Source organism: Chionomys nivalis, chromosome 11, assembly GCF_950005125.1.
Source record: "Chionomys nivalis chromosome 11, mChiNiv1.1, whole genome shotgun sequence".
Taxonomy (NCBI): Eukaryota; Metazoa; Chordata; class Mammalia; order Rodentia; family Cricetidae; genus Chionomys; species Chionomys nivalis.
This window is the reverse complement of record NC_080096.1, coordinates 18,905,870-18,974,177: the sequence shown is the minus strand read 5'-3', so window position 1 is coordinate 18,974,177 and position 68,308 is coordinate 18,905,870. Positions and strand designations below refer to the sequence as shown.

At 51.2% G+C, this 68,308-nt stretch overlaps 5 protein-coding genes across 9 annotated transcripts; 3 read left to right on the top strand and 2 right to left on the bottom strand.

The window, feature by feature from the left end:
- The first annotated feature begins 582 nt into the window (after positions 1 to 582).
- On the top strand, positions 583 to 8,787 carry Gpatch3 (G-patch domain containing 3). Its single transcript, XM_057785272.1, has 7 exons — positions 583 to 1,039; positions 3,154 to 3,575; positions 4,772 to 4,946; positions 5,543 to 5,602; positions 7,309 to 7,430; positions 7,703 to 7,830; positions 8,101 to 8,787. The coding sequence occupies exons 1-7, from the start codon at positions 586 to 588 to the stop codon at positions 8,315 to 8,317; spliced, it is 1,578 nt and encodes a 525-aa protein (XP_057641255.1). The 5' UTR covers positions 583 to 585; the 3' UTR covers positions 8,318 to 8,787.
- A 66-nt stretch (positions 8,788 to 8,853) lies between these two features.
- On the top strand, positions 8,854 to 17,294 carry Gpn2 (GPN-loop GTPase 2). The gene is made up of 5 exons (XM_057785273.1): positions 8,854 to 9,400; positions 10,247 to 10,403; positions 13,034 to 13,194; positions 14,180 to 14,310; positions 16,063 to 17,294. The coding sequence occupies exons 1-5, from the start codon at positions 8,990 to 8,992 to the stop codon at positions 16,133 to 16,135; spliced, it is 933 nt and encodes a 310-aa protein (XP_057641256.1). The 5' UTR covers positions 8,854 to 8,989; the 3' UTR covers positions 16,136 to 17,294.
- Positions 17,295 to 27,154: 9,860 nt separating this feature from the next.
- Positions 27,155 to 28,324, bottom strand: Sfn (stratifin). The gene has a single exon (XM_057784764.1). The coding sequence runs from the start codon at positions 28,257 to 28,259 to the stop codon at positions 27,513 to 27,515; it is 747 nt and encodes a 248-aa protein (XP_057640747.1). The 5' UTR covers positions 28,260 to 28,324; the 3' UTR covers positions 27,155 to 27,512.
- Positions 28,325 to 32,705: 4,381 nt separating this feature from the next.
- On the bottom strand, positions 32,706 to 66,694 carry Zdhhc18 (zinc finger DHHC-type palmitoyltransferase 18). Of its 5 annotated transcripts, XM_057784875.1 has the most exons (10): positions 66,325 to 66,694; positions 59,062 to 59,222; positions 43,787 to 43,936; positions 42,405 to 42,542; positions 42,246 to 42,294; positions 41,132 to 41,234; positions 37,921 to 38,033; positions 36,248 to 36,347; positions 34,036 to 34,113; positions 32,709 to 33,496 (listed from the first exon to the last, which is right to left on the bottom strand). In XM_057784875.1, exons 1-9 carry the CDS (start codon positions 66,633 to 66,635, stop codon positions 34,072 to 34,074), a joined length of 1,167 nt encoding a protein of 388 aa, XP_057640858.1. In that variant the 5' UTR covers positions 66,636 to 66,694; the 3' UTR covers positions 32,709 to 33,496; positions 34,036 to 34,071. The 5 variants fall into 5 exon arrangements, with proteins under 5 accessions (XP_057640860.1, XP_057640858.1, XP_057640856.1 ...); XM_057784877.1 differs by lacking the exon at positions 34,036 to 34,113 and having other exon boundaries at positions 32,706 to 33,496; positions 42,405 to 42,443; XM_057784873.1 differs by lacking the exon at positions 34,036 to 34,113 and having other exon boundaries at positions 32,710 to 33,496.
- On the top strand, positions 59,348 to 59,980 carry LOC130883542 (cytochrome c oxidase subunit 6B1-like). Its single transcript, XM_057784104.1, has 2 exons — positions 59,348 to 59,389; positions 59,723 to 59,980. The coding sequence occupies exons 1-2, from the start codon at positions 59,348 to 59,350 to the stop codon at positions 59,978 to 59,980; spliced, it is 300 nt and encodes a 99-aa protein (XP_057640087.1).
- Positions 66,695 to 68,308: the final 1,614 nt, after the last annotated feature.

Sequence of the window (68,308 nt, the reverse complement as noted above, 5' to 3'; positions counted from 1 at the left end):
AGCACTGAAATTGGAGTTACGATGTATGAGGCTCCATGTAGCATGTAGATGCTAGTAATTCAACCCAGGTACTCTGTTAAGAGTAGCTCGTAATTCTGAGCCATCTCTTCACCCGACTCCGACCCAAGACAGGCTCTCTGTCTCTGTCTCTCTCTCTCGTCGTCTCTGGTCTTGAACTCACAGAGATCCATCTGCTTCCCAATAACTGGGATTAAAGGCGTGTGCCACCACGTCCTGCGTTTTCAACTTTTATTTTAGATACAATCTTGTTATGTAGCATTGGTTGGACTGGTAATCATGTCCAGTCGCACATCAAACTCCCGCCAGCCCTCCTGGTTCAGCCTCCCCGATGCTCCACGCTGGTTCCTCCTTAGAACCGGTTCTCACTGAGCTACAGGCCATTCAATAAGAGGAGTTCCCCATCATCTGTGGATCTGAACAAACGGCTTCGGCCCATGAGCAGCTAAAACATAACTTGAAGGACCAAACGGTCAAAAAGTTCGCACTCTGGAAAAGCAGAAGCCAGAATCCGAGTCGTGGTGTTCTCGCGAGAGTTGACGCCAAGCGATCATGTGACAGTCTAAGATGGCGACGCCCAGGGAGGTGGACGAAGAGTCGGCGGTGTACCTGGTGGTGAGTGGTATCCCTCCCGGGTTACGCTCGGCCCAGCTACGGAACTACTTCAGCCAGTTCCGGGAGCAGCGCGGCGGAGGCTTTCTGTGTTTCCACTACCGACATCGGCCGGAGAGGGGCCCTCCGCAGGCGGCGGCTCCCGACGCGGCCCGAGCTGCCCCCGACCCTGCTGCTGAAGATCCGGATCTCACCCAGACCGCAGCCCCCGATGCCCGCGCTGTCCCCGCCCGGAACTCTGCTCCCGTCCAGACCCGCACCTGCTGCTGCGTCGTCTCGGTGCGGGGAGTGGCGCAAGCTCAGAGGCTGCTTCGCATGTACTCGGGCCGCCGGTGGCTGGACTCTGAGGGGACCTGGCTCCCGGGTCGTTGTCTCATCCGCAGACTGAGGATACCCACTGAGGCTTCAGGTAAGGGAGAGAGAATGGAGTGGACTTACAGGCCTCAGAACGGAGGCACATTTCCTGGGTAGTGGAGATAGGTCAGACCTCTGCCTCTGAGCCATCTCTCCAGCACACAAGTGATTTTGAAACAGTTTTTTCCTTGGCTATAAGAATTATTAACAAGAGTTCGGACCGTTAGCCCTAGCACTTGGGAAACAGAGGCAGGGGGATCTATGTAACTTCATAAGTTCCAGGCCAGCCAAGATTATGTAGTTCAGACCCTATCTCAAAAAAAAAAAAAAAAAAAAATGAAAGAAAGAAAGAAAAAAACTCACAAAAAAAACAGTGTGTAGGAAGTTAAGGTCTACCAGGCAGATAGGAGCTAACCTGGAGTTGGCCTTTTGCTGTCAGAGGCCCCGATTGCTCTGTCTGAGGGCCTAGTAACAGGCGCTGTCAGAGGTCCTGATGATGCCTAGCCAATGAGGGGCAACCATGCGATGTCAACGGATTGGAAAGCCTGGGTGCCGGGAGAGTATATGTTTTTCCCCGTTGTTAAATAACTATGTCTACTGTATGCCTTCTACCCCAGACACTGACACTACACCTCCTCACCCCCACCCTTGAGGAAGATGTTAGGACCCAGCAACCTCAGTGGTGTCAATTCAAGGTTGAACAGTTTGTTGAGCAGATGTCTTCAGAAAAGAATATTTTGTGTGTATGTAAGCAAGGTTATGGTTTTGGCAGAGTCTTTTTTGTTTGTTTGTTTGTTTTTCGAGACAGGGTTTCTCTGTGGCTTTGGAGCCTGTCCTGGAACTAGCTCTGTAGACCAGGCTGGTCTCGAACTCACAGAGATCCGCCTGCCTCTGCCTCCCGAGTGCTGGGATTAAAGGCGTGCGCCACCATCGCCTGGCTGGCAGAGTCTTTCTGAACAATGTCTTATCAGGGTATACTGCATGGGAGTAATGAGTTGCTTCTCTGTGTCTCAAACTATGTTAGAATGACTTTGAACCAGGCATGGTAGAGCACGCCCTTAAACCCAGGAAAGGCAAGCAGATCTTTGAGTTCAAGGCCAGCCTGGTCTACGCGTCACACATACCGGGCCTATCTCAAAAATGAATAATAAAAAAATAACCTTGATTTCCTGATCCTCCTCCCTGTGCTTCTCAAGTGCTGGGATTATAAGTGTATACCACCATATCTAACCAGTCCATCATTTTCTTATTGACTTCTTGAAAAAATCCTGGGCTTCCAAGATGACCAAGATGAGTAAGGGTGCTTACTGCCAGATTGGAAGACCTGAGTTGGATCTCTAAGACCCACGTGGTGGAAGGAGAGCAGCTATAGCATGTTATCATCTGACCTCCATAGGAGCACTTTGGTGTACACGCACATAACACAATAATCGAGCAAATAATAATTTAAAAAAATCATTTGATATGCCTGGAATACAAGATATGTGCAGTGGGGATTGGTGACAGCATAGGGCTCCAGATCTAGTTGAGAGGTAATGATTCTATCTCTGGTGCCAATGAAAGCCAATCTCCAGGAGGCAGATGTTGAAGAAAGCTGTATATTCCTCCAGGGAGACAGGAATACGAGGGCTAGATAGGAAATACGTCTGGCTCACAAGTTAAATGCATGTAAGTTCATGCTCTTGCAGAGGATTCTCAGTTCCCGCACCCTCACGGCAGCTCACCTGATCTCCAGCCTGGGGATCTGACCTCCACAGGCTCCTTCATGCATGTGGTACATATACATACACACACTCAGGTATATACCAGAAACATTTGTTTAAATTACATTTATTTTGTGGCGGTAGAAGACACACATGTGCTGTGACTCTAGTGTGGAGGTCAGAGGACAACTTACGGGAGCCAGTTCTCCCCTTCTGCCCTGTGGATTCTGGGGATCCACTCAAACCATCCAGCCTGGAAGAAGTTCATCTTGTTAGCCCTTGTTTGAGATGCCTTACTATGTGGCCTAACCCACCTCCTCTTGCCTCAGTTTCCTGGGTGCTGGTCTCACAGATGTAGACCACCATGCCTGACAGGCAACAACTTCAAAGTGAGATTTACTTCTGACTTGAATATTACTACAGATGTCGAGGATTTTAACATCCATTCTTCTCCCCCTTTCCTAAGATCTGGGTCCCTTTCCCTTTAAAACCCGGAAGGAGCTACAGAGTCGAAAGGCAGCGAATGAAGCTTTTACTTTGTCCGACCTGAAGCAGCTACCCGAGCTGAATCCACCAGTGCTAATGCCCAATGGCAACGTGGGCACGCCCTTGCGGGTCTTTTTGGACTTGATCCGGGCCTGCCGTCTTCCACCTCGCATCATCACACAGCTGCAGCTCCAGTTCCCGAAGACAGGCTCATCCCGACGCTATGGCAATGTGCCCTTCGAATATGAGGACTCAGAGACTGTGGAGCAGGAAGAGCATGTGTACACTGCCGAGGGGGAGGAGATCCCACAGGAAACCTGCTTGGAAGAGCCACCAGCCAGCCTCTTGGATGAGCCTGAGGATGAAGGGCTGCAGGAAGAAGAGGAGTCTCACTCGGATGATGTGAGTAGTGCAGCCCTCTGCTCGTCTCTTGCAGAGGCCAGGCCAGGATTTGTAGACAGAAGTTCTATCCCACCTGGTCCCGCAGCCGTTTGGTCTCAAATAAACACACAGAGAAGCCTTTTTTATTATTATCATCAATTATTAATTATTTATTATTAATTATCAATTATAAACTATAATATAATGAATAATTATTTATTGTTTATTATTAATTATAAACTATTTGACCTTTTGCTCAGGCTTATCACTAACTAGCTCTTACAACTTAAATTAACCCACTATTCTTATCTATGTTTAGCCATGTGGCTTGGTGCCTTTTCTCAGTAAGTTATTCTCATTTTGCTTCCTCTATGTTTGGCTAGTGATTGCAGACTGAGCCTTTCTTCTTTCCAGAATTCTCCTATTCTGGTTGGCCCTCCTATACTTCCTGCCTAGCTATTGGCCAATCGGCGTTTATTAAACCAGTACAAGTGACAAATCTTTATAGTGTACAAGAGCATTATCCCACAGCATAGGGCCCCAGGGGAGTCAAGCCAAAACTCATCCTGCCATTCCACAAGTCCAGGTGTGCACATTGTAGTAAGAACTAGTGCTCAAAGACATTCCATGATCCATTTTCTGCCCTGGAAGAACCTAAATGTTGAAACAAGAAAGAGTGTGGAAGGCTGTGTGAAGATGGCCTGGGATTGCCTGCTGGTTCGGCTGCTCTTGGCAGTGTGTGGGCAGCCTTACCTCTGTCTTTGGTTCCCTCCTGTAAAATGGAAATACCAGCACTTACCTACAGGGCCACCGGGATTATTCCAGGAACCCAGTTATAGGAAGGGCAGGAGATGACATAATTGAGCAAGGCTTCAATGGTGTACACCGATTTACACACTAGAGAGAGCTGTAGACTGAGCGGGCTTTGTGTAGGCTGGGGACTCGGCTGAGGGTTTGAGCAAGCAGAGAAGCGGCGTGGAGGAGGAACTGTGGTCAGTAGCACAGAACTGAGAGTAGGTAGGGTGGGGTGAGCAGCAGAGGGCTGGCAGCAGTTGTCGTCAAGGTCTCAAGGTCCAGCTGCACTGCTTCTGGAGATGCCTAAAAGCACGGTGCTGTGGTTGAGGTCCCGTGTCCCCTGCTGGGCCCTGAGACTCCTCCTCCTAGGCCTGCGGTCTGGAGTCAGACACACAGGTCACCCCTTCCTCCCCTCTTCCCAGGACGATGACCGGTGTGAGGAGTGGGAGCGTCATGAGGCTCTGCACGAGGACGTGACCAGGCAGGAGCGGACGACCGAGCGGCTCTTTGAGGAAGAGATTGAGCTCAAGTGGGAGAAGGGCGGCTCTGGCCTGGTGTTCTACACTGATGCTCAGTTCTGGCAGGAGGAAGAAGGAGGTAAGGCTTGCGGTTACTGTGGCGAATACCAGAGATGAATTAACTTTTAGGGAGGAGAGCTGGCTCGGATTGGAGGTCTCGGGCATGGGCAGTTGGCTTCTGTGCCTGTGGTGAGGCTGCAGTGTGGTTGGAAGCCTGTTCACCTCATGACTGGGACTCAAGGGAGAGAGAAGGAAGAAGAGACCGGGTCTCACAGTCCCTTTTAAGGTCATAAATGAAGCCCTACCTCTTAAAATTCCCGTTACTTCCCGCTGCGTCTGAGACTAAGTCGTTAACACATGGACTTTGTCGGGGATGCAGGGCTGTCAAACCCAGGTAGCTGCCTCTCTGTTCCACATGGTGGATGATTCCCCGACAGTCTAGATAAAGCTAGGAAATGGCTTCCATCCTGTATAATGCAAACTGTTCATCCTATTTTAGAATGAGGAATTGGGATAGCACCTAGAATGTCTGTCTAACACTGGACTTCGGTTGAAGCACAGCTGGGAGTCACTGGGGTGGGGCACAGAGCTTGATGGTAGAGCACCTTCGGCTTGTGCAAGCCCCTCAGTCGGGTTCCTAGTCCAAATCCTCAACCCATGCTTCTATCCCTGCAGACTTTGACGAGCAGACGGCCGATGACTGGGATGTGGACATGAGTGTCTACTACGACAAAGGTACTGGCGAGGGTGGCAGTCGTGGGTGGAACTGGTGCCTGTATATTAGCCTCACATGCTTGGCAGAGGTTAAGTCAGGGGCTAGAGGCACTGTACTCGTTCTCAGTGTGCTCAAGGAGGATGGTTCTAGAACCCCCGTGCACACCAAAATCTGCAGGCGCTTTCGTACACAATTGTGTGATTGCATAGACATACATACATCCTCGTGCACACTTTAAGAAATCTCTCTCAAAATCAGTTAGCAAGGGCTGGGGCTACATCCCAGTGTACTTTCCTAGCACATGTGAGGCCCTGGGTTCAAGTCCAGAACCAGGAAAAAGAATTACTCGCCAGCTATGGTGGTGTACGTACAGCTTGGAACCCCTTCCCTGGGGACGTGAGAGAGACTGAATGATGGGTTTGGGGAGTCTGTGTGTTGGTCCAGATGCAGTTCTGTTCTGAGTCATTTCAGAGTGGTTGATCTGCAGGTGCAGAACCCGTACAAACAGGCTGACTGGACTTACCATCTCTGCCTGTGTGTACTCACTGCCTATAGTTAGGTGCTGCTGGCGGGCAGTCTCTGGGAACACCCTCGGGGGCTGACTGAACAAACAGGCTCTAAATAGAAGCTTGGCCTTTGGTCACCTCGTAGTTCTGAAGGGAAAAATGACCTAGATTTTTGTTTTGTTCCTGGTTTTTGTTTTATTTTGAGACAGTCTGTGTACCCCTGACTGTTCTAAAACTCACTATGTAGACCAGTCTGAATGTCCTTTTTTTGATAATTTTTTAAAATTTATTTTTGGTGTTTTGGCTGACAGCTTAAGCTTGTTCCTAACTAGCTCCTACCACCTCAGTAAACCCACTTCTATCTATGTTCTACCATGGGATCCGTACCTTCCTTATCTCAGTATGGAAAGTTCATCTCCTCCTTTTCTTTGTCTCCTCGGACTTCTGAGACTCCGCCTTCCTTTCCAGTGTTCTCTCTACACCAAAAATCCTGCCTAGCCCTGGACCAGTCAGCTCTTTATTGACCAGTGAGGGTGATACATATTCGCCGTCTCCCGAGAGTTTAAATCCTGCCTAGCCCTGGACCAGTCAGCTCTTTATTGACCAGTGAGGGTGATACATATTCGCCGTCTCCCAAGAGTTTAAATCCTGCCTAGCCCTGGACCAGTCAGCTCTTTATTAACCAGTGAGGGTGATACATACTCGCCGTCTCCCAAGAGTTTAAATCCTGCCTAGCCCTGGACCAGTCAGCTCTTTATTGACCAGTGAGGGTGATACATATTCGCCGTCTCCCAAGAGTTTAAATCCTGCCTAGCCCTGGACCAGTCAGCTCTTTATTAACCAGTGAGGGTGATACATACTCGCCGTCTCCCAAGAGTTTAAATCCTGCCTAGCCCTGGACCAGTCAGCTCTTTATTGACCAGTGAGGGTGATACATATTCGCCGTCTCCCAAGAGTTTAAATCCTGCCTAGCCCTGGACCAGTCAGCTCTTTATTGACCAGTGAGGGTGATACATGCTCGCCGTCTCCCGAGAGTTTACCCCACAGCAGTTCCTCGTGTGCAGCATGGGAACTGTGCTTCCTGTTGCATGTTCCCAGCCTCCTGAGAGAGATTGCGGGCATTATGAAAATTAATCACTAAGTCTTGTGAGGGGACCCCAGATACCTGATCCTCCTGGTGTGAGAGGGACCCTTTTACAAAATGGGTTATGGTTCCTCAGATGGTGGAGACAAAGACGCCCGTGACTATGTCCAAATGCGCCTGGAACAGAGACTCCGTGGTGGCCAGGAAGATGGCTCTGTGATAGGCCGCCAAGTGGGTGCCTTTGAGCACCACACCAAGGTAAGGGAGCACTGCTCCACCCACTGATGTTTCCCTTTCTTGTGTTCTCCAAGAATCGGCCCCCTCCCTCCTCCTTCCCCTCTCCTTCCCTTCTCCCATTTCTCTCTCTCTCCCCCATCTCTCCCTCCCTTTGAGGTAGGATCTCCATATGTAGCCTATCCTGACCCTGAGGTCAGGTCCTTCTGCCCCTGTCTTCCAAGTGATGGATGGGACACACACCACCTTGTCAAACTTAAGCCACTTTTCCTGAGTCTCACTGCTTCCCTTTGCAGGGCATTGGCCGGAAGGTGATGGAGCGCCAGGGCTGGGCTGAAGGCCAGGGCCTGGGTAGTAGGTGCTCCGGGGTGCCTGAGGCCCCAGAAGGTGATGGCCAGCACCCCAGATGCAAACGTGGATTGGGGTAAGTGCACCCCTGAAGGACTCATTAGAGTCTTAACCCAGCAGTGATGTTATTTGGTTTCTTGTTGCTTTGGGGATGCATGCTAGGTACCCCTAGAAGATGAACTTCATAGTAGAAGTAGAAGAAATTGATGATACAGTTCTTTATGTTCATTTTAGACCGAATCCTATAACTTAAAACTGTCAAACCCTATCAGCACAACACAGTGTATCTTACAGGACAAATTAGATACTTAGTAGCTACTACTGTCCCTTGCCCTGTTTGATCCAGGTACCATGGAGAGAAACTACAGCCATTTGGGCAACTGAAGAGACCCCGTAGAACTGGCTTGGGTCTCATTTCCACAATCTATGATGAACCTCTTCCCCAAGACGAGACAGAGTCCTTGCTCCGACGCCAGCCACCCACAAGCATGAAGTTTCGGACAGATATGACTTTTGTGAGGGGTTCCAGCTGTGCCTTGGACAGACCCCTGGAGCCTGAGTGACGCTGGTCCTTGGGCAGGGTCACTCGGCTGCAGGAAACAGCCTGGGGCTTGCCTTGTGGGCCTCTGAAGCAGCTAAGAGCCAGGGAGTCTGCAAAACGTGCTCACGTGCTCATACCTGAGCAGGCCTGTGCTTGTCTACCTCAAAGATGATTTCACAGAAAGCCCCTCCCTCTCCTGGGGTGGTCTCCGAACCCTAGTCCTTGTTTGGGCTCGCCCCAAAACCAGGAAGATCTGGACTGCCTGTGGCACATTCCAGTCGGGTTTGCTGGGGTCTGAAGGAGGACATCACGAGGTCAGAAAAAGAATATGGGACCAGAGAAGAACTGATCCAGAGAGGGTCGGGCGGCCCCTCACCACCTCTACCCTTTGGCTGGGGGCGGGTCTGCACGAGAATAAACGAGTTTAGGACTGGACCGGCCCGGAAGTCTGACTTAGAGAAACCAGGGAAACCCTGACACTGACACGGCAGCGGGAGGAAGGCGGCGGGCGGTGTAACTACAGCTCCATTGCCGGCCAACGTCGTTGACGTGTGGGCGGGACTTCCTCTCAGCCATTTCCGGCGGAGTCCGGAAGTCGGGGTTTTTCCCTTCCTTGCCGGGTAGTTTGCTAGTTTTCTGCGTGAGTCTCCTTGTTTTAGTTCGGGAGGCGCCTGTAGGCTGGCCTGCTCCAGCCATGGCGGGGGCCGCCCCGGCCACGGCCTTCGGGCAGGCGGTGATCGGGCCCCCGGGCTCGGGGAAGACCACGTACTGCCTGGGCATGAGTGAGTTCCTGCGCGCGCTCGGCCGGCGCGTGGCCGTGGTGAACCTGGACCCAGCTAACGAAGGGCTGCCCTATGAGTGTGCCGTGGACGTGGGCGAGCTGGTGGGCCTGGGCGACGTGATGGACGCGCTGCGCCTGGGCCCCAACGGTGGCCTGCTCTACTGCATGGAGTACCTGGAAGCCAACCTGGACTGGCTGCGCGCCAAGCTCGAGCCCCTCCGAGGCCACTACTTTCTCTTCGACTGCCCTGGCCAGGTGGAGCTCTGCACGCACCATGGCGCCCTGCGCAATATCTTCTCCCAGATGGCACAGTGGGACCTCAGGGTGCGTCTCGGTCGGGCAAGCCCTTTACGCAGATGGAGTCCCTGAGACAGGGAGGCAGGCAGATGCCACGCCCCCAAGTCACACTGCCAGATACTGGCCGAGTTGAGTTTGGAGCAGAACTAAAGCCTCTGAGTTCGAATTTTAACTCTGCCACCAACTCCGTGATCTGGGAAAGTCCTCTCGGCTCAGTTTTGTATCTCTTGAATAAATGTGTTAGTTCCTAATTGGGAATTTTAAGTGGAAGTGATCAATATAGAGAGTGGCTACAGCAATTGTTGGTGTGCAAAAGTGTAATGAAAGAGTAGAGAGACAAATGCAGTGTAATTTGAACCCGTCTCCCACTGCAGGGCGCTATGCAAGAAACCTCGTAAGAGGGACTGGAGATTTAGCTCAATGGTAGAGATCAGGGTGCTATGCATCACGTAAGAGGGATTGGAGATTTAGCTCAATGGTAGAGATCTTGCCTAACAAGCAGAGACCACAGGCCCTGGATTTGGTCCCCAGCATAGTAGGGAGGAAACAAAGGTACTTTGTAAGAAAACCCGCATATTTTCTGGGCGGAAGACATGATGCTGGCTATTAGAATTAAATACAAGAGCCCGGGAAAGTGTGGCACATGCCTGTAGTCTCAGCACTTGGCTTGTGGAGGCAGAAAGATCATGAGCTCCAGGCCGAAAACCCCTGTTGCAAGCACACACATATAAGGAAATAAAAGCAGGACATAGCTGAGGAGGGCTTAGGCTGGATCCTTAAGCTGCTCATCTCACAAGGGACGTGTGGCCCCGAAGCCCCTCCCACTGCGGCCCGGCTTGGCTTTCCCTCTCATCCTCTGTCTTCCGCTCACAGCTGACGGCTGTCCATCTTGTGGATTCTCACTACTGCACAGACCCAGGCAAGTTCATCTCAGTGCTGTGCACCTCCCTGGCCACCATGCTGCATGTGGAGCTGCCCCATGTCAACCTCCTCTCCAAGATGGACCTTATCGAACACTATGGGAAGCTGGGTAAGAGCTCCTGCTTGGAGCAGGAGGGAAGCTGCCCCACTGTGTCTTCCTAACGTGGTGCATCGCTGTGCCAGATACTGGAGTAGACTAGAGATCGCAGAGGAGCGCTACAGAGCGATTAAAGCAAGGTGGTAGGACAGTGGCTAGCTGAAGAAGTGGATAACTGCTCACTGCCCTGAGCCCTGGCACCCTGACCCTTGGCTGGTGAGAAGTGACCTACTGGGGAGGACTGTTCTAGCCTGTCCACTAGGGGCAGAAGTGCTGGCCTAGCGGGGGCTGCTGTAGCGAAACTGCCATCCACCCGTGGCTCAAACAGCAGATGTTCTAGAGGGTAGAAAGCCTTGAGTCGGAGGCAGGGGCGGACCCAGGGTCTGGCTTGTAGACGGCCAACTTATACCTGCATCATCCTCAGGTGGCAAGAATGTGTAGGACTCAATGGGTAGTGTCTCAATGACCAGCATTTTTTTTTTCTGCTGTGCTAATGGCATCTGCTCCTTAAAAATCTGATGAAGGAGCCAAGAGAAGAAAGCTGAAATGTCTAGCGTATGAGTGACATGGAAGGGACCTCGCCTAGTCAGGACATGGAGGGAGGTCAGCCCAGAGTCCACTCATCTTTGGGAGCGACTTTCCAAGGAGCCCAAGTGGCTGTTTGGTATGATATGTGTCTGTAATCCCAGTACTTGGGAGATGAAGACGTGAGGATCGGGTTCAAGGCCAGCCTGGGCTACATGAGACCCTCTCTAGAAAGGGAAGGAAGGAATCAAGAGCTTTGTTTTTAGTGTTAAACTGAGATTGAACCTGGAGCTTCACACCTGCTAGATAAATAGTCTGCCATGCAGAAACCACTGGTACTTTTTTTCTCCTTAAGATTTATTTTAGCCGGGTGGTGGTGGTGCATGCCTTTAATCCCAGTACTTAGGGAGGCAGAGACAGGCAGATCTCTGTGAGTTTGAAGCCACCCTGATCTAAACAGCTAGTTCTAGGACAGGCACCAAAGCTACACAGAGAAACCCTGTCTCAAAAAGAAAAAAAATAAAAAGATTTATTTTAAATGGGTATACTGATGCACGTCTGTAATCCCAACACTTAGGAGGCAGAGACAGGTTGATTTCTGTGAGATCGAGGCCAGCCTGGTCTACATAGTTCCAGGACAGTCAGAGCTGCTTAGTGAAACCCTGTCTTAAAAATCTGTGTGTGTTGTGTGACTGTATGCCATACACATGTGGGTCCCCAGGGAGGCCAGAAGAGGTCATGTGATCACCTGTAGATGAAGTTGCAGTTAGGAGCCTCCCATGTGGATACTGGGAACCGAACTCGGGTCCTTTGGAAAAGTAGCAAACACTCTTAACCTCTCAAGCTGCCCCCTTTAAATTAAATTTCTTCATTTATGTGGGGTACATGTTTGTGTGGAGGTCAGGACAACTTGTGTGAATCGGTTATCTACCTCTACCGTATGGCTCCCAGAGATAACTCGGGTTGTCAGGATTGGCTCCGAGGGTCCGTCTTCACCGAGCAATCTCACAGGCTTCTTCCATTTGGATTAGAGTTTCACTAAATTACCCAGACTGACCTTAAATTTACTGTGTAGTCTATGCTATCCTTGACTTTCCAACCCTTTTGCCTTGGCTGTCCTTTTATCTGGGATTACCAGCCTGTGCTACCTGGCCAAGAGAATATATCTTTTCATTTTCTTTCTTTCTTTATTTTATTTTATTTATTTTTTGAGGCAATGTTTTTCAGGCTGGAGAGATGGCTCAGAGGTTAAGAGCACTGGCTGCTCTTCCAGAGGTCCTGAGTTCCATTCCCAGCAACCACATGGTGGCTCACAACCATCTATGAGATCTGGTGCCCTCTTCTGGCAGGCAGGCATACATGCAGACAGAACACTATACATAATAAATAAATAATTTTTAAAAAAGAGAGAGAGAGAGAGAGAGAGAGACAGGGTGTAACAGTCCTGGCTGTCCTGGAACTCACTTTGTATACCAGGATGGCCTCAAACTTACCGAGATCCTGTCTCTGCCTCCCTAGTGCTGGTATCAAAGGCGTGCGCCACCACCGCCTGGCGAATGTTTTTCTCCTCACTAACATCATTTCACTGCACCAGCAAGTATTTTAGTGTGTGTAGGTACTGGAGCCAGTGTGACACTCATGCCTGTAATCTCAGCATGCAGGGGTCTGAGGCAGGGGAGCTGCTGGGAAAGCCACCTGAGCAGCTACATAGTGACAGGCCAGCCAGAGCTGAGGGGTGAGACCCTGTCTCAGAAAAAAGCAATGACAAAGAAACAAACAAGATAAAGCCCCACGCATCGGGTCTCTCTCATGTCCTGGTGCTGCACAGTGCTCGGTCAGAACCCATCACTTCATGTATACCAGGCAAGTCCGTTGGTTGTGGTTTCTCCCAGAGCTGAGGACCAAACCCAGGGCCTTGTGTGTGCTAGGCAAGTGCTCTAGCACTGAGCTAAATTCCCACCCCTGGTTATAGTTTTTAATCCCCCTTTGGGTGCCAGAAGTAGAACCCAAGCCCTTCCGAATGCTAAACACATTGTCGTGGAGCTGTGGCTCAGTTCCTCCAGTCCTGAGGTCTTTAGCCAGTGTCAGCGGCTTCTGACTCTGCCCTCTCTCCTCAGCCTTCAACCTGGACTACTACACGGAAGTCCTGGACCTCTCCTACCTGCTTGAGCACCTGGCATCTGACCCGTTCTTCAGTCACTACCGTCAGCTCAATGAGAAGCTGGTCCAACTCGTCGAAGACTACAGCCTGGTCTCCTTTATCCCTCTGAACATCCAGGTATTAGATAGGAAGAGTTGTCTTCCCTGTGGCTGCAGCTCTGAGGGGCCAAGGACATAAGAAGATTTGATGGCTCCAGGAACAGTCTGTGTCCTGGGTCTGACCTTGACTGACTTTCAGGACCAGGCACAGTGGGCGCAGGATCCCAGTAAAAAGCAGAACCCAGACTTTAGTCCTGTGGTGCTGACTCCGCAGGGCCCTTTTGCACATGCCCCCTAAGTGTAAATGAACGTGCGTGAGTCCAGAGTCACAGCAAAAACTTAGCCAGGACCCAGGGGACAGATTTTTGGGTCCATATCACTGTGCGTCTATGTTATGAGTTTGCAGAGTGCCCCCCAGTCTCCATGCCTCTCATCTTGCTTGTGACAGAGCTAAGCCAGGAGACACGGTGGTCTTAGGTTCCTTTCTGTGGTGGGGGGCTTGAGCTGACTTGGCACTCACACCACTCTTGTCTCCAGCAGGAGAGCGTGGGCGTGCCAGCCACCACTAGCTGCAGCTGTCCCTGCTAGCACTGTGCTGAGGGCTGCACATGCGTTATTCTGATCTGCATCCTTCATTGAGAAATATGGGCGTTCTCACTGGTGTATAGGATGAAGAAATCCTTATGGGCCAAATAACAGAGGTGTTTGCTTGGGTGTCTCCCTGACAGGAGTGCTGTCCCTGACACTAACCGTACCTCGCCCTTCACTGACTTCTGACCTTGAAGGCTGGTTGGCCCAGCAAGAGCAGTGGAACAGTTATCCTAGAATGGTAGGACAGCTGCTCTGCCCTAAGGAGAAAACCCTAGGCAGTGACGGCATGGAGGAGTTGATCTCTTCTAATCTGGACAGTTGTCTGGCCAACCAGCCTCCTGGGAAATGGACTCCTCTAGGCCAAGGACAGTACAGGTGAAATTGTCATGGGAGGAGCTAGAGGAGAGCAGTAGGCGTGGCCTCAGCCCTCCACACTTGATTTACTCATTGTGTTCCCTCTCTTCTCTGCTCAGGACAAGGACAGCATCCAGCGAGTCCTACAGGCTGTGGATAAAGCCAATGGCTACTGTTTTGGGGTTCAGGAGCAGCGAAGCCTGGAGGCCATGATGTCCGCTGCGATGGGAGCCGACTTTCATTTCTCCTCGTATCCTTAGGGGACACAGGAAGGGACACCAGAGGAGTGGCAGACACAGAAGCCTAGAGATGAAGTGGCATTGGGAGGAGTGTGAGGGGTTCAGTTTGCTGGTGTCCTGCTTGAAAATGGAAAAGAGGCGCCAGGGTATGGGGAAGGAGATGGGTCTGTGATGGAGGCTGGTGTGTAGCCAAGGATACAATGCTTGCGTACTACCATGAGGCCTTGGGTTGATGCCCAGCACCAGAGTGGGGGGAAGTATATATGGTCATCACCTCAAAGATAAGGGTTTATTTAGGTTGACACAGGGTTTCTTCACCCCTAGCTGGCCTATAACCCCGTGTAGTGCAGGCTGGTCTTGAACTCTTGATCTTCCTCCAGTTCTCTGAGAGCTGAGGGACATTTCAGGAGAGTCCTGTGTGTGTGGAAAATGCACTGAGTGGCTGTAATTTGGGGCAGCGGAGTTCTTAGTCTCGCCAGGCAGAGCATGTGGGGAACTAGAGCAGGAGCCGTGCGTGGAGTCTCATGCTTGTAAGCCAGTGTTTGCCTGGCTGAGGCAGGAGCTTGCGGCCAGCCTGGGCTACAAAGTAAACTTCTATCTCAAACAATATAACAAAAGAGAAGAATAGAGAAAGAGATGTGGGTTGGAAAATATGGGAGAGGTAGGATTAGGACAGCCAGTGACAGTGGTCATGGGGAGAGGGGACAGGTTTGTCTGTACAAGGAATGGGCTGAGCTGGGCAGTGGTGGCGCACACCTTTAATCCCAGCACTCAGGAGGCAGAGGCAGGCGGTGAATCTCTGTGAGTTCGAGGCCAGCCTGGTCTACAAGAGCTAGTTCCAGGACAGGCTCCAAAGTTACAGAGAAACCCTGTTTCCAAAAACAAAAACAAAAAAAGAAAAAGAGAAAAAGGTTTGAGGGCACCGCTGGATGACCAGAGTGGTGCAGAGGCAGCTGGGCATTTGGCTTTGACCCATGTGTGTGTGCCTGGGTTGGAAGCTGTGCAAGAGGCAGGGCGGGAAAGCCCTAGTTCTCTAGGTTGATGGTCTCGAAGACAGAGCTTTTGCCCAGGATGCTGGAGATGGAAATTCCAGAGTCTTGAGGGTGGAGGCGCATGATCCCAGCTAGTGATCTATGTCAGGCCATGGGGACAGTGGCTAGAATGGTAGGATAGAACGTGCAGTCCCCAGGGCTGAGAGGACCAAGGCGATGCCGCACGGGTAGCCAGTGTTAGCAATGTCTGCTCTTTTCCTTTTGTGAATTGACCTGTGTTGTGACCCAGAGGGAGGGAGGAGGAGTTCTCTGCCTCGGTAGAAAAAAGAAAGTAACAGTGGTCACTGCGGCAGCTCTGCCAGGTGAGGAGGGGGTAACAGTGGTTACTGCAGCTGCTCTGCCAGGTGTGAGGAGGGGGTGACAGTGGTCGCTGCGGCAGCTCTGCCAGGTGAGGAGGCGCTCATTTTATAGTCCTGGCTCTCATGTAACTCTTCAGAAGAGGGAAAGGAAGTGACAGGGGCATGATTTGAACACCCTGGTCTGTCTCGAGCATATGCCATACAAAGCTGGATGCTGGTGCTCTCTGGTCCTTTGGTATCGGCAGTGTGGGGAAGAAACAAGAACCCCAGGGAAGGGATGTTTGAAGGCCTCACAGTCAGCTGTGGGAACCAGGACAGTGTTTGGGTGGCAGTCATCAGGAGAGGTCAGATCCTGCCCAGGCCAGTGCCTCATCCCTGCCTGTGACCCAAGCCTTGACCTGCCTTCCTCCAGCACTCTGGGCATCCAGGAGAAGTACTTAGCATCCTCGGACCAGACGGCAGAACAGGAAGCCATGCAGCTGTAGCAGCTGGGCCTGGATGACCGCTGGATCTCCACCCAAAGCCATGTCCAGCCTGGATGACCGCCGGATCTCCACCCAAAGCCGTGTCCAGCCTAGATGACCGCTGGATCTCCACCCAAAGCCATGTCCAGCCTGGCGGAGGAACATCCATCCTGCAAAGGACTTCCGGATAAAAAGCCAGACATCGCACCCTCAGTGGTGCCCCAAGCTTGGAGCCTTGTCCCCCCGAAATGCTGCCTGAAAGTTGGGGACTGGCTCTGTTGGGACTGCGGTGGGGTGTGTTGGGATGTTCCCTACTTTTTGTGGGCTTCAAACTTTTCTTCAAGTCCCTGGAACCAGGGGTTTGGAGCAAAACAAAGGATTGTCTCTGTCCCTGCAAATAACCCTGCATCTTTCTTTGTTTTGTTTTCATTGCATTTATTTTGTGTTTGTGCACATGTCTGTGTGTTGGGCAGGCACACCTGTGGAGGTCAGGGGATAGATAGGTCAGGTCATGTGAGCTGCTTCTCTCCTGAATTCTGGGAGCTGACCTCAGGTTATTGAATTTGGTGACATGTTCCTTTACCTTCGGAGCCATCGTGGCAGCCCCGCTTGTTTCTGCATGCAGGTCATGGTCTCACACAGCTCAGCTCAGGCGTGGGCGCTCAGCCTTTGTCCTGAGATTTGGCCGTTCTTCAGGATTAACTGAGCCTTAAGGTCAGACATGCGCAGGTGACTGTTCCTAGCCAGACCTTATTTTATCCTACAAATTATGTAGTTTTGTTCTGTTTTGGGCTAATATTCAAAAGATTAGACAGGAGATAGAGGTACATGCCTTCAATCCCAACACTCTGGAGGCAGAGGCAGGTGAAACTCTTGAGTTTGAGGCCAGTGTGCTGTACAAAATGAGTTCCAGGACAGCCAGGGCTACACAGAGAAACCCTGTCTTGAAAAAATCAAGCCAAAATAAAAAACAGACACCACCTCCCCCAAAAAAACGAAATTGGGGGCTGGATCTCAGCTGTAAGGAGCACTGGCTCTTCCAGAGGACCAGGGCTCAATTCCCAGCACCTACATGGCAGCTCACAACTGTCTGTAACTCCAGTTCCAGAAGATCCGACCCTCACACAGACACACATCCAGGCAAAACAACAATGCAAATAAAGTAAAGATAAAAAAGCCGAAGTTATTTTAATTTCATGTGGTTGTATGTGCCTCTAATCCCAACACTCGAGATGTGGAGTCAGTAGAATCAGGAGTTGAAGCCTTAGCTATGTAGTGAGTTTCAGGCAGTTTGGGATATATGAAGCCCTGTCTCTAAAGAAGGAGATTTGTCCAAACTAAGTTTAAAGAAAATTATTTAATGTTTACTTGGACAGTTGTCTGGAGACACCTGTGCAGATGGGGCCTGCAGTTTGCATTTTCAGCCAGTAGGTGGCACTATAGACTTAGTTTTGCCCTTAACACCAGTGAGCGCCTGCTGGCCAAGGGACGCTTGTGTCAGGTTTTATCTGTTGACTGACCCATTACAGCTACGTGTATGCAGGGCTTGACATTTTGCAAAGAGCATGCACACATAGGGCCCTCACATGCCTCTTACAGTAACCCAGAGAGAGACAAGGTAGAAATGTCACTGGCCTGGCTCTGTCATAGCTTACTTTGCTGACTCTGGAGTGCCCCCTCTTTGGTGTATATAAAAAGTTACAGCCATCACCCGTGGGGTCTGTAGTCAGCAAGAGGGAAAGTTGAGACATCTGTACATGGTTTATGGGTACCGATTGAATTGACGGTGGGTTTCAGGCAACAGGAGAATGCAGTTTAGCAGAGTGATTGAGAAGTGGCAGGGAGACAGGTGGTTCATCTTTGCTTCCCAGTGTGGGCAGCCATAGCCAAGAACAGAAGAGGGGCGGCCAGCCTCAGCTCCCACGCCAGGATGTGGAGGGCTAATAACCGGGTGCTGTTTCCCCAGCCTCTTTCATCTGAGGAGTTCAAAGCGCCTCACCCCTATTAATACCCCGCACAGTAGGTGGTACCAACAGAGCAATCCGGGGGAAACTGAGACCAGGAGGCACAGTCTGGGGTTAGTTATGAGTCATTCGTGGGGCCTGGAGCCCAGGAATCCTGACGCCCAGGCTGCCGGGCAGATGCCTTGTCTGGGTGGGAGTACCAGAAGCCGTGTCATGGGTTTTGATGCTTGCCCATCACAGACCCTAAGACACCAGGACAAACCACATGCAGGGGCTGAAAGCATCATTGCGGCTTTATCGCCCTCCCAGAGGGGGTGGGTAGCCAGCTATAACTTATTTTGAGGCTTTGGTGTGACAGCAAGCATGTTTTTTTTCTTCTTCAATGAATTGAAGTAGTTGTCATCCACGCTGCATGGTGCACATCTGTAGTCCCAGATGTGGGAGGATCAGATGATGGTCAGCTCTTGGTACTTAGCAAGTTCAAGACTAGCCTGGACTACATGAAATCTGACTCCGATACACATACAAACTAGCAAAAGCGAGTGGCTAGTTTTTTTGAGACAGTTTCTTTGTGTAAGAGTCCTGCCTGTCTTGGAACTCGCTGTATGAACCAGGCTGGTCTCAAACTCACATAGATCCGCCTGTCTCTGCTTCCCAAGTACTGGGATTAAAGGCATGTGCCACCACTGCCCGCCAAAATACAGATTTTTAAAAAGTAGAAGAAAACAAACCGGGAGGGGGAGAAGCCAGTGAGATGGGCTCAGTAGGTGAAAGATACCTGATGACCTGAGTTCAAGCCCCACGATCTACAGGTAGAAGGAGAAAATTGATTCTTGTGGCTGACTCAGGCAAATTTTCATCTGACCTAAACACACATGCGCATACACATACAAAATTAATGTATTTTTTAAAAGATTTTAAGCCAGGTGTGATGGAGTGCACATCTAAAACTCAGTTGTCCCTCACTCTCCCATGCACGCCATGACAGAAATGTGCCCCCACATACGTACACACACACACATTAGTTTTTTTGTTGTTGTTGTTGTTTTAAGCGGCTGACGTTCCTACCTCAGGTTCTAGAGTCATGCTACCACAGTGCTTTCCAGAAATGCCACTTGACAGGTCACAGGTAGCCTTGCCTTCCCTGGCCACCGCTGCTGAGCACGGTTAGTGTTCCTCAGCTTCGAATTGGAGACCCTCAGGGGCTGGAAGGTAGCGTGGCACGGGGAGGTCTCAGAAGGACTCCTGGCTTGGTGCTCACCCAGCCTTACCCACGGGGGCCATGCAAAGGAGAAAGGGATGGTGGACTGGCCAGGGTTTCCACCCTTTCCCAAGGGGACAAGGGGTGACTTCAGCCCACCCCAGCACCAAGGACCCAGTTTGGACCTCTTTTTCTCCTCTTTTACACCAGGGGTGCCCACCACAATTTCCCGCCCTGCATAGAAGAACCCCAGAGTAAGGCATCACTCCTGCCAGAGCTGGGGTGCTGTATCTTTTTCAGTCTTTGTGTTCCTTCCAGCTGGGAAGCTGCCTACAACTCCAGACATCCAGGCTAACGAGGGGTTACACTGAGGGGGGGTGGCGCACACCTTCAATCCCAGAATTTGAGAGGCAGAGGCAGGCAGCTCTCTGTGAGTTCGAGACCAGCCTGGTCTACAAAGCAAGTTCTAGGACAACCAGAGCTGTTACGCAGAGAAACCCTGTCTTGAAAAAGCAAAACAAACAAAAAAGAATGAGGGTTAGTGGGTGTGAGGCCTGTGATTTTAGCAAGGTCAACCTCAGCTACATTCAAGTTTAAGGATATCCTGGGCTACTGGCCTCAAAATAATTGAAGGCTGTAGAGATGGCTCAGCAGTTAAGAGCACATATTGGTTAATCCCAGCACTCGGGAGGCAGAGACAGGCCTCTGTGAGTTTGAGGCCAGCCTGGTCTACAGAGCTAGTTCCAGGACAGGCTCCAAAGCCACAAAGAAAAAACAAAACCAATCAAAGAAAGAAAGAAAAAAGTTGGAAGTGAAAAAAGAAATGAAGGACCAGTGAGGTCCTTAGCAGGTGAAGGTGCTGCCAGGCCTCAGGCCCTGATTGGACCCCAGAACCCACATGGTGGAAGGAGAGAACTGATTCCTCTAAGTTGACTGATTTAGACAAGTTGTCCTCTGACCTCCACATAGCGTTCACACATACATACATACAAATTAATAAATGTTATTCTTAAAAAATTTAAATAGAAAGTAGGAAGGACATTGGTGACACATGCCTTTAATCTCAGTGTTTGGGAGACAGAGGCCGGCGATTTCTGTGTTCGAGGACAGCCTAGTCTACAGAGCAAGTTCTAGATCTGCCAGGGCTACACAGTGAGATCCTGTCTTAAGAAGAAGAAAAAAGATTTATTTATTATGTGTGTGTGCCTTGTAATATAGATACACAAGTGTTGAATGTGCCAGAGAAGCCAGAAGAGAGCGTCAGATTCCTTGGAACGCAAGTTACAGGTCATTGTGAGCCATCTTAGTGGGTGCTGGGAATTGAACCTAGGTCCTCTGCGAGAGCAGAAAACTCTTAACCCGGAGCTATCGCTGACCGTTCTAACTTTACAAACATTTTTTTTCATTTATTCATTTGCTTGGGGGGGGGTGAGTAGCGGCAAAGGTGGAGGTTAGCGGACAACTCACAGAAGTCAGTTCTTTGAGTCACAGGGATCGAATTTGTGTTCTCAGGCTTGGCAGCAGGTGCCTTTACTTTTCTTTTGTTGTTTTTTTTTTTTTTTTTTGGTTTTTCGAGACAGGGTTTCTCTGTGGTTTTGGAGCCTGTCCTGGAACTAGCTCTTGTAGACCAGGCTGGTCTCGAACTCACAGAGATCCGCCTGTCTCTGCCTCCCGAGTGCTGGGATTAAAGGCGTGCGCCACCACCGCCCGGCCTGTTGTTGTTTTTTGTTTTTTCAAGACAGGGTTTCTCTGTAGCTTTGGAACCTGTCCTGGAACTTGCTCTGGTAGACCAGGCTGGCCTCGAACTCAGAGATCCGCCTGCCTCTGCCTCCCGAGTGCTGGACTAAAGACGTGCGCCACCACTGCCCTGTTCAGGTGCCTTTACTTATTGAACCATCTTGCCAGCCCTCAGAACAGTGCCTTTCACCATCCTGGAGCTTGCTGATTCTGCAGACTGGCTGGCCCTATTTTCTCGCCTGCAGCCTCAGGATGACGGAAATCCTGCACGAGCTCTTTATGTGGCTGCTGGGATGTGAATTCGGGGCCTCCTGATAGAGCCGTCTCCCCATCTTTCAATGTTTCAGTCTTTCAGGTCCACACTGCTTTGTGGGTCACAGAGGCAGCAGAGACTGAAACGCAATACCCCCACCCCCCATTCAGAAGTTACCCTAGAAGTCATCGTGTTGATCTGAAAGTCTCTCCGGTCAGATAGAGAGATTTTTAGGTCAGCTTCTCTCCCCTCTTTCAGCAACTGGTCCTGGAGTGTGCTGTGCTGAGGGCCCGCCCTACTCGGGGATCTAACTCCAGGCCGCTGAGAGCCCAGAGTTGCTCCCTTATCTCCAGACAGACTTAGGTTTCCCAGCCCTGTAAGGAGAAGACAGGCTGGAAGGAGAGATGAATCAGGCCCTGACAGCCTCAGGGTGGCATTCCTGTCTGCTTCCCCCACACACATTCCTGGCTCCTGACTCAGGAGGGAGGTGGAGCGAGGGGGGCTCCTGAGAGGGAGACCTACCTTGCAGAAACCTGCCCTCCCCACCCTACACAGAGGAGAGGTGGGGGATGGTGTGGGCCCCAGAACCAGGTGAAGAGCAGGAACAGAGAGAGGAAACAGGTTAAGGAGACCTGAACTTGGCGAGTGAGCTCAGAGTCCTCGGAAGAAGATTCCTTTCTGTTGGAGCCTGGGGTGGAGGAGACGGATGGTGACTAGAATAAGCCTTTTTCTTTTTCCTCTTTTTTTTTTTGGTTTTTAAGAAAGTCCAAAGCAGGAGCCAGATAGTACAACATAATGCATATTTCTTGAACGTATTTTTAACTCACGAAACCCCAACACACAAAACAGACATATGTGTGGCTATTTTAGCTACAGTGTGTGGAAACAGGAAACCCTTGCCACCTGGGTCCTGCCTGAAGGCAGCTTCTGAACAGCCTGAAAAGAACCTGTTGTGGTTCCAAGACCATGGGCCTGAGAGTCAGCTCCTGTCCCATGCCCAGCACAAGCAGTGGTCTAACCTTGGCTCTTGAGTTATGCAGCTGTTCTGAACCCCAGTTGCTTCATGGGTAAAAGAGATATGATTCCATGCAATACCCTGAGGATAAAGACATGAGCATGCCTGGCCCAGGTTGCTCAGGACAACAGAGGCTATGACCGCATCCTGCATCTCTGTTGCTCAGGACAACAGAGGCTATTACTGCATCCTACTCCAGAGCAGGGTGCCGGGAGGAAGAGGATGGGTGGGGTGGGTGGAGGGGGGTTGGTCAGAAGAGCCATCTTGATGCTAACATCTGAAATTCAGGCTTCCTGGGAAGGCCTGGGAGATTTGATGTCAAACACTCTTGTGTCTTTGAATGTGTGCACGTACTTATGGGTGCATGCGCATGTGTGGATATGTCTGTGTGAGTGTATATGAATGTATATGAATGTGTGTAAGCGTATATGTATCTGCATGCATGTGGATATGTGTGTTTGTGTGTATATGTGTATATATGTACTGTGTATATGTATGTATGTTTGAGTGTGCGTATGAGTGTATGTGTGTGCACACGTGTGTGTTCCTGGGGAAGAGTACTTTGCTTTCCTGGAAGAAGTCACAAGTGCCTGACAAGGTCTTGGCTCCCTAAGATGCCTGGTTGGTTCTGAGGTATTGTTGGTGTCGTTTGGGTCTACAGAGCCACTTTGATTTTCTTGCTGGTGCAGGGAACCTTGAAACCCCATACATCACCAGGAAATGAGAAAGCAGAGGACCCAGAAAGCTCCGAAGACTCCAAAGTCATCCTGCAGCTTCCCTCAAGAGCTAGAGGCTGTACCAGGAGCCCCTAACAAGAATACCATAGATGTAGTGTAGCCAAACCTGGACTCTGGAGAACCCAGTAAGTCTGGGCTGAGCTCACTTAACTTTCCCAGAAAGAGTCCTTCTTGCTGCCAAGCCAGCTTTCTTTCTTTCTTTCTCTCTCTCTCTCTCCCTTCCTTCCTTCTTTCCTTTCTAATTTTATGTACATTAGTGTTTTGCCATGGGAAGTTTCAGGTCTCCTGGAACTGGAGTCACAGACAGTTGTAAGCTGGAAGTTGAACCTGGGTCCTCTGAAAGAATAGTCAGGGCTAGCCGGGCAGTGGTGGCGCACGCCTTTAATCCCAGCACTTGGGAGGCAGAGGCAGGAGGATCTCTGTGAGTTCGAGACCAGCCTGGTCTACAAGAGCTAGTTCCAGGACAGGCTCCAAAACCACAGAGAAACCCTGTCTCACAAAACCAAAAAAAAAAAAGAATAGTCAGGGCTCTTAACCCAGGATTAAAGGTGTAGGCTGCCACACCCAGTGGGACCGAAACTTTTTGAATATCACACCTAGACTAAGGTAAAGATGGCCATCATTTTAAAAACTTTTTAAAAATTTATTTTTACGGGGGCTGGAGAGATGGCTCAGTGGTTAAGAGTATTGCCTGCTCTTCCAATGGTCCTGAGTTCAACTCCTGGCAACCACATGGTGGCTCACAACCATCTGTAGAGAGGTCTGGTGCCCTCTTCCGGCCTGCAGGCATACACAGAGACTGAATATTGTATACATAATAAATAAATAAAATAAATATTTTTTTAAAAATTTATTTTTACTTATATGGGCATTTTATCTGCATAGTTGCCTGTGTAGTACACTCGTGCCTGTGTCCACAGCAGTCAGAAATGCATCAGACCCCTGGAGTCAGCGTTGCAGACAGTTGTTAGACGCCAAGTGGGTGCTGGAAACCAAACTCAGCTACTGCTCTTAACTGCCGAACCATCTCTTCACCCCATAATTTTTTTTAACATGCCATAGACAGAGAGTACTGAAACCACCTTGGAGGGAGGTTACAGCCTAAAACAGCTACATCTGGAGCTACTGAACAGCACGGTCAGAGCAGGGCACCTCAGGTGAACATCCTTGACCTAGCAGGCTACCTAAGGGCAGCTCTTGTCAGCTCATTTCCAGTGTAGGGCAGCCATGCATGGTCTGGAGTCGACACACGGAAGGCAGAGGCCGAGAGACGGGAGTCCCTTTCCCAGGACCTATCCCATTAAGAGAAAGTCACCAGACCTGTCTGGTGGAAAGAAACCGGGTCACCTCCAGAGATGAAGGGAGATCCCTGTCCTCGCCCAGACTCTTTGTGGCTTGGGAACCTTGAAACCCCATACATCACCAGGAAATGAGAAAGCAGAGGACCCAGAAAGCTCCGAAGACTCCAAAGTCATCCTGCAGCTTCCCTCAAGAGCTAGGGGCTGTACCAGGAGCCTCTAACAAGAATACCATAGATGTAGTGTAGCCAAACCTGGACTCTGGAGAACCCAGTAAGTCTGGGCTGAGCTCACTTAACTTTCCCAGAAAGAGTCCTTCTTGCTGCCAAGCCAGCTTTCCTTTCTTTCTTTCTCTCTCTCTCTCTCCCTCCCTCCCTCCCTTCTTTCCTTCTTTCCTTTCTAATTTTTTTTTTTTTTGGTTTTTTTTTCGAGTCAGGGTTTCTCTGTGGTTTTGGAGCCTGTCCTGGAACTAGTTCTTGTAGACCAGGCTGGTCTCGAACTCACAGAGATCCGCCTGCCTCTGCCTCCCGAGTGCTGGGATTAAAGGCGTGCGCCACCACCGCCCGGCTTTCCTTTCTAATTTTATGTGCATTAGTGTTTTGCCATGGGAAGTTTCAGGTCTCCTGGAACTGGAGTCACAGACAGTTGTAAGCCGCCACATGGGTGCTAGAAGTTGAACCTGGGTTCTCTGAAAGAATAGTCAGGGCTCTTAACCATGGAGCCACCTCTCCAGCCCCAAGCCAGCTTTCTTAGGAGGCCCAAAGAGCACCAAGAGCAACTTTAGTAATGATTGGACCAAATGCTCATTGTGTTTTGGGTCAGAAATTCTGAATAAATCCCAGAAGGAGTGACACTGGCCAGAAGACTTCATTGCTAACATTTCCCAGGGTCATCTCCCCTTCCAGCACTGGGGCCTGAGCCACACCCCAGCTCCTGGAAGGATTAATGTTTAGTAAGCATGTACCATCCGCTGCTCTAGTGCACATCCTTTTTATTTTATTTTATTTTATTTGGAGACAGGATCTCACTATATAGCCCTGCTGGCCTGGAACTCCCTATGTAGCCCAGGTTAGCCTCAAACTCACAGAGATCTGCCTGCTCTTGCCTCCCAAATGCTTGTGCTACCATGCCCTGCCTAGACTTGAAGTTTTTGTTTTGTTTTGTTTTGTTTCGAGACAGGGTTTCCATAGTCTTGGCTATCCTGGAACTCACTCTGTAGATCAGGCTGGCCTCGAACTCAGAGATGCACCTGTCTCTACCTCCCAAGTGCTAGGATTAAAGGCGGGCGCCACTACCGCCTGGCTAGAATTGGACTTTGAAATTTTTATTTATGTAGTTTTGTTTTTATAGATAGGTTCTTGCTATGTAGCCTTGGATAACCTGGAGCTTGCTATATTGACCAGGCTGACCTGGAACTCAGAAAATTCCACCCTGCCTCAGAGTGCTCGGGTTAAAGGCACAGCCCACCGTGCTCTGCCTAGAAAGGAACTTCTTAAATTCCCACTCCTAACCGTTTTCAAAAGAGGACCCAAACTTTAAGAGCCTCAAGTGCGGCAGCTTAAGCCTTACACCCAAGCAGGGTCCCCGCTTTTCACTTTGCATAACTGGGGAACCTTTAGCGACACAAAAGGGAAACTGAGGCGCAGGGCGAAGTCATGGTTTCTCCAGGCTGCAAAGCGAATCAGGTCATAACTTAAGCCTGCTGGCGACCAGCGGCTGGTCTGCCAATGATGCTCACCAGCCAATGATGCTCGGCGAGGAGCGTCCTGGACTTTTTCCAGCAGACACCGCCAGGTGAGCCGATGACTCAAAGGGAGGAAACTAAATGTTGCGCACGACCCCGCCCTGTCCCGTTGCTCCCGGGGGTGGGGGACGAGCTCCCGAGTCGGGCGGGTGACAACTTGTCGGAGTGAAACCGGGAAGGCCCCGCCCCGCTGTGCTCCACGGACCGCGGGGACTCAGCTTCGTCTTTCCGCGAGGTGTAGCGGGGCCAGCGGGGCGGGAGGCGGGACATACTCGCCGTTCGCTCTCCCATTGGCCAATCAGGTTCCGGGGACGGACTCTGTGGAAACCCCGTCCTGTGATTGGGCCGTAAGCTGAAGGCTTCGGAGCGCTGGTGCAAGTCGCTGCCTGCAAGGGCCGTGGACTGGTCCAGCCGGACTCCCTGCGGCCCTTCCCACCCAGCTCGCGCCGGCTCCTCGCCAGCGGGTTTCCTTTGGGCCCCACCTTGAATCACTGGGCCTTGGAGAGCTTTCCCTTATTAGCTGGGTTTTTAGTGGAGGCACTATGCCCCTGCCTCCGATCGTGCACACTTCGGCTGCGACCTGAGCCCTTGATGTGCTCGGTTCCCGCTTTCAGATCTGAGGTGCTGGGTGCCCCTCGTGAAGCGCGTCTCTGAGGCCACTGTACTCAGACTTCAGTGGCTTCGTGGCTCCCGCCACATCGGAGCTTTGCGGCTTTCTCGCCACAGCAACTGCTCACCTCTCCTCTCCTGACCCGCCTTTCTGCTGACCTGGTCTGAACCGGAGCGCTGTGGGGCTTCGCGATGGCCTCTCACCTGAAGTCACCCGACCCAAAGGCACTTCTCCCTTCCAGGTCACCCAGGCAGACCCGAGGGAACTTTAGGCCCTAACTCAGTGTGCTAGGGTCAGGTTCTCTAACTTACTTCCGTTCCACTCCCAGTCCATGGTCAATAAACTGAAGAAGACAGGAGTGTCACAGGGCAACTTTATTGAGAGGAAACATGGTCACACCCAGCAAACATGTGTTCCTTCTCATTCTCTCACACACACAGTCGCACGCACACACATAGATAGCCCTTGCCTCAGTCCAGGTCCCAGCCACAGGGGTGGGAGCCTCCTCGATTCCTAGGATCTAGAAGCAACAGGTACGAGATGGAGGCACGGAGGAGTGGAGGGGAGGCAGGGGCGGGTTCAGGAGTGGTGTAAGGAAGTCGGGGTGCAGAGAGCAGGGGGTGGGCAGGGCTAGGAACACCCACCAGATAGCTGCATGAAGAGTGGGATCCCCAGCCCCTGGTGGCCACAGCCTGGCTACACCCCTTGCAAGGAGGCTTTCAGGGTGTGGCAGAACATTCAGGGGGTGGGAAAGGGCCGGGTCCCACTCTGTATGTATTAGTCCTCTCTGCTGACTGGGGACTGGAAAGCAAGGCAGGGCAGGGAGGGAGCAGACGGCTTCAGCTCTGGGGCTCCTCCGGAGCTTCTCCACCCTCTTCCCCAGCGTTGTCGGCTGTCCACAGCGTCAGGTTGTCGCGCAGCAGTTGCATGATGAGGGTGCTGTCCTTGTAGGAATCCTCATTGAGGGTGTGCAGGTCGGCCATGGCCTCGTCGAAGGTGGTCTTGGCCAGTGAGATGGCCTCCTCGGGGCTGTTGGCTATCTCGTAGTGGAAGACAGAAAAGTTCAGGGCCAGGCCCAGGCGTATGGGGTTGGTGGGCGGCATCTCCTTCTTGCTGATGTCCATGGCCTCTTGGTAGGCTGAGCGGGCAGAATCAATGATGCGCTTCTTGTCATCGCCAGTGGCCACCTCGGCCAGATAGCGGTAGTAGTCGCCCTTCATCTTCAGGTAGAAGACGCGGCTTTCTGCCTCTCCGGCCTCTTTGATGAGGTGGGAGTCCAGCAGGCCCAGCACGGTGTCGCACACCCCGCGGAGCTCCGTCTCTACCTTCTCCCGGTACTCTTTCACCTCGGGGCCCTTCTCCTCCGACCCCTCCTCGTTGCTTTTCTGCTCGATGCTGGACAGGACTCTCCAGGCCGCTCTCTGGCCGCCCACCACATTCTTATAGGCCACGGAGAGCAGATTCCGCTCCTCGCAGGAGAGTTCCTCACCCTTCTCCACGGCACCCTTCATGAAGGCTGCCATGTCCTCATAGCGTTCGGCCTGCTCAGCCAACTTGGCCTTCTGGATCAGACTGGCTCTCTCCATGACTCCGAGGACAGACAGGCGGGCGAACTGGCTGCCGTGAGACCAATGCTGGATTCTGTGCTGCTCTTGCTCTCGGTCTGCCTTTTGGCTGGAGTGACAAGGCCTGGAGAAGGGTGGGGAGGGGCCTGGGCGGGCCTGGGCCTTGGACCCTGCCTCCTCCTCTTCTCTCCACACCCTTTCCGGCTCTTCCTTAAAGGTAAAAGGGCTGGGATGTGAGGGTTGAGTCATCGGGACAGTCAGCGGGAGAAACCTGGCTGTGGCTCCCACCTGAACAGGCACCTTTCAGGCTCCAGACTGCCCCCTGCTGTTCAGAGCTGCATTGCAGGAGCGTTCTGGATTACCAAAGGAGATTGTCTTTCGTGGTAGGGTGTTCTAGGGTGTCCTTCCAGGGGTAGGGATGACTTCAGCCACTGGGCTACGTTAGCCTCGGCAGAGCCTAGTGAACTCGTGCAGAGGGCTGGGACGGGTCAAGTGAGAATTCACGTGTAGGCAGTGCTATACGGTTTCCCAAGACTTAAGCACCCATGGTCTGATATAATCCCCTTGAAGGCTCTGTGGGACTGCAGAGGCGGAAGCATCAACTCTCAGGGGAGAAACCGCTTAAGGTCACAAGCTGTTTCTTCTGACTTTTCCCACATTAAGGCCTCTGGCCCAGGAGCCATTATCTGGAATTGAGAGCCAGACTTCTGCTTGAGTCGGCCCGAAGACAGTTCCATCCCTTGGTACCAGTTCTCCTTCAAGGTCCCCTCTGAACACCCAGAATGCGCAGGTGGCATTTCAGGGTGCCACTTAATGAAGTGTTTAGCGAGTGGCCTCTGAAGCTCCGGTCTAGTCTTTGTAATTAGTCACCCCACAGGTTTGTTGGACACCTTCCCCATGACAGCACAATTTTCCCTTTCAAGTTGGTGGCCTGTTGACACTTGTCTGAGCCCTTACTCGCTAGTTCTCCACATCAGGTCACCCATCCTTGCAGGCTGCCTGCTGTCAGGTATCAGCAGGGCTCACAGAGGGCGGGGGCATGGGGCACAGCTCTTTGACTGCCCCACTCTGACTCAGATTGCCTTGTCAGAGGCTGGGAAGCAGGTCACGGGGTGCTCAGTCCAGTTTGGTCCCCCAGGGGGGACGCTAGCAGCTGGGCAGGAAGACAGGGCTGAGGAGAAGGAGCCAGGAATGACGCGTACCATTTTGTTTTATGGAGCAGCCATTCCAGCTCAGGGAGATCCGCCCCCCTCAGCTCCCAGAGGTTCTAGTCCCTTCTCCTTGATCGAGGCCCCGTCTCCAGCCAGAGAGAAGCGTCCTCAGAGATGGAGACCACTTCTGTCCCTGTTTGGTTGGGTCCTGTCTTCTAGCTTCTAAGAGTATGGGCACTGGGGGTAGAGTTCCTGCTTATCTGCCCCCGCTACTCCCCCCCCAGTTTAGATGTGACTCCAGAGTCCCTTCTAAGGAACCTTCTTCCTGAGACCCAGCCAACCAAATTCTTGAACCAGGACTACTAACTATTACATTGTCTTGTCTGTCTTCTCCATTTTTCCGCCCCCCACCCCCCGCTCCCCCTGCTCCCCCCTCCTCGTGCCTGACCATGCACCTTGCCTCAGGGAGGGAGGTGTAGAAGACACAGGCTGATGTGCTTATGTCACAAGAGTAGGGGCTCTCCAGATCCCGGCTAATTCCGTGGGGTTTCCCTCCTGAGATCTGAGGGCTCGGAGCACAGCCACAGGAAAGGAAGGAAGGAAACCACTCTGAAATATCAAGTTGGGGAATGACCCAGCAGGGCACGCCCAGCGTCTCAGCACTCAGGTGGACTCAGAATGACAGAGGAGTTCCAGTTGGTGGCCAGCTTGGCTCCAAAGAGACAGGCTGCTCCCCCCACCCTTGGCTCCAAAGAGACAGGCTGCGCGCCCCACCCCCAGCCCCCAGAAAAAAAAAAGAGAGATGGGGAATGCAACTTGGTTGGTAGAGTTCCCGCCTAGCTTGTATGGAGTTGTATAGACTAGCAATACCTCCGTAATCCCAGCACTCACGAGGCAGAAGCAGAGGGGGAGGCTCTCTTTCCCTGAGTCTGTTCTCATTTGTAAGAGAGCTGAGATCACCTTTCTCTTTGGTTACCGGAGGAAAAAACAGTCAAATACATAGGCAAGCCCTGATAAACAGCAAGTTCGAGGCTGGTCTGGTCCACATATGGAGTGCTGCCATGCTTGGTGTATGCGGTAGTGCTGGGGTTGTCCCCACGAGTCCCCAGACTCTACCAGCTAAACCACATCACCAGCCCCCATCCCTGGTTTTTTTTTTTTCTTTTGTAGCTGGGTTCTATGGATGAGGAGATCATGAACTGCCCATACCATGTGGCCCTGCCAGGTGTCCACGGCAAAGAAGGGGTCCTCTGCCCAGACTTCTCTCCAGACTGACAAATGGTACAATCTGCACCAACTCCTCCCTTTCCATCTGGAACATTCCGCTCAGCCCTCAAGGGCTTTCCTTGGCACTAGTCATCTAGCCTGGGTTTCCCCAAGTCCTGGGGGCAACGTAGAGATCCCAGGACACTAGGAGCTTGGACCGCGGGGCCTGACAAAATTCAAAGCCCACGAAGGGAGTGCTCTCTCATGCTTCTTAAGCCGGGGACCTGGTGGGTGGCTACAGTCAGGTTCCAGGCCCTGGCAAGCCTCTCCCTGCTCCACAGAAGTCGGGCTGCTTGACACTCCTGCTGGCTCTGGCCTGGAGATCTGACTCAGTTCCTGTGTCAGTCACCTCCCTTTGCCTCCAGGCTTCTACTTCCCAAGTCCAGGAGCCCAGGCAGGCAGGAGGCAGCAGGTCCCGGCAGAGCGTGGACCTCTGCAGCGGCTGCCTGAGTCAGCAGGACAGATCGGGCTACAGACCCGGTGCTCCCTCATCCTGGTGGTCACTGCCGTCCTTTGCAGGAAAAGGGATTCTTCTCGGAGTCTAGAAAGGATCTCCCACAACTGGCAAAACCTTTTCTAGTAATTTCCGAGGTAATTTTTGGCCTTGGAATGTTCAAATTCAAAAGTTGACCAGAGAGAGGGCTTTGTGATTGGTCGTAAGAGTTCAGCTCCATAGCCGAGAGCTGTCTACTGCCTTTGGGAAAGGTTGGCGGAGGATGCTCTCAGGCGGTTCCTGTTTGCCTCCTCTCCTTCTACACTACTGCTGTTGGAGCAAGCCCCCCTCTAAGCCAGTCTAGGGTAGGAGACAGTGTGGAATTTGTAGAGACAGAACCGAATGAGGTCAGCGTGTAGAACTGCATTCCAGCTGGGTCAGAAGAGGCCTTGAACAGGTCCCTTCCTGCCCCTGGGCTTAGGCCTCCCCCACTGGTAACAGGAGGCTGGCAGCCCCCTCCTGGGTATGGCATCTCCAAGTTTAGGGCTTCTCCAAAACCCCACCCTCTCCTGCTGGGGTCACACAGTTGTTGGCTCAGTGACTTTCCCTGAGTCTCTTCTCATTTGTAAGAGAGCTGAGATCACCTTTCTCTTTGGTTACCGGGTGGGGGGGGGGGAATACATAGACAAGCCCTGATAAACAGCAACAGCAATCCTGTCCACCTAGGCTTTTTTTTTTTTTAAATGTACAATGTACTTTATGTACATTGGTGTTTTGCCTGCATGTTATAGTTGTGTGAGGGTGTCAGATCTCCTGGAACTGGAGGTACAGACAGTTGTGAGCTGCCACATGGGTGCTAGGAATTGAACCTGGGTCCAATGGAAGAGCAGTCAGTGTTTCTAAATACTGAGCCACCCCTCCAGCCCGGTTTTTTCTTCTAATTTATCTTTACTTATCTTGTATTTGTGTGTGTGCACATGAACCACAGTAAACACAGTGGAACTGGAAGACCTGGGCAACTGGTTGTCAGTTCACTTCTGTGGGTCTGCAGCCCAGGCTAGCCTTGCGCTTACTGTGTAGTTGAGGATGCTTTGAACCGATCCTCCCGCTGGGTTACAGACGTGTACCACCCCAGGGTACAATGTCCATGTGGAAAAGCATCTAGGGAATGAGAGAAAGGACGCTCTATGGACCTACCTTGGGTTGGGCTCAACTGGGGAATGTGAGCCTCAGACTGGAGTTTGACACCCCCTACCCCCCTATTTTGGACTAGGCAAAGTTTTTCTTTTTCTTTTTTTTTTTTTAAACAACTATTTATTTATTATGAATACAATATTCTGTCTGTTTGTATGCCTGCATGCCAGAAGAGGACACCAGACCTCATTACAGATGGTTGTGAGCCACCATGTGGTTGCTGGGAATTGAACTCAGCACCTTTGGAAGAGCAGGCAGTGCTCTTAACCGCTGAGCCATCTCTCCAGTCCCTAGGCAAAGTTTTTCAAAGTTCAGCTAAGCCTTGAAGGTCTCTGGGGAGGAAAGGACTTCTGGAGAGAGCGAGCCAAGAGGTTCCTTTCCCCATGTCCCTCCGGGCCTGTCTCCAGAGCAGCGCTATCTGGCCAGGGCTGTGAGGGTAACAGCCATTCTCACACATCCACAGCCGGCCACACCCATGGCCCCAAAGGAAAGGGGTGAGACACACTCAAGGCTCCAGCAAGAAGAGAGGGCTCTTTATTTCTGTTAGAAAAGGTAGTGGACAGCAGGTGAGCGGCCCCATGCTGGGCGCAGCTAGTCTTCCCAGGTCTGGCCCAGTTCCCTTTGGGTCCCTGGAAGAAGTGGAGTTGTGTAGCCAGCCCTTGGTGCCTGGGGCCAGGGATACACAAGCTCACACCTCGCATCCTCCTGGAGGGATGGGGGCGTGGGAACAGTGCTGAGCCGCTGTGCTCAGAACAGTCCCCAAACCTGTTCAGCAGCGTCAACACCCAGATAGCTCCTGAAGGAACCTGCTTGGCTTGCCTATGGCTCTGCTGACTGGGGGGAGGCTGTAAGGCAAGATTCCTGAAGAGTCTTGACACCTCACATCTGGGGAAGGGGCATGAGGGGAGGAGGAGAGGGGAAGATCGGCAGGGTCACAGTAGTGTGTGTTGTGTTGAGGCTGCAGTATGGCTTTTCTACACTCTGGTCAGCAAGGACTGGGGGCGGGGGCCAGGAGGTCAGCACCCGCCCACTGTGGGGAGCTCTAGAGAGCACACAAGTAGGACAGGCTGGGGGACAGACCCTGTAGGCACAGATGGTAGCAGACGGGCCACAGGTTAGGCAGGTGGAGGCGCAGGGTGCCTGGCTCCCCCTAGGCCACTCCTGGAGAGGCAGAGAGTGGCGGTCCTCAGAAGCTCCTTCAGCCCCCGTGCATACTGGATGATCCGCAGGATGGCAAAGGAGAAGAGAAAGGGTTAGCGGACAGACAGATGGAAGAGGTAGCCTTCAGGGGCCCCGAGTGGGGTCAAAGGTACCACAGTACCTGTCTCTCCCCCAGAAAAGGGCCAAAGCTCAGGCAGCAGGCAACAGAGCAGAAGAGGAACAGCGGCAGGCGAGGGGGCATGGCGGGGGCACAGAGCAGGATGCAGAGGTGCTAGTGACCTGAGGGCCCTGCACATCAGTCCACCAACAGCACTGGCCAGGCCTCTCAGGGCAGGTGTGCCACCTTCCCAGTCTCACCCTTCCTCTTCTGAAAGGACGGGTGCTCTGAGGGAGCCTCAATCCAAGGAGGGAATAGGCAGGACTAAGAGCCTTCTGTTGGGGGGATTCCTGGGGACCTGCCACCACCAGCACACACACCACACCGCACACCAGACAGAGATGGATGGATGGTGAAGTCAGTAAGGCATGCATTGATGAGATGGTGTGTAAGGAGACTGGGCAGGGCCGGCTGACAGGTGAGACAAAGTCTTACCAGCTAACCCTCTGCAGAGAGGCCTGTTAGCTCCCCTCAGGCTGTGCAGGAGATGGCAAAGTCCTGACAGGTGTCCTCCTGGAGGAGATACCAGAGAGGTCGACCTATGTTATCATCTGCCTGGCCGTTCTGGCTACCTAGAAGGTTTGGATTGGGGCAGGGATAAGAAGTTCCAACTTGGACCTACTGTCTCAAACATGTCTTTAGTTGAGCAATCGCTGGGGATCGGGGTGCAAAGTTAGCAGGAAAGAGCTCAGGAAGTACCAATTCCTGAGCCACAAGAAGGCAGACATGGTGAAGGTGGGTTAGCCACAGTCCCTCTGCTGCAGAGTTCCCGCTATCACCGGCTGCCTGCCTCCCATTTCCCAGGAAAGAATCCAGAGCTATGCTACAAACCAGGAACTCGGCAAAATAAAAGCCAACAAAAACCAAACCAAAGCAAATCAGCTCCTAAAAACGAAGTTTTATTACAAGCAGGAACAAATGAATACTGGCTTAAATAAAAGGCAGGTTAGGGAGCCTCCTCCAGCCCTCATCTACCTCCCAGAGCCACTGCAGGATGGCCTAGGGCTCTGAAGCTGTTTCTCCCAGCTAGCACACTTCCCGGCTCTGTCTGGGACCCAATAGCCTTAGGAGCAAGGCAGAGAAGTTGGAGTGACTTCCTATGCTATGATCCAAGGGCTTCAGTCCACTTGAAGGGCCAAAGTGGGGGTCCTAAAAGAACAAGTCTCTATTTTGATTAGAAACTACAGATCCCAGCAGCAGGATGATGTGCTATGAGGTCCTGGCCAACCCATAAGCCTCCTGGCCTATTCTTCTTCCTTCATCCCTAATTAGCAGAAATGTGTTGTCTCCTACTCTCTAGCATGGGGGGGGCATATATGGAGCAGAGAGCCAAGGAGGGGGTGTGGCTTGCAGAATGGCAGCTGCTCCCCACTCCTCAGACCCATCACCCCACCCACCACACCTAGCCTCAGCCTGTTGGGGCAGGTTACAGCTGGGAGCCTGACCTGGGGGCTGGGTGGCAGAGTCCCTAGCCACTGGTTGTCTGAAGGCTACGGCAGAAGGGAAGGGCAGGAGCCCAGGGGTCTCTTGTGATTAATGCATCATCTTCCCAGCCCCTACATGTCAGGCTGCTTCTGAACACAGGGTAAGAGAGAGACGGAATAGCCCAGGGATATGGAAGTCAGCTGTATTTGTACACACGCGCGCACACACACTCACACACACACACACATTCATAGCTAGATCTGCTGTAAAACATTTATTCAAGACCTGGCCGTCTGAAAGCCCTTGACTTGGCACTACACAGACAGTAACACATTAACTTCTATTTTTAAAAAAAGGCCATGTAAAAAAGAGGTCTATAAAATTGTGCAAAATAGCCAGCATTAATAAACCCGTTTCAAGTATTGCCAGCATCACTAACCCACCCACCTCTAGCTCTGACTTGGAAGAGACTGGGGGGAGGGGTGGTGGCACAGGAAAGGATCCTTGAGAGTCTCCATGGGCTGGGGAAGGCAGGGTCCCCATTCCCATTCCTACTGTGCTGCCCAGGACTCTACAGGAGCTGAGGTTCTGGGGCCTGGATGGCTGGTTTGGCTTCCTCTGATACAGGCTGCCTCCCACCCTCTGCCTATGCTCTCTACTGGTACCCCAGCTCTATCCTACTGGCCAATTCCATATACACCCCCCCCCCAAGACCACCAAAATAGCCTTGCACATCTCAAAGGGAATGCGGGAGCCCCAGACCAGGAGTCCAAAGGCAGGCGCTGGCCTGCTACCTGTGCTTCAAGGCCAGCTGCTCAGCAGTCCTGCTTCCAGAAGCCCCGGCTCCCCAGGGTCCAAGCATGCCCCCGGCTGGGAGGCTGCCCACTCAGTTCACACCCTCACTCACACTGGGTCTCCCTGGGCACAGGCAGTGACTTGGCACGGTTCCCTTGGTGGCCTCCAGAGGATGTGGCTCTCCTCTCCTGCCACCGATCAGTTCAGGGACCTAGGGCCCAAACTGTGGGAACCTGGGTTTGAGGAGCAAGAGGGCACAGCTCCGTGGAAGTTCAGAGAACGCTGTGCAGGATGGGAAATAAATATGAAAAGACTTGAGTCTTTGGCAGCTCTGCTTCCCTCGGATGGTATGGGGAGGGTCCCAGCAGGCGTGGAGGGCGGGTAGCAGGTGGCAAGCACTGAGTCACATTCAGGGGTGGCCTCCTACCATGCTGGCGTCTGGCTTGGCCCCACAGGCTGGCTCATCACTTCTGATGGGTGAGGGCAACACAGCGTCAGACTGCACGAATCCCCGCCGGTCGATCAGGCTTCCAAAATATAAGGACAGGGCATGAGCCTCTGACAAGGCTCTAGGCGCGTGACAACACAGACAATGTCTTCCCAGAAAAGACCCAGCCCTAGAAAAGCTGGGCAAACGGAAGCTGCTTTCCATTCAGTTGTTCAATGGGCGAAAGTGTTTGCCACCAAACCTGATGATGACTGGCCTTCAAGCCCAAGGACTCTTGACTTCCATATGCACACCACTGTAGGTGCATACACCCACATACAAGTAAATACACTTAAAATAAGACCTTCTGTGCACCTGGCTTTTGCCAGATAATTCATCCATTAGTTTGGTTTTGTTATTATTACTATTTTTAGGCATTGTCTCACTATGTAGCTCTAGCTCTATAGATTGTAGACTGTCCTAGAACTCATCATGTAGACCAGGCTGCTCTTGCTCAGAGATCTGCTTGTTTCTGTTAAGATTAAAAAGGCAAGTGCAGGCTGGGTGGTGGTGGCGCACGCCTTTAATCCCAGCACTCGGGAGGCAGAGGCAGGCGGATCTCTGTGAGTTCGAGACCAGCCTGGTCTACAAGAGCTAGTTCCAGGACAGGCTCCAAAACCACAGAGAAACCCTGTCTTGAAAAACCAAAAAAAAAATAAAATAAAAAGGCAAGTGATCCTGGGTGGCGGTGCACACCAATAACCCCAGCATTAGGAAGGCAGAGGCAGGCGGATCTTGGAGAGTTTGAGGTCAGCCTGGTCTACAGGGCAAGTTCCAGACAGCCAGGACTATACAGAGAAACTCTGTCTTAAAAAAAGTGTGTGTGTGGGGGGCGCATTCTGCCACCATGCCAGAATGTTTTTGTTTCTTGAGACAGGATCCCAAGTAGCCTTGCTACTTGAGGATGTAGCTGAGGATGATCTAGGACTTCTGACCTGCCTCTGCCTCCCAAGTTTATTGTTAATTCAAGCGGACTCAGCTGTCTGGGTGCCAAGAAGCCAGGCTGCAAGTGAGAGAAAAGTAATAAAGAACAGCTATTCGGAGTCACTGAGAGGCCTAGTGTTCTGTCTCCCTAGGTGGGGCACATCTGTAAGGAAAGTCTTGTCCCGGCAGTACCCATGGCCATTAACTCGGGTTCTGGAGCTCTGGTGCCCCCTGCTGTCAGCAGGGTTGAAGCACCAAGGTTCCTTAGGAAAGTGGTGGTGACCTCACCCTGTAGAAGAAAGGCAGGTCACCTACTGTGGTCATGACAGTCACTGTGGTATCTCTGGGAAGTAGGGTTACACAGAATACCCCATGATCGTTACTATTTTGTACGTTCCTCCTTTGAAACAGTGTCACTGTGGATCCCAGGCTGGTCTTGAACATGAAGCAATCCTCCTACCAACCATGCCAGGTGGTACTTATTTTTATTCTACACAGGAGCAAATGTGATTAAAACTAACAGCCGTCCTCAGAATTTCTCAGATATCCAGCAGAATAGAGGACGGCAAATGGAATCCATGTCTGTGCAGGGAGAAAGATCTGCTAAGATCCAGACCCTCCAGAACTCCCAGGAGGGGTCGAGCCTCAGGGCCACCTCCCTGTGACCTCTCTTACATGTCCTGGCTTACCTGGGAGGTAGGGGGCCACAGAGCACAGCACAGCAGTTGGTGACAATACTTTTATGGCTGTAGGGATTGACAGAGGCCTCACCGCCCCTCTTGCTGGACCAAGACCCTTTGATCTGGAAAGAGAAGAAGCTGGGTAAGCGGCCTCAGGCCTCCGTCTGTCCCCACTTCCTCTAGCAGTGCTGAGGATTAAGCGGCCTCCATCCGTCCCCACTTCCTCTAGCAGTGCTGAGGATTATACATGCAAAGCATCAACCACTGGGCTTCTTCTGCACTTTCTAGAAATGGAACCCAGAGGCCAGTAAGAGTCCCACTTAGAAACCAGTTCTGGAACAGGCTCCAAAGCTATAGAGAAACCCTGTCCCGAACCCTCCCCCCCCAAAAAAAGAAAAGAAACCAGTTCTGGGGACTTCTGGGTGCAGCACTAGCGGAGACCAGAAGGCTCCAACTAGCACAGAGGACAAGCAAAAGGAAGTCTCCAGAGGAGGCTGTCTGGGTAGACATCTCTACCCTGGCTTCCCACCTGTGCTGGACAGCTTGACATCAACTCGATACAAGCTAGCCTTATCTGAAAGAGGGAACCTCAATTAAGAAAATGCCTCCCTAAGATTTGCCTATAGGCAAACCTGTAGGACATTTTATTAATTAGTGATCGGTGGGGGAGGGGCAGTCCACTGTGAATGGAGTCAACCCTGGACTGGTGGTCCTGGGTTCTGTAAGAAATCAGGCTGGTTGGGCGGTGGTGGCGCACGCCTTTAATCCCAACACTTAGGAGACAGAGGCAGGCAGATCTTTGTGAATTCGAGGCCAGCCTGGTCTACAGAGAGAGTTCCAGGACAAGCTCCAAAAGCTACACAGAGAAACCCTGTCTCAAAAAATAAAGACAAAAAAATAAAAAGAAAGCAGGCCGTAGGCTGAGCAGGCCAGTAAGCAGCACCACTCCTTGGTGTCTGAATCAACTCCTGCCCCCAGGTTCCTTCCCGGTCTGAGCTCCTGTCCTGACTCCCTTTGATGATGGTGATGTGGGGATGGAAGCCAAACAAACCCTTCCTCCCCAACTTGCTTTTGGTCTTGGTGCTTCATCTCAGCAACAGTGACGCTAACTAGGACACCAACTAAGAGGGAGGGCAGGGTTGAGGGCACGAAGCAGGCGGAACCACTCTGACCCTGACACTCAACTACGTGACCTTGGACATCCTTTCTGCCTAGGGAAGCCCTTGGTTGACGCTACTGAGGGGCTTAGCAGGAAAGACCCATTTAATTGTCACCCAGAAGTTTCCACACTTGCTGGGTCAAGCACCCCTTTCTGTTTAATTTCCAGAAAGACCCTGCAGAACCGGCACTCAGGAAACCCACTGGTGATGAGGTGGGCTGGGGCTGATGCCCTTTCTGCCCTTATCAATGTGTCCAGTTTTGCTTTCTCAAATGAGACTGTGAGAGGTTGTGGGATTTTTTTTTTTTCTTTTTTTTGGTTTGGTTTTTTGAGACAGGGTTTCTCTGTGTCCTGGAACTTAGTTTGTAGACCAGGCTGGTCATATGTGTCCTGAGGTAGCCTCCAACTTCCTTTTTTTTTTTTTTAAAGATTTATTTAGTTATTATGTATACAACATTCTGCCTCCATATATGCCCACACACCAGAGGAAGGCGCCAAATCTCATTACAGATGGTTGTGAGCCACCATGTGGTTGCTGGGAATTGAACTCAAGACCTTTGGAAGAGCAGTCAGTGCTCTTAACCACTGAGCCATCTCTCCAGCCCCCTCCTTTCTTTTTAATAAACAACTTATTTATTTTATGTGCATTTTGGTATTTTGCCTGCATGTATATCTGTGTGAGCGTATTGAGTCCACTAGACCTGGAGTCACAGACAGTTGTGAGCTGCCATGTGGGTGCTGGGAATTGAACCTGGGACCTCTGGAAGAGCAGTCAATGTTCTTAACCACTGAGCCATCTCTCCAGCCCCAGTCTCCAAATTTCTATGTAGCCATGGGTGACCCTGAATTCCTCATCTTCCTGTCTCCACCTTTCAAGTGCTGGGATAACACTGAAGCTCCTGGAGGTGGCTTCCTTCTCATTCTTCCGTTTATTATGTATTCTATGTGTATGGGTGTCTTGCCTTTATGCATGTGCATCACATGTGTGCAGTGCTGGAGGAGGCCAGCAGAGGGCACCAGATTACCTAGGACTAGTTACAGCAAGGTTACACACCTGGGTCCTCAGAAGAGCAGCCAGTGCTCTTAACCACCAAGCCTCCAGTCCCTCCTCCATCTCTGGATACTGAGATTGAAGGCAGGGCATTGCCCATGCTACACAAGTGTTCTTCCACTGAACTACATCCCTGTTCTCTTTTTACTTTTTGTCTGACACAGACTGTCCATTCTCACCTTGAATTTTCAATCCCTGTCCTGGTCTCTAGAGCAGCTGGGATTACGGGCTTATGCCACCAGACTAAGCTCCTTTTCTTTCTCTTCCCAACCCCCCTTTTATTTTGCCAAGTCAGTGTCTCCCCACACAGTCTAAACTAGCCTCAAAAAAGTGCCAGGAGCCGGGCGGTGGTGGCGCACGCCTTTAATCCCAGCACTCGGGAGGCAGAGGCAGGTGGATCTCTGTGAGTTCGAGGCCAGCCTGGTCTACAAAGGGAGTTCCAGGACAGGCTCTAAAGCTACAGAGAAACCCTGTCTCGAAAAACCAAAAAAAAAAAAAAAAAAAAGTGCCAGGATTACAGGCCTGCCCACCATGCCTCGTCTGAAGTGGATCCATTTTCTTTTGGATGGTGGGGCCTCCGATCAATGTTGCACAGCAACCCTGGAAACATTAACAGTACCATTTTCTTTTTCAGGGCTGGAGGACAGTGAGGGAAGGTCATGTCTGGACTGGGGACAGTGGGTGCTCAAATAATGCTGGCTGACAGTGGCTTACAAGCTGGGAGGGCAACAGGGCCACACTGCCATTCTGTTCTAACAATGCCTCTCAGTGCACAGACTTCTGGAACCCCAGTCAGAACTCTGCTGCCTACAGGTGCGGTGTGGTAGATGCAAAGTCGGGGTTGTGACTTCCGGGCATCAATCCTGGACTGGCCCTTTCCCAGAATTATGACCAAAGGCCACATCTCTCAACCATGCAGGCACGGGAGTACGGACCCCAGTTCTGTCACAAGCAGGATACAATGCATCAAGAGACACAGCCAGGCTCCCCAGCCCCCCAGCTTTACTCACGTCTTCGTTAGTTGTTAGGTTGGAGGCGACGAGGTAAGTGTGGAACCCTGAGAGGCCCAGGATGGACCAGATGGAGAAGAAGCAGATGACCAACTCCAGCACAGTGGAACTGTCAAGGACACATGCCATGCGGGGGAGGGTGGCGACCCTGCGAGCCTGTGCTCACGTTCTTGCCCACCCTTCCCTGGAGCTATATCCCCACAGTGGCAGGTGTCCAGCCATCATTGGCAGATCACCTCCTGCACCCCAGAAACAGGCGGGAGTCCTGAGGAGCAAATCAGGATCTGGGCTAGGGATGGCATGGGGAATTCTTTTGTTTTGTTTTATTTTATATTATTTTCATTTTTCGAGACAGGGTTTCTCTGTAGCTTTGGTGGCTGTCCTGGAACTTGCTCTGTAGACCAGGCTGGCCTCGATCTCACAGAGATCATCCTGTCTCTGCCTCCCGAGTGCGGGATTAAAGGCGTGCGCCACCACTGCCCAGCTGGCATAGGGAATTGTAGCCACAGGATCTTAGCCATGACGTAGTCCATGGAGCTTGCCCTCCTAAGGAACATGCAGGCTGGTGGCATGACTGAGTGGGTAAAGGCACTTGTCACCAAACCTGATGACCTGAGCTTGAGTGTCAAGTTGTCCCCATCTCTATTGTGTGCTGTGGCATGCTCCCACTGCCTCTAGGCAAGATAAAATAAACAAAGATTTAATTAAGAAATACACTCCTGGGCTTAGAGCGATGGTTTAGTAGTTGGATGCACTGACTGCTCTTCCAGAGGACCCAGGTTCAATTCCCAGCACCCACATGGCAGCTCCCAACTGTCTCTAACTCCTGACACCCTCACACAGATATGTATATAGGCAAAAATGATACACATAAAAAGAAAGAAAAGAAACCCACTCTTTGCCAGGCCTTTGTAAGCAGGGACAGTGTCCTGAGGTTGTGTGCGCAGCCCCTCCCCGTGACAACCCATTTAAAGTCAGCTCTAGTGCAGGTACTAACAGAGTAACTGGTAGAGTGGATTCCAGAGAACAAACACGGCCCCACCGTCACACTCTGGAGACCCGCCCCACGAAGAGGCCTCAATTCCCACCCAGGGTGACAACTGGCAAAAGATATCTTGCTGGTGTCTCTTTCAGAGTGGAGAGGAAGTTGCTTTCTTGAGAACCTAGGAAGGAAGAGACAGAGACACAGCTCAGGGGGTGGTGACCACAGCCCATTGCTAGGGCTGAGCTCACTGGCCAGTCCTCCTCCACCCCTTGTTGTCCCCCCACTCACGCAGAGTCAGGTGGGTGACCACGCAGGCGAAGATGAAGGCTGTCAGGAAGGAGAGGGAGAGGATGAACGCATAAAAGAAGCGGTAGTTCCGTCTCCCGACACAGTTGCCCACCCAGGGGCAGTGATGGTCAAACCGTTCTAGAAAGGGAAGGAGTCAGTGTGGGTCTCCAACCAGCAATGGTGGTAGCCCTCCCCCAGTCTGGTGCTCTCCCATCCCCTCACCCCTCAACACCAGCTGACTCCTGCCCTCCCGTGGACACACCCGGCTTCTAGCCCTTGATCATCAGCTCCCACCCACTGCCTGACGCACTCCCTGTCTATTCTTTTAGCTCCATAGTAACTCCTTCTGATGTCAACTAAAAAGCCACTCCCTTAAAATGTCTCCTGTGACCTCAAACTAGGCAGGGGGCCTTGTCACCTGCTCTGTTAGCACTCTTTTATACAGCTTTGCTCATAGACCCTTGAGATCTCCAGGATCCCACAGAGTGCCTGCTTCAAAGTCTCACAGACCATGGCCTAATACTACCTACATGCCAACAGCTCAGGCCTGAGGCCCAGAGAGGGCTGGGCCGCTAGGTAACTCATGGAGAGCTGGCACCAGAGGTCAGGGCAAGGGACTGAGCTCATACCAGGACTAAGTCCCTGGGGGTGGGAGTCACACCCAGGCTGGTGAGGAAAGTCCCTGTGGGAATTTGGGTCATATGCCCGTTGCAGGCCTTATGCCAAGGCTGGTGCCCTCTAAGGAGGTGGGTGGGGCAGACTGGCAGGGATGAATAACACCCCCTGAGTCACCCACTTCCCTGCCTGCTGTCCCAGCTCCCCTCTTCAGGGAGTGCTGAGCTGGCAAGATGAAGTCACTGCTCTGGGAACTGTGCACTGTCACCATGGCTCAGCTCACTTGGGTGTCATACAGACTCTCCCTTATGACACCCTCCCAAGGGGCCTTCATGGCTCTTCACCAAGCTGTAGAGCTTCCAAGGAGGAGGGTGAGGGCACAAACCAGGCAGAAGAAAGTGGGCAAGAGCCACCTTCCAGTTGTGGTCCAGGCTCTCCACCTCACTCCTCCAGATTCTCACCCTCCCTGCCTTCTTTCTCAATTAGATCATCCCCTGCCTTCAGTGTTAACTGCTCCAGGCTTCTGGATCAGGGACTCACTGAGGAGTGGCCTGAAGCCGGGAGACAAGGTCTCTGTCTGCAGAATTACTTAGGGATTAGGGGGACAGGATATACCAACCCTGGGTCAAGAGATGTCACCGCCAGTCTGGGAAAGGCAGCCTTCTGGCTCACCCCTAAGTATTTCAGATGCTGCCTGTCTTGCCCCCACATGTGACTTCCTGCATCCAAAACTTAAGTCTTTCAGGGTCCTCGAGGCCCCCACTCACCCACACAGTTGTCGCAGACACTGCAGTGCGAGGTTCTGGGTGGCCGGAACATCTTGCAGGTGAAGCAGTATTTCAGCTTCACCATCTGCCCGTTGATCATCACCTCCCGGGTCCGAGGGGGCGGTCGGTATGTGGAGCTGCCTGTGTTGTCTGAGGGTGGGAAGAGAGAAAACGGGGATGCCCAAATCGGCCATGGCCTTTGCCATTGGGGAGCCATGCCACAGAGGATGTGGTCAGGAACTGAGAGTCGGGGACAACGCACCAATGCAGGGACAAACGTTAGGAACTGCTTACAGACCTACACTCACTCAGGCCTGGGACTGTGCTCGAATCTCACACAGCTGCACACACATCTGCTGGCCTTCACCCTGAGCAAGGCCACCAGGGACAGAGCTCCTAGGAAGGTTTAGGGAGGCCGTGTGCATCTAAGTGAGTCCAGACCCGACTTTCCTACACGAGGGCGGCACGGTTAAAGGAACGACATAAATGCCCGAGAGGGAACTGGACGGACGTCTATAATCCACCGGCCTGACCACTCACCAAAGTCAATGTCACTTATAGAGAAGAGCTGGAGAGAGGGCTCCATGGTTAAGAGTGCTTCCCGCTCTTCCAGAGGAACTGAGTTCTGTCCCCAGCACCCATGCCAGGTGGCTCATACCCACCTGTAATTCTGCTCTCTCTTGGCAGCCACACTTCCCTCCCCTCATACATAATTAAAAACAAAATATTAACAAATAAGTAAAAATGTAATCAAAACAATAACAACGTCAACAGAATGTCAGAGCTGGGGTGGTAGTTGTGCCTCAAACTGGAAAAGTGCACTCAAGGGCAGCCTAGACTACAATGTTTCTTTCCCTCCTCCTCTTTCTTTTTGTTTAGAAAAAGATGTTTACTGACCACACTGCAAGCAGGAGGAGGTAACAAAGAAACACCTGTTGCATCAACCTTTTTCTTTTCTTGTTGTTTAATGGAAGGAATAACACGTTTACCCAAAGTCGCAAACCCTACATGTCCTATCTGCTGAACTCACATCTCAGGGTCCAGATCAAAACAGTATGCCGCCCGGCTGATGTGGTGGTGCACCCCTTTAATCCCAGCACTTGGGAGGCAGAGGCAGGCAGATCAGTGAGTTCAAGGCCACCCTGGTCTACAGAAAAAGTTCCAGGATGGTCAGGGCTACTGAAACCCTGTCTCAAAGAACCAAAAACAAAAAGATAGGGTCTCACCATGTTTCCCTAGCTCCGGAATTCACTAGGTAGGCCAGTTTGCCCTTGAACTCATAGATATCCTCTTGCATCCGCCTCCCAGGGTACTGGAGCCCAGTTACCTATTGTTTTGCTATGGATACTGAGTTCAAGTGTGTTCAGCCTGGGAACCCTTATCAACCGGCTCCTGGACACAGGGTCTGCCCCACAGTTTCCTGTTTGGCTGCTTACCTCCAGAGACTAGTGCCTGCATGCTTACCAATGCACTAAGCACTAGCCCAGGAGCCTGGCATGCCCGGTGAGGCACATGGATTCCGATCTCACAGTTCCAACCACCAAAGGGCCTCTTACTATAACCCTAACCACATGTGTTTAAAATGCAATTAAGCACCTTAAGATTTCCTCTTTAGAACGGGAAGCAGGAAAAGGCAGGGTTGGGGCCCAGGAGGCTGAGCCAACTGAACTCTAAGCCTTAGCTTTCTAATGAAAAACAGGACTAACAAGAACAGTAAATAAATTTTGATTCTTTGTGAGACAGGATCACGTTGCCGGGCTGGCCTTGACTCACTATGTAGCTGAGGATGATCCTGATCGTCTTGCCTCTCACAGTTGGAATTACAGACAGGTAACTATCACATCTGGTTCTATGGGGTGCTGGGAACTGAACCCGGTTTTATGCATGCTGGGCAAGCACTCTACCAAGCGAGACATTCACTTTGCCCTGTTGTTTATCTCTTGAGACAGGGTATTATTTCAGAGTTTAATCTGGTCTTGAACTCAGGCAGACACAGCTCCTTCTCCCCAACTGCATGCTTTAAAGACTTCTCTCAGCATCCCTACCTACAGCTAAGACTTGCTCAACACGTTAACGGACTTGCCTAGGACACAGAAAAGCCAGGATTTGAACCCAGGTTTCAAAACTTAGATTTGAGGCCTTTCATACAGTTTACAGCAGCACAGTGGAGCTGTAGCTCAAAGGTAGAGCGCTTTACCCAGCACACCTGATCCCTGGGTTTAATCTCCAGTATCATCCCCAATACATAAATAATAGAAATTATCCCAGTTCGAGCCGGGCATGCCTGCAATCCTAGTGATTGGGAGGCAGAAGCAGGAGAATCACAAATTCCAGGCTACCCTCAGCTGTGACAAATTTGAGGCCAACATGGACTACATAAAACTCTGTCTTACAGCAGAGGCAGGTGAATCTGTGAGTTCGAGGCCAGCCTGGTCTCCAGAGGAAGTTCCAGGACAGGCTCCAAAGCTACAGAGAAACCTTGTCTTGAAAACAAAACAAAAACCCCTCTGTCTTAAAAATAAACAAGGGGAGTCCGGCTGTGGCACAGCCTTGTGGGGCAGAGGTATGTGGGTCTCTGCCAGTTCAAGGCCAGCCTGGTAAACAGAGAAAAACCCTGGCTCAAATAATAATACTACTAATAATAAACAAACAAAAGGCTGGAGAGAGTCCAGTGGTTAAAAGCCCTTGCTGCTCCTGTAGAGTACCAGAACTCTGTTTCTAACACCATTTTGGAACATCACTATTCCTAAGCCCACTTCCAAAGGCTCCAATACTGCCTCTGGCCTCTGAGGACGCACACACATGGTGTGCGTAGACACACATTTGGGCAAGACATTTATATACATTAAAAGTCTAAAACTACATAGGGCTGGTGAAGAGAGTAAAGCTGCAGTTTGAGACCCCCCCTCGTGAAACTCATCCCATAGCTGGCTGCACTGTCATGAGGGCCTGTGGAGCCTCAAGGAGACAGGGCTTAGAAGGCAGCGTCAGGTCAAAGGGGCGGGTCTTTGAAGGTTATATTCCCAACCCTGGGTGCCTCTTCCTGCCATGATGGATGGGATTCCGAAACCCTGAGCAACTGTAGCAGGGCATGGTGGCACACACCTTTAATTCCAGCACTTGGGAGGCAGAGGCAGGAGGATCTCTGAGTTCGAGGCCAGCCTGGTCCACAGAGTGAGCTTCAGGACAGCCAGGGCTACAAAGAGAAACTCTGAGACAGGATCTCGAGACAGATCCCCTGTGACAGGATTATAGATGATTGTGATCCGCCATGTGAGTGCTGGGAATTGAACCTGGTTCCACTGGAAGAGCAGTCAGCGCTCTTAACCGCTGAGCCATCTCTCTAGTTAAGCTGCTCCTCTCCTACCCTAAGTTATCTTTCTCAGACATTTTATTCAGTGACAAGTAACTACTATAACCTCTCTACAGATAACTTCCTCCCTTCATCCTGGCCTGGCCAGTCATAGGGTCTGAGTGTGTTCTCTCCAGATGGTCGCCCAGTGCAAGCCAGGCCTGTATCACCAGAATCGCTCCAGAAGACTCCCTCTCCCAGCTCCTCCACACACAGCTACCTCCTTTCCAATACCCCTTCCAGGTCATTTCCTAGCTCCAAACACTTTCCCAGAGTCTCTTAAGACACAAGATGAGGGCTGGAGAGATGGCTCAGAGGTTAAGAGCACTGGATGCTCTCCCAGAGGATCCAGGTTCAATTCCCAGCAACCACATGGTGGCTCACAATCATCTGTGATGAGATCTGGTGCCCTCTTCTGGCCTGTAGGCATACATGCAGCAGAACACTCTAAGATGAGGATTGGAGAGATGCTGAGCAGTTAAAAGTACTTATTGCAGCCGGGCGGGGCGGTGGTGGCGCACGGAGGCAGAGGCAGGCGGATCTCTGTGAGTTCAAGGCCAGCCTGGTCTACAAGAGCTAGTTCCAGGACAGGAATCAAAAGCTACGGAGAAACCCTGTCTCGAAAAAAAAAAAAAAAAGTACTTATTGCTCTTGCAGAGGGCCTAAATACAGTCTCAGTACCCACACTAAACAGCTCACAACAACCTGTACTGCACAACTTCCTTCTGGCCTCTCAGACACCTGAAAACATATGGTGCACACAAACTCAAACAGGCACACATACATACATATATAATTCAAATAAACAAAGAACACAAGACTGGCCAGGCATTCTGTAATCCCAGCACTTGGCAGGCAGACGAAAGGAGATTCAGGAATTCCAGCTCAGCCTTGGCTACCTAACAAGATGGAAGAAAGCTAGGACTGTAGGAGACCATCTCAACATCTTCAACCTTAAAAAAATAAAAATAAAAAACGTAGGCGCTGAAAGGATGTCTTAGTGGCTAAGCCCATGTGTTGTTGCTCTGGAGAGGACCTGAGTTTGGTTTCCAGCACTCACATGGTGGCTGCAACTTCAGTTCTAAAGAATTAATGGCGCACACCTTTAATCTCAGAACTTGAAAAACCAAAAAAAAAAAAAAAAAAAAAAAAGACAGGGTTTCTCTGTGGTTTTGGAGCCTGTCCTGGAACTAGCTCTTGTAGACCACCTGGTCTCGAACTCACAGAGATCCACCTGCCTCCGTCCCCCAAGTGCTGGGATTAAAGGCATGCGCCACCACCACCCAACAATAAGTAAATCTTAAAAAAAAAAAAAAAAGAATGCCCTCTTCTGGAATCCCTGGGGACTGCATGTATGTGGTATACAGACATACATGGAGGCGAAACACCCATACACACATACACATAAAATAAAAATAAATCCTAAAACGGAACAGCTGAGCTTGGTGGCGCATGTCTTTAATCCCAGCACTCAGGAGGCAGAGGCAGGTGGATCTCTCTGAGTTTAAGGCCAGCCTAGGCTACAAAGTGAGTTCCAGGACAGTCTTTTTTTTAAAAAACAAAAAACAAAAAACAAAAAAAACAGAGATTGGAATTAAAGGCGTGTCCCACCACCACCCAGAGACAAATTTTTTTTTTTTTTTTTTTTGGTTTTTCAAGACAGGGTTTCTCTGTGGCTTTGGAGCCTGTCCTGGAACTAGCTCTTGTAGACCAGGCTGGTCTCGAACTCACAGAGATTCACCTGCCTCTGCTTCCCAAGTGCTGGGATTAAAGGCGTGCGCCACCACCGCCCGGCTTACCCAGAGACAAATTTATCCTTTTGACAGGACAGGTTCTCATTGTAGCCCAGGCTGGCCTCACACCTAGTTTTTGCAGTGCTGGTATCAAACCCAGAGCCTGTGATGCTAGACAGGCACTCTACCAACTGAGCTGCACCTCTAGGGCCCCCTCTCTTTAAGATTTAATTATTTATTGTGTATACAGTATTTTGCTTGCATGCATCCCTTCATCAAGGGCAGTCCTGGGCAGAACTAGGAGGTAGAAACTGTCGACTCCCAATGGTTGGGAGGGGAGAGGGGGGAAGGGAGAACCTTGATTGGAATGTAAAATAAATTATTATAAGTAAATGTTAAAAAAAAAAAAAGAGCAAAAAGGAGCTAGGAATCAGTAAGCACAGGAAGAAGACAAGCTTTAAGGCTGAGGCAGGCTAGGGGTTCAAGTCCTGACCTTTCCACTTACAAGCAGGTGCTCCTGGGTAAGTGACTTAACGGCTGCCTCACCCGTAGAGAAGAGGAGCACAGTGCCAAGGCTATAAGGGTCTAAGCTCCAGGACTGGCGGTTGGTAAGTGCCTACTTAGCAGCTGTGCACAGGAGAGCCGAGAGGCGCAGGCTGGGAAGTTTGAGGACACTGGGCTTGAGTGCTGTCTGGAGTTCTACTTGCCACTAAAGAAGCCCTTTCCCAAGCTCGAGACCAGCCTGGTCTACAAGAGCTAGTTCCAGGACAGGCTCCAAAACCACAGAGAAAGCCTGTTTCGAAAAACCAAAAAAAAAAAAAAAAAAAAAGAAGCTCTTTCCCTTCTGAGCCTCGGTTTCTTCCTCAGCAGCAGAAGAGAGATCAGGAGGTCCCAGCCTCTCTCTGCGGTGAGGCAGGAAGAAGTGCACAGCAGCCTGAGTCACAGTGCTGAGTCCCGGGAGTCCCTGACCTTGGTCCTGACCGAGGAACCAGAACAAGCCAGCAGGCAAAGGCCCAGTTCTTTCCAAGTTACTGACATGACTACTTCCTACCAGACCCCAAACCCCGACCCGCTGCCCCCGGGCCCCTGGCTTCCTACCCACTGCTGTCCCCGTCTTTACAGGGGCTTTCAAGCTCGTAAGATATATGGACACACATCTCTACCCAACCACTTACTGAGCTAGGCAGATCAAATCAGCTTCTCTGCAACATAAATGAATAAACTGGAACAGAATCGGCTCCACCCCCGATGGTTGCTGGGAAGACTGGCTAAGAATTTACTAAGTGGGTTTAACACAATGTCTAGCATTTAGCAAGAGCCTAGGGGAGGCTGAAATACTAGAAAACAGAAGTGTTCTAGATTTGGGCATTTTTCAGATTTTGGAATATCTACCTATAGGTAATGACATGTCTAGAGAGCGGAGGAACCCAAGCCACACAGGTTTTATACAGGTTTTTTTTTTTTTTTGGTTTTTCGAGACAGGGTTTCTCTGTGGTTTTGGAGCCTGTCCTGGAACTAGCTCTTGTAGACCAGGCTGGTCTCGAACTCACAGAGATCCGCCTGCCTCTGCCTCCCAAGTGCTGGGATTAAAGGCGTGCGCCACCACCGCGCGGCTTATACAGGTCTTTTACACATAGCCAGAAGGTAATTTTTATTTTCATTACTGTTTTAAGAGAGGGTCTCACTGCGTAGCCCTGGCTGGCCCGGATCTCACTGTTGGTTGGCCTTGAACTCAGAGAGACCTGTTGCCTCTGCTAGGATTAAAAACACGAGCCACCTTACCTAGCTCCAGAGAGTAACTTGTCGACGATTTTTACTACACCTGTGTTCTCAGCGCAGTCTGCCAGCTGGGAGCTGGTGTGGAATTTTCTGGCTGTGGTCTCTGCTTTTGAAGCATTTAAGATTTCCAGATGAGGGATGCCAGTCTTGTAAATATAAACTGACACTATTATTGTTGCTATAGGAACACTACGGACACACAGCAAGTTATAAAGAAACCTCTGGAATACAGCCATCTGTGAATGAAAGATACAGACCCTCTTTAGTATTGGGAGAACTTACTGGGAATCTCACGGGACCCCAGAAACCCTCCTCAGGGCACAAGGAACCCTTAGTCTCTCTCACAAAACAGAGGGAGTCTCTGGTAGTAAGCTCTGCTCCCCTCCAGAGTTTGACAAAGTGAAACTTCCAAGAGCCAGAGGGAACAAGAGCCTGAGCACAGGTGCCGCTCAGGTGCTGGACGGAGGTCAGTTTGGTCAAAGGAGGCTTGCAGGGGTGATAATGAGTCAGTCTACCGGCCACCTGCTCTGTTCAGCCGCTACCAACAACAGCTTGTTGCCCCCAGAGCAAGTCCACCACCACCCTCAACCAGAAGCTCAGCCTTTTTTGGGCTTAGACTGTCATTGGCCATCAGGACTGGTGGGCCTGGGCTACTGGAAAGGCTTTTCTTTCTGTAATGCTACAAGTAGAGCCCTGAGTGTCACATGCTAGGCAGGCCGCAGCTCCAGAGAAGGCTAAGGAAGGAACTGCCTGCCTGCCACCCAACTGCCCCCACAGTAGTTAGCACTCTCCCTGTCCCCAGCACCAGCTCAAGGTTAACCATAAAGTTCGAGATCTAGTCACTGTAATCTCCACAAGACCACTTCTGCTCATCCCAGAGGCTGGCAGGGCCCTGCCACCTACGAGGCTTAGTGTGAGGCCTGGGGACACAGGACGATCACACAGGCTGTAACTGTATGGCTGTGGAAAAGCAGTGCAAGTCAATGCCACTGCCACCATGGGTGACTTGGGATCAATTTGATTTCACTGTGAGATGTGGCAAGGCTGCCTGTCAGCTCTTCAGCCTCCTGGAGCCTCAGTTTCCTCACCTCTAAAATGGGCAAAATGAACCTGGTAAGACTGCATGCAAATGAGAAATGACATTCTACTAAAGCCTAACCCATCGTTACTCACTGGTGTTATACGCAAGAATACAGCAGCGGGGCTGGAGAGATGGCTCAGCGGTTAAGAGACTGGCTGCCCTTCCAGAGGACCAGGGTTCAATTCTCAGCACTCACATGGCAGCTCACAACTGACTATTCCAGTTCCAGGGGATCTGACACTCTCACAGCAATGTACATTAAAAAAAATGTACTGGGTGTGTGTAGTGGTACACACCTTTAATCCCAGCACTTGGGAGGCAGAGGCAGGTGGGTCTCAATGAGTTTGAGGCCAGCATGGTCTACATAGTGAGATTCTACCTTGAAAAACAAACAAACCCACTCTCCCCAAAAAAGAATAGAGCCCAGCCGGGCGGTGGTGGCGCACGCCTTTAATCCCAGCACTCGGGAGGCAGAGGCAGGTGGATCTCTGTGAGTTCGAGACCAGCCTGGTCTACAAGAGCTAGTTCCAGGACAGGCTCCAAAACCACAGAGAAACCCTGTCTCGAAAAACCAAAAAAAAAAAAAAAAAAAAAAAAAAAAGAATAGAGCCCTTTTTTGGGGGGGAGGGGGGGTCATGAGTGTGATGATTATTACGTATTTACCACTGTGTAAAACATAGGCCTCCCACACACCCACGCACCTTGTCACAACCACATCGGCACACCACCAATCTAATGGGAGGGGGGAACATACAGAAGAGTCAAGTACAGTGGCATATGGCACTTGGGAGGCAGAGGCAGGTGGATCTCTGTGAGCTAGAGGACAGCCTGGAACACATGGTTGAGATCCTGCCTTAAAAAAACCAAAACAAGGGGGCTGGAGAGATAGCTCAGCAGTTACGAGCACTGACTGTTCTTCCAGAGGACCCGAGTTCAATTCCCAGCACCCACATGGCAGCTCACAACTGTTCCTAACTCCAGTTCTTGGGGATCTGACACCTTCACACCAATGCACATAAAATAAATTTAAATAAATTATAAAAAAATAAAAACAAAATACTCTAAACAGCACCAGTGCTAATACAGAAGAGAGCCAGAAAGATGTCACACACCTGTGCTCCTGGCAAATGGGAGGTGAAGGCAGAACGGCTGGGATTAAAGGACAGCTGGGCGACCCCATGAGCCCTCTCTCAAAACCTACCATCAGTCAGGCTGGGATATAAGCTCGGTTGGTGGTGTGTGCTCGCCTACCATCACAAAGCCCTGATGCCGAGCCCCAGGACCGTGTGAATGGGGTACAGTGGTGCACACGCTAATAACCCCAGCACCTCAGGGTGAAGGTCATCTTTAGTGAGTCTGAGCTATAGAAAACCCTGCCTCAGACAAAGCAAGCACCCAAAACCCAAAACCCAAACTAAAATTAAAAAAAAAAAAAAAAAGTGGAAATACACCAGATAGAATCAGATACCAGCTCAGTAAGGACGGGTGGGCAGCATTCACTAGGGGGAATAGGGCAAGCAAAGGAAAAGGCCCAGAGGCCCTGAGGTCCCACATCCCTGGGATCTGGTGAGTGGGAGGGAGGAAGTGGGGGAGGGCTGCTGCAGGCCTCCTGTGGCTCCGCCCCCCAGGGAGTTTCCTGCTAGGCTGGTGACTCATGGTCTGAGAAAGTTATTTCCCTCTCTCTCCATCCTTTTACTCGAGCAAAAGGAAGCTCTCTGCCTGTACAGAAAGCCTCACACACCTCTGTGTACCGACTTCAACAGCGACCCTAATGGCCAGGAACCCTGTAACCCGGCTCTCCCATAAGGGTCTTTGCAGAGCCGACAGAAATTTCTCTTTTAAAATATAGCCGGGGGGGGGAGGGGGCAATATTTGGGAGGAGGGGAGGGAAATGGGAAACGGGGAGCAGGTGGAAATTTTAATTAAAAAAGAATAAAAAAAAAAAAAAAAAAAGAAAAAAAAAAAAAAAATAAAATAAAATATAGCCGGGGGCTGGAGAGATGGCTCAGCGGTTAAGAGCACTGACTGCTCCTCCTGAGGACCCGGGTTCATATCCCAGCGCCCACATGGCAGCTCACAACTGTCTGAAAATCCAGTTCCAGGGGATCTGACACCTTCACACCAATGCACATAAAATAAAGCTAAATAAACCATAAAAAATTTAAAAAAAAAAAATATATATATAGCCGGGTGGTGGTGGCGCACGCCTTTAATCCCAGCACTTGGGAGGCAGAGGCAGGCGGATCTCTGTAAGTTCGAGGCCAGCCTGGTCTACAAAGGGAGTTCCAGGACAGGCTCCAAAGCTACAGAGAAACCCTGTCTCGAAAAACCCAAATAAATAAATAAATAAATAAATAAATAAATAAATAAATAAAATAGTCACATGTCATATAGGAGCAGTTTCAAGAAATACGTCATTGTGTCAGTAGGTGATTTCCCCATGCAAATGTCAGAGGAAGCACTTCCACAAACAAAGACGGCTCTGGTTCCATTAGGTGGCGTGGGGGGAGGGGGTCACAGTTCCACATGGGCTTGTCACTGACTAAAGCATTGTTATACAGCATAAGGCTATATTGGAAAGTGATTATTTTTTGGGAGGAGTTACACAGGGTCTCACTATGGTGGTCTGAAACTTGCTACTTAGACCAGTCTCACAAAAAAGTGAGCTATTTGTGGAAAGGTGGTGGCTCACACCTTTAATCCCAGTACTCAGGAGGTAGAGGCAGAAGGGTCTTTGCCAGTTCAAGGCCAGCCTGGTCTACATAGTGAATTCCAGGAGAGCCTAGGCTGTATACAGTGAAAACCCTGTCTCACTGGAAAAAAACCCTGTCTCACTGGAAAAAAAAACAAGCAAAAAATGCAAGCCATTTGAAGGAAACCATTACAGAAATGATGGGAGGGGCTGGAGAGAAGGCTCAGCGGTTAAGAGCATGTTAGTCTTGCAAAGGACTCAGGCTCAGTTTCCAGCACCCACATGGTAGTTCATAACCACCCCAACTCCAGTTCCAGGGCATCCAATGTCTTCTTCTGATCTCTGCAGACACCAGGCATGCACGTGGATGGTACACATATCAACACGCAGGCAAACCACTTGAAAGTTTTGCAAAAAGAAAAAGATGGGAGGAGTTAGGTGAGCCAGGAATTGTAATCCTAGCACCAGGAAAGACAGAAGCAGGAGGAGCACTAGCCTGGTCTACATACTGAGTTCATATATATCCAGGCCAGTCAAGGACACATAGGAAGACCCTATTTCAAAATAACTAACAAACAAAAGAAAGAAAAAAAAAAAAAAGAAAGAAATGAAGGTAGAGCTGGGATATGGGGAGGGTAAAAGTCATGCAGTTGAATTCCAATGACTGGTATTCTGGTATTCGGGAGAGCAAGCTGGGGCGCTAAGGAACCACTAAAATTCTAAGCTCAAGAGGGACAGAGGCAAAACAGGAGCAATGGCCCAGTCAGTAGAGCCCTGAACCAGCCTGGGGAGAAGATGAGGCAGGCCGCCCTGAAAAGAGCTCTGGGTACAGGGGAGGACACTAGGAGCTGATGGGACAGGCTGTGAGTATCCCAGGACACCCCAGAGAGCGAGCCTTGTATCTGTCCTGTAAGTGCAGCCAGGCCTAGGTGAACACCTGAGTGAGCTGTCTCCCACTGGACCAGGAAGGCCTTAGGAATACCTGCCCCGGGGCCTTGGAGAGATACAGAGAAGCTGCCCGCCGCTATGAAGGTGGCCAACTGCCTCAGTTTACCTCAGGTGCTTTCCCAAACTGGAAGGAGCTGGTCCCCTGCTGTCCCTGCTGGAGCTGCAAGGCTCAGTCCCCCTCAACCCCATCAGTTCCTGTTCCTAAGAACATCCACTCACCTCACAGCCAGAGGGCTCAGGAACCTTAGACCCTTTCAGGAAAATGTGTTTCAACTGACAGAAGCTTCCTAACCACAGTTCAAACTCCAGGTCCAACTCAAGCAGGTCGTCACGATGCCGCTCTGCCGCTCTCAGGTGAGTCTCATTCCCAGCCCCAGGAGCCTTCCGACCATGGTTTCCCTAATGGCACTATCAGCATGCTCACCCACTGTGGCCTGCTCCCTCCGCCTCTGTCCTCCCTTTGCTCTCCCATGCTTACAGGGCTCCCTGCACACAGTTTCTTGTGTTTGAAGTCCAGGGAAACTTCACAGGGTAGCAACTCCCAAAGTCTCACAGAGAAGACACTCCTGGTTCATCCCAACTCTTTCCTGTCAGACCTCTCCACCTAACACTGACCTCTGACCACATAGGGTAGGCTTTGCATCAGATTCCTGTCATCCAGTGTGGCGGTATACACCTCTAATCCCAGCACTCAGGAGGCAGAGGCAGGTGGATGTCTGTGAGTTAGAGGCCAACCTGGTCTACAGAGCAAATTCCAGAACAGCCAAGGCTACTATTAGAAACCCTGTGTCGAAAAATCAAACCAACCCAAACAAAACAAAACAAAAGATTCTTGTCATCCATTGGCTGCCAGGAGGCACTGTATAGAACCAGCACTTAACTGCATGAACCCACCATGTCCTCCCTGGGGGATACCACAAACCTCTCAGATGTCCCCACTGCAGCAAGGAGAGCTCCCGGGAGGCTCCCATTCCTCAGTTATCCTTGCATCCCTCCCTTTCTTTTTTTTTTTTTTTTTAAATATTTATTTATTTATTATGTATACAATATTCTGTCTGTGTATATGCCTGCTGGCCAGAAGAGGGCGCCAGACCCCATTACAGATGGTTATGAGCCACCATGTGGTTGCTGGGAATTGAACTCAGGACCTTTGGAAGAGCAGGCAATGCTCTTAACCTCTGAGCCATCTCTCCAGCCCCATCCCTCCCTTTCTTTAGCTAACACTAGCTTCCTGAAGAGTGATTAGGCAAACCAGACACCCATGTCCTTATCTCCCTTGCCCGAACACCCCAGCGAAGAACAATTTCATCATGACCACCCTGTACCCTGTGGGAATGCGTCATCAAATGTCTGACCCAGGACACAGGACATTAACGTGGAGATAAAAGGATGGAGGGATGTATCCCTGCTGCCATCCCTAAACCAAGGCCTGGAGTATGGGAAGAGGGCACCTACTCCCCCCCTCTCCCTTCAACCCTTGCCCTTTGCCCTTGCTTGGAGTCTGCACTAACACATCTGGGATCACTCTCTGCAGATGTGAAGATCTGTGGGGACAACAGTGGACGGTACAGGACACAGATCTGAGCTCTCCCCAGACACGGGGATTACTGTTGTTACTGGCCAAGCAGCTCAGAAGCCAGGGGATTCCAGATTCTAGGCAGCCAGACAAAGGTCTGGCTGAGCTGCATATAATCCTGCCTCAGGATTAGCCTGACTGAAGGGGACATGAACCCAGTGGCTGGTCAGGAGCTGCATGGGGAGGCCAGAGCAGTGCAAAGGGGAAGGAGGTCTTCTAAAGGAAGACCATGGGTGTGGCTGCCCTGGCTGCCCCCCAAGCTCCACCCCCTTCCTGGGCTGAGGAGGAGGCAGCATGAAGAACAGACAAAGCTGAGAGGTATCTCCTCCTAGGCCCTCCCCAGCTGCTTCAGAGTCAGCAAAAATAATTCCTGGGGATGGACATAGCTGGTCACTAGACCTCACCAGGCCAGGTAGGCACTTAAAAGCCTATGTGTCTACTGCCTTCTTAGGGCAAGTAGCCAGCCATGACCGGAAACCCTGGAGGTGTGCAAACATCCGAGTCACTTCTCAGCAGGAAGGAGCTGGGGTGGGGCCAGCTAGATGACAGCCCAGGCCCTGGGCTTGGCTCTTTCTCCTCTGGGAGGAATAAAGGGTTAATTACTCAGAGGCCTGGGCAGGCAGATTCTTTCTGGACACCCAGCCTTTTCTTCCTCCACACTTTCAGCTCTGTAGGGGGACCCTTTTCTTCCTCCGGTAGCATCTAGGGCTTGTCCTGACCTAAACTAAACTAGACTATGCTCTATGCTGCCGCACCTGCCTGTTCCTCTGCCCAGGCTGATGACTGCTCATACACCACCCTCATAGCGCCCCCTCCAGTCCTGTGCCTCTTCTCTAACATCCTTCTTACTTGTTTACTGTCTTTCTGGTACCCTGGAATGTCACCTTGACCTCCAAGAGGACAGAGATTATCGTCAGTTTCCTTCATTCCTGTCACCAGACGGGTGGTGGTGGCGCACGTCTTTAATCCCAGCACTCAGGAGGCAGAGACAGGTGGATCTCTGTGAGTTCGAGACCAGCCTGGTCTATGAGAGCTAGTTCCAGGACAGGCTCCAAAGCCACAGAGAAACCCTGTCTCGAAAAACCAAAAAAAAAAAAAGTTTCAGCCGGGCGGTGGTGGCGCACGCCTTTAATCCCAGCACTCGGGAGGCAGAGGCAGGCGGATCTCTGTGAGTTCGAGACCAGCCTGGTCTACAAGAGCTAGTTCCAGGACAGGCTCCACAACCACAGAGAAACCCTGTCTCGAAAAACCAAAAAAAAAAAAAAAAAAAAAAAAAAGTTTCATGACTGAATGAATAAAGAGCACACAAACATTTAGCCGGGTGTGGGGCAGTACGCCTATAATACCAGCACTTAGGAGGTGAAGGCAGACAGAGCAGAAACAAGGCCATCCTCGGTTATACAGTGAGTTCAAGGCCAGTCTAGACTACTCTATACCAAAAAAGAAAAAAAAAAAAGAGCTAAGAAAAAAGAGCTAAGAGCAGGGGCTCATATCAACTGTCGCCTATAAGGGCATCACAGTTCCTACACTTACTGTGTGGTCTTTTTCACTTGTTTTTGTTTTGTTTGTTTATTTTTTATTTATTAATTAAAATTTTCCACCTCCTCCCATTTCCCTCCCACTCCGCCATTTGTTTTGTTTGTTTGAGACAGGGTCTCACTATGTAGCTCTGGCTGTCCTGGAACTCGCTCTGTAGACCAAGCTGTTCTGGAATTTACAGAGATTCACCTGCCTCTGTCTCCCGAGTGTTGGAAGCCACCACCGCCTGGCTTCGGCTGTGTGAGCTTGAACCATGTACATAAACGCTGTGTCTCATTTAAGTGAACGAATAGGAAACGAATAATAAAATGACCTCAGAGGCTAGCGGCCAATCCGTTGTCACACAGACGAGGACAGCTGAAAGCGCTGCCTGGCACCCTGGCTGCCAGAGTTTGTTTACTTATTCACCTGCTTGCTCATCTCCTCCTCCCCCTACTACAGAGTCAGCCCCAGCCTGCCGCCCACTGCTCTATCCTTAATTCCTAGCACAGCGCTGGACGAGGCAACCAGGCCTCTTCTCACATCCGGGACCATGGAGCTGGGAAGCTATCATGGGCTAGAAGTAAGAGGCTCACCAATCTGCTTCTCCAGGGCAGCTGCTTCACAGATGGTTGCCCGGGGTAGGATGCCAGGGTCAGTAAAACTGGTCTGCAGGAGGCAGCTCATGACGAAGAAGAAGAGGACGGCAGCGATGATAGGGACGGCCAGGGTCAGTCTGCGGGCCAGGTAGGGACAGCTAGGAGAGAAGAGAGCTCAGGTTACCCCAGGGCTGCCTCTCCCTCAAGTGCAGCGGGAGCTAAGTGCAGCTACTCCCCATAGTGCCCAAAGCAGACATTACTAGTTAATCCTGGACTTCTTCCAATGTCAGATGAGAACAACAGATATTCTCCCTCATCCCAGCCAGCAAGCAGGTCCCTCTTCCTCCATCCCTTCCTGCCAACAGGAACTTGCCAGATAGCCCAAACTGGCTGTGAACTCTTGATTTTTCTGCCTCCACCTGAATAGACACACACCACCACACCTAGCCTTCTTTATGGCAGCACACACTTGTATTTCCAGCACTCAGAAGGCCCAAGCAGGAAGATCAGGAGTTCAAGGCCATCCTTCATACAAAGTAAGCTCAAGGGTAAGCTGGGTTATATGAGACCCTGCCTCAAAAACAAAAATAAATAAATAAAAACAAACCAACAAGGAACTACTGCTGCTCCAGGGCAGTCTTTAGGAGTTGGCACCAAGGCTGAAGACATCAAGACCAAAATCAAGAACTACAAAACCGCCCCCTTTGACAGCCGCTTCCCAGACCAGAATCAGACCAGGAACTGTGGGCAGAACTATCTGGACTTCCACCGCTGCGAGAACGCAATGACCGCAAAGGGGGGTGGTGTCTCCGTGTGTGAGTGGTACTGGCGTGTATACAAGTCCCTCTGCCCCATATCATGGGTCTCAGTCTGCGATGACCGCAGAGCAGAAGGCACATTTCCTGGGAAGATCTGACCTGGCTCCACCCACCTCTCCTCTGTTCGCTCTCCTCTCCCCATGCAGTAAAGGGGGACCTGGGTATATGATGGTCCCTACTCTGGGACCCTGAATGCAACATCTAATAAAATTTCACTGAAAAGTTAAAAAAAAAAACAAAACAGGCCACTGAGATGATTCAGAATATAAAAATGCTTGTTATCAAGTTTGATGGCCTAAGCTTGCTCTTGGAACCCACGTGATGAAAAGAGAAAAAGATTCTCACAAGGTGTCCTCTGACATTTACATGCATGCCACAAAACATACACATGCACACATACACAAAATAAATAAAATCCACCAGCCACAGCGGTGCACACCTTTAATCCCAGCACTGGGGAAGTTGAGTCAGAGGGATCTCTATGAGTTCAAGGCCAGCCTGGTCTACAGTGCTAGTTCTAGGATAGTCAGAGCTGTTACATAGAGGAAACTATCCCGAAAAAAAAAAAAAGAAGAAAAAACAAACAAACAAAACAATAAATAAAATGTAATTAAAAACCAAAGACAGAGACAGAGATGGAAACAGAGAAAAACAAGGGCTTCCTGGGATAGCCCAGAACCCCTGGACTCCTATGACTCCTTCATATAAACACAACGTTGTATATAGCTCAGTCCCCAGCATTTTAATATGCCCTGTCTATGGGTGTTTTGCCTGCATGCAGGTCTGTGTACCATGTGTGTGGCTGGTGCTTGAAAAGATCAGAAGAGGGCACTGGAACGGTAGTTAGAGACAGTTGTGAGCCACCACAAGGGTGCTAGGAATTGAACCCGGATCCTCTGGAAGAACGGCTAGTGCTTTTAATCGCCAAACCATCTCTCCAGACCTGTCCCTGGACTTAGCTGCGGCCTCAGAATCCTTTTAGTAGACACAGAGACACAGAACTTCAGGAAGCCATTACCAATTAAGGGGGCTGCCACTTGAGACAACCACGACAGCAATGTTGCAATGTCACGCATTCATGCATTCAGCCAGCTGCTCCACAAATATTTATTGAGTTCTTCTCCGTGCCAGGCAACGCTCTCAATAAACATCAGGAATAATGGCTATGGATATGACAAGAGTCTCTCTACCGTGTGGCTTATGATCGACTAGGGAAACGAGCCTGGTAAACAGGGAACCGCCACACATGGTGAAGTGCACCGCAGAACAAAAAGCCTGCCAGAGACGACACTGCAGCCACACCCAGAGGAGCAAGGGGAAGGCTAAGATGGCGTGCGCCTGCCCCGTCCCCCCAGACACCAACTCCAGGCTGATCCAAGATGGCCCCAGGAACAGCTCATGGGATAGCCTGCTCCTCCCTCCCAGTAAGGCAGGCCGCTGACCATGGCTTCCACATCCACCTTTAACCCCTTGCTTCCATTTTAGGGCTGCAATGTTCTAGAAGTTCTGAAATTGGTGGGGGTGTGGCTTTAGGATGAAGAGGACCTACTGGGGGCGTTCTGTGTCTTCTTTGCCACTCTGCTGACCACTGCAAAGCCACTTTCTGCAAACATAGATCACATTGGTCATTTCCCTGCCTGAAACCCTCCGATGGCTTCAAATGGAATCCAATCTCAATTGGCCGGTTAGGCCAACCTTGTTCTGAGGTTTCTCCTGCCTCAACCTACAAAACTGTTCTCAACCCCTCTACCCGCATCACACTGGCCTCGTGGCAGTCTCCACAGGTGTGACTCTGTTCTACCTCAGGGCCTTTGCACTTACTGCTCATGTCCTCTGGAACGGTCTTCCCTCTCAGAGGACTTTCCTTGATAGTTCATATAAAGGAGTCCTCCCGAGACTATTTTCTGTACAGCGTTCATTAAAAATGTTAGCTGTGGGACCAGAGATGGCTCAGTGGTTAGGAGCACTTCCTACTCCTCCCCCAGCATCCACGGGATGGCTCACAACCATCACTAACACCAGCTCCAGGGGTTCCAATGCCCTCTTGCAAAGGCCACACGTGGTTCACATACACGTGCAATTAAACACTCAAAGACATAAAATAAATAAAGCTTAAAAAATATAAACTAAGCCCAGCAGTGGTGACACACACCTTTATTTTCAGTACTAAGGAGGCAGAGGCAGGCGGATCTCTGTGTGTTCGAGGCCAACCTGGTCTACAGAGTGAGTTCCAGGACAGACAGGCTACACAGAGAAACCCTGTCTCAAAAAAACAAAACAACAAAACAAAACAAAAATCAATTAACTTAGGGCATGGCAGCTCACACCTCTAATGCCAGCACTCTGGAGGCAGAAGCAGAACAACTCTTTGTGAATTTGGGGCCAGCTTGGTCTATACATTGAGTTCCAGGATACCCAGGACCATAGAGTAAGATCCTGTCTAAAAAAAAAAAAAGTTACCTGCTGTGTGGCTATGTTACCTGCTTCTGTCTTGCTAAGTGACAAGCAGACAGCATCCCTTGCATGTTGCCTAGTAAATACCTACCAAATGAATGGTGTGCCCCTCATGGAGAGACAGTAGCTGCCATTTTTTTTCAGTACTATAGACCAAATCCTATGCCTTGTCCACGCTAGGAAAGCACCTGGCCATCTGTCGTCTCCAGCCCTACCACCTGACATCTTCTGAAGATTTACTATGTACTAGGTATTGCCCTAGTCAATAAATCATTATAAATAATACATACAGGGGGGCTGGAGAAATGGCTCAGTGGTTAAGAGCACTGACTGCTCTTCCAGAGGACCTGGGTTCAATTCCCAGCACCCACATGGCAGCTCACAACTGTCTGAAAATCCAGTTCCAGGGGATCTGACACCTTCACACCAATGCACATAAAATAAAGATAAATAAATCATAAATTTAAAAAAAAAAATAATAATACATACAGGCCAGGGATATAGTTCAGTGGGAGAACGCACTCTATCATGCACAAAGCCCTGAGTTCGTTCAGACCCCAGTAGCCCCAGTAGCACAAATAATAATGATGATAATGACAATATCAAATCAATACCTAAAGTGCAAACCAAACACAATGCTACATGCTTATAATCATGGCATTTGAGAGGTTGAGCAAGGAGAATCCTGAGAACTTGAGGCCAATCTGGGCTACAGAGAGCAGTGCTATCTTAAAAGTACTAATTCTGTGGGGCACAGTGGCACTTGCCTTTAATCCCAGTCAGGTGGGTGTCTGTGAGTATGAAGCCAGCTAGGACTACACAGCGAGACCCTTTCCAAAGTTAACTAACAGTCACTATGTGCTAGCTACACAGCTGTGCACTTTACATGCATTTTGCAAGTCTTCACGGTGACCCTCTAACCTTGTGCCCCAAACGTCACAGATGAGGAAGTTTAGAAAGCTTAAACGACCCAGGCAACACAGGTCAGGAGCATTCAACGTGACTGTGAAGTTCATGCTGTTGACCACAGCTAGCTGCTGCCTTTCGACAGGAGCCAGAGGGGATGTGATGGTGGGGCTGTCTCTTGAGCGATGCATCTGTCGGGAGGCTTTGGGCCAGATGAGGTTCCAGGGATCCACAGGGGCAGGGAGCAAAATCAGGACATGTGAACAGTGCTTTTGAAGCCTGCAGCAGCCTTGCCCTAAGGACCAGAGCCTGCTCCACACATCTCTTCATGTCTAATCCTCCAAAAGAACCAGCAATGTTGGACAGCTCTCCTAGTTCACGCACAAGCTGGGACCTGGGGAAGGAAGACTGGGACTTGTAGAGCCCTTGGCAAATACCAAGTCCTAGGCTCTGATTTCCACAGCCAGATTCAAGATCACCCAGCTAGGATGCCAATTACAAGCTGGCATCTCCAGACTCCCAGCAAGTGATCGTGTCCATTCATTCATTCATTCAACGGTCATTTGCTGTGCTGAGTGCTGACTGCATCCCTTGCACTGGGTCTAGGCACTAAACACACAGCAGTGTGGAAGTTTGCTATCCTTGCGCTGAAAAGACAGACACGGAATGACCAAAGACATGCATGTGTGCATGCGTGTGCAGAAGGGAAAGAGTGGAAAGAAATGAGTGACCCATGAGTGTAAACAGAGGTGCTCCAAACAGTGCAAAGGCCCTGAGGCAGGCGGGAGCAGGCAGGGCAATGAGCTTGAGAGGGTAACTCAGCAGAAAAGGACTGAGCAAGCAGCAGGCACAAAAGGCCATTATCAGAGCTCTGGCTCTCACCTAGAGGGAGAACCAGGGAGCCTGACATCTGATGTCAAGGGGTTGAGGCTGCTGTGAGAATGGACAGTAGAGGAGCTGGAAGCCCCCCTGGGAAGCTACCACAATCCACCAGAATGGAAGCAAAACCAGCAGGAAAGGTCTCCCCGAAGGCCACCTGTACCTTCCCGGAGCAGCAGCGAGCGAGCATCTTCTACCGTTCCTGTCCTCACTAAAAGCGCACCCACCTTGGAATCCTCTGAGCCCCAACACCCAGCAGGAATATGGGTTAACACAACCCTGATCCCAAAGTCACCAACCAAAAGTGGGAACAGGAGGCAACGAAGGCTGAGGTAACTGAGTGGTCCGTTCTCCCTGAGCCCGGGAGTTCTCCCTTTTCTCTGGCTGGGGGCAACTCAAGACCATCATGAATCCATCCAGAAGTTCAGGTCCAACTCTTAAACTGAGGGGTCACAGGGCAACTACAGCCAACACTACTTCCTCCAGCCTGGGTCATAACCCCGGGCGTGGGCACGACAAAGAGTGGCCCAAGGGCTCCGGTAAAGCACGGTTCCTGCACACAAGAGGCCACAAGAGGTGGAAATGAAACTTGGCGTAAGGACCAAGTTGGGGTCCCAGAGTTTCTCTGGGTAAACCACCCTGAGCCTTTTTCCATCCCGACCCAGGATGGAAGGGCAGAGCATCCTGAGGGACAGTGGAAAAGGAAGTCTTCACCTTGTGGCTGCAGGCACACAATGCAAGTCCTGGAAAGTGACCTGAGAACGGGCCTTTTAAAAAGCTTTACCAGCCGGGCGGTGGTGGCGCACACCTTTAATCCCAGCCCTCAGGGAGGCAGAGACAGGCGGATCTCTGTGAGTTCGAGGCCAGCCTGGTCTACAGAGGGAGTTCCAGGACAGCCAGAGATACACAGAGATACACCTTGTCTCAGAAAAAAAAAAAAAAAAAAAGCAAGCGTTTTTATCATCTTTATCATGACCACATGCCCCCAGGAAGTGATTTTTGGTGAACAGAGCAGTGAAACCTGTGAACGTCAAGTGCTAAAAGCTTGCATGCAAAAGCATAAATAAATGATAAATAAATTTAAAAAAAAAAAAGCTAAAAGCTTGCATGAATGACTGGGTACCAATCTCAATAGACTGCTAGGAGGTGGGGACTATTAAAGTCTCCATCTATAACTGAGGAAAGTGGGGACTGCAAAGCAGAAGTGACTGGCGCCCCAGGCCACACAATTAGTGGAAGGTGGAGCTGGGATTTGGGCTAGGTTCCCTGGCTCCGGAGATGGAGGTCTTAACTAGACTGAATAATAAAAGAAGCCAACCTCAAAGAACAGGGAGAAGCAGGAGGGAAAAGTGGGGTTCGTCGGGTGGGTGGGCATGTGTGGGAGTTGTGTGCGTGCAAAAAGTCACACGCCTGGTGGCTCCAGCTACAGGCTGAGGGTGGGGTGGGAACTTTGGATGCATGAGTGGCCCTGATAAAGCCATAAGCAGCCACTCCTCCACCCTGAGATGGAGGTGGCGGGTAGGCCAGCCCCGGGTCACTAGAAAAAAGGTCAAAAGCCCATAGGAACAATTAAGACCTGTCATGCCAAAGCACTGAGGTCTCTTTCATGAACTGGAGTGAAGCAGCTGTCCTGGTGGAGGAACGTGACCAAGGGATGCTCCAGAGTGTCCAAAGAGGACAGAGAGCCAGGTCAGGGCTGGAGAGACCCCTGGGGTTCTAGGGAGCTAAGGGAGGGTCAGGAAGAAGCTCTGGCAAAACTAAGGAAAGCGCTGGAGAAGGAAGAGCCAGTCTGAGCGGCCCAAAGATGCTTTAAAGAGGATGCCTTGGGGCCTATGGCGAGTCTGAATGAGGGGAAGCGGTGATGGGGAGGACAGTCTGAGGAAGCCAGGACCCTGCGGAACCTGGGAGGGACCTGAGAATACGCATAGGAGATTCATAGTGTCCATAAGGGACACAAAAACTTAGTTGTCTGAGGACAGGAATAAAAGACGCCTAGAGGGGTCAGAAAGAGCCTGGGATAGACAAGAACCGGCCAGGGATAGGAGAGGAGGGCAGGCAGACCTGAGGGACCCAGCAAAGGCCGGTGACCGGAGCCGGGCACCCAAAGTCTGGATGCAGGGGTCCAGGGCAGGCGGAGGCCCGAAGGTACACAGATGCGGGCCGGGAAAGGAGCGGCGGCCGGGGGGAGGGGGAGCAAACTCACTCGAAAAAGAAGAAGAGGACGGTGGTGCTGAGGATGAGCAGTAGTGTGAGCGCGAAGACGCCGCCGTGGCCGGCCAGCATGAGGCGGCCGCCGCAGTAAAAGCGGTTGCGGCCCGGGAACACCTCCCACTTACGCCGCGGCCGGCGGACCAGGCTCCCGCTGCCACTGCCGCTGCCGCTCCAGCGCGGTGCTCCGGGCGTGGGCCCGGGGCTCGGAGCGGGGGACGCGGCGGGGCCGGAGCGGTGCGCCCCGGGGGAGGCGGGCAGCGGGGCGGCCCCGGGGCTGATCTGCTGGTACTCGCAGTCCTTCATGCGGCCGGCCGCGGGCCTCAGCTCCGCGCCCCGCGGGCCGGCCGCGCCGCTCCGGGACCGGGCCGAGCAGCGGAGGGAGCGGCGGCGCGCGCGTCGCTGGCGGGCGGGCTCGCTCGCTCGGGTTGGCCCCCTCCGCTGCCGCCCCGCCCCCCGGCTCGCTCGGCAGCGCCCCCCGCGACGGGCACGGGAACTGCAGGTGCGGCCTCCCGGCTCCCTCGGGGCCTTTGCGCTCAGACCCTGTGTTAGGTGTTAGGAGGGCTGTGTGCCAGGCACTGGCCAGGAGATTCAGGGAACCGACCGCCGGGCTCGCCCACCGCTGAGGACAGGCCGGGAAGGATGGTATACAACTTGCTTTGAAAGCCTCCAGGGGCTGGAGAGATGGCTCAGAGGTTAAGAGCACTGCCTGCTCTTCCAAAGGTCCTGAGTTCAATTCCCAGCAACCACATGGTGGCTCACAACCATCTGAAATGAGATCTGATGCCCTCTTCTGGCTGTAGACACACAGACAGAATATTGTATACATAATAAATAAATATTTAAAAAAAAAAAAAAAAAAGAAAGCCTCCAGTGTCCAAGGTCTGAAAGTCCCCAGGGGTATGTGGGAAGTAGCCTCTAGTCTCTCCGTCCCAGCTCTCCTAGGCCTAGACCCGGGGATCATTCCTAAGGACCCCAAGACTTTTTAGGTGGGTGTATTCACAACACACCTAGTGCGGTGGCCCATGCGCCTGGTAGGCTGAGGCAGATCTTTGTAATTCCAGCTGAGAGTTGCGGGTTCAAGGCCAGGTTAGGATACAGGGTGAATTTGCACCCAGCTGGAGCTACAAGTGAGACCCTGACCCACTCGTGAACACACACACACCAACACTTTATTTTTTTTTAATATTTATTTATTTATTATGTATACAATATTCTGTCTGCAGGCCAGAAGAGGGCACCAGACCTCACTATAGATGGTTGTGAGCCACCATGTGGTTACTGGGATTTGAACTCAGGACCTTTGGAAGAGCAGGCAATGCTCTTAACCGCTGAGCCATCTCTCTAGCCCCACACAAACACTTTATATCATATGCCTAAGGTCAGGAGTCCAGAAATATTTTAGCAAATTCTTTTGCGTACAGTCCCACAAGGCTAGTAGGGCTGTACCAGGCAGTCCGAACTCTCATCTGGAGAGTCAAATGGGGGCCAGTTCCGTCGCAAGCCGTTCAGGTTGTTGGCAGAACTTTCTTGTGCTGTGACCTGAGGCCTGGAAGTTTGGCTGAGACTCCACCCGAATTTACTAGAGATTATCCAATGACTCACGGTGGAAGTTCCTTCACAGGAGCCATGGCTTTCTGTACCTGACAAGGAGATTGATCTTCGATTTGCCCAGAGCTTGACCTGATATTGTGTTGCTTAACTACCAAACCAGGGCCTCACACGCTGGGTAGCTACTCAGTCACTGAGCCGCATCACCAGCCCTAAGACAGAGCGTTTGTGTTGTGCAAATGAGTGTGTGTGCGTGCTTGCGGGGAAGCAGGGTGTGCAGGCCCATGCATACGTGGAGGCCTGGAGAAGGTGTCAGATCCTTCAGAGCGAAGTTAGGAGCAAGCAGCAAGCAGAGGATACCTGAACTGCTACAGGGTGCCAGGACCCGAACTCTGGTACTCTTGACTGTTCAACAAGTATTTTTAACT

Excerpts from the sequence above, each read along its gene's own strand:
- Gpatch3 (XM_057785272.1), top strand. The coding sequence starts at position 586 with ATGGCGACGCCCAGGGAGGTGGACGAAGAGTCGGCGGTGTACCTGGTG. Across the intron at positions 4,947-5,542 it reads CTGGCAGGAGGAAGAAGGAG|ACTTTGACGAGCAGACGGCC; the intron begins GTAAGGCTTGCG and ends CTATCCCTGCAG. Across the intron at positions 5,603-7,308 it reads GAGTGTCTACTACGACAAAG|ATGGTGGAGACAAAGACGCC; the intron begins GTACTGGCGAGG and ends ATGGTTCCTCAG.
- Gpn2 (XM_057785273.1), top strand. The coding sequence starts at position 8,990 with ATGGCGGGGGCCGCCCCGGCCACGGCCTTCGGGCAGGCGGTGATCGGG. Across the intron at positions 9,401-10,246 it reads TGGCACAGTGGGACCTCAGG|CTGACGGCTGTCCATCTTGT; the intron begins GTGCGTCTCGGT and ends TTCCGCTCACAG. Across the intron at positions 10,404-13,033 it reads CGAACACTATGGGAAGCTGG|CCTTCAACCTGGACTACTAC; the intron begins GTAAGAGCTCCT and ends CTCTCTCCTCAG.
- Sfn (XM_057784764.1), bottom strand. The coding sequence starts at position 28,259 with ATGGAGAGAGCCAGTCTGATCCAGAAGGCCAAGTTGGCTGAGCAGGCC.
- LOC130883542 (XM_057784104.1), top strand. The coding sequence starts at position 59,348 with ATGTCAGATGAGAACAACAGATATTCTCCCTCATCCCAGCCA. Across the intron at positions 59,390-59,722 it reads ATTCTCCCTCATCCCAGCCA|GCTGAAGACATCAAGACCAA; the intron begins GCAAGCAGGTCC and ends GTTGGCACCAAG.
- Zdhhc18 (XM_057784873.1), bottom strand. The coding sequence starts at position 66,635 with ATGAAGGACTGCGAGTACCAGCAGATCAGCCCCGGGGCCGCCCCGCTG. Across the intron at positions 59,223-66,324 it reads GTCCTCTTCTTCTTTTTCGA|CTGTCCCTACCTGGCCCGCA; the intron begins GTGAGTTTGCTC and ends CTTCTCTCCTAG. Across the intron at positions 42,543-43,786 it reads TGTCTGCGACAACTGTGTGG|AACGGTTTGACCATCACTGC; the intron begins GTGAGTGGGGGC and ends TTCCCTTTCTAG.